The following is a 67,340-nucleotide window of genomic DNA, read 5'->3' as shown; positions in this document are numbered from 1 at the left end:
TAACCCAGTAAACTCATCCTTACACATTCTTTTAATTAAAAAAATTAAAACAACAAAAGCTACAAATCTGGATAAAACTGCTAATGGAACTGAAATGGTGGGATCAGATGATTTTCCTTTAGAAATTGTTACCATCTCAAAATACGAAAGGTCATGGGTAGTAACTCACTAAAAAGTATGTTGTGATATGCTCCACTGCTTGCTTTAGAGCATCCAAATGTTCATAGAGTATAAATGTGTGACTGTGAACCTGGACATCACCGAGCAGAGGTCATGGGCAGTACAAGTTTCCTTTCCCATCTGGTTCTGTAGGACATTCTAAGATGTGTGAATTGTGAGATTACTGGGCTGACACCGAGTTTTGTGAACTATGCGCTTCCTGCAGTGGGGGTGAGCTGCATCTGGAGCTGACGATTAAAGTATCCAAGACTGAAGATCCTGGTCCTTGAACACAGACTCAAATTCATGTGGCTTTATTCACACTTCTGACCAACCCTTCCTAGTGGGTTTTTTTTCCTGCTTTCTCCTTCTTTTCCAGCAGGCTGTTTGCAGTCTACTGCAGAGATGGCAGAGGTACTCAAACCAAGTTGTTTCAGGCACCAGAAGCGGCAGGGATTTTACACTGTGCTGCAGGCATTCATTGCTGCATTCTTCTGTAGCTCGCACTGCACAGTTCCATTACTTCCAGTGCCACAGTTCCTTTAGCTATGTTATGGGGATAAACTGGTAAATAGTCCAAGATAAACTGAATAGGAGATAATTCTGGAGCCAATATGCCCTTGTCACTCACCAGTGCATGATCCTAAAGGATCCATCCATGATCCTAAACTCCATCTGTGATCATGGCAATACAGTGTGTGACTGCTGTACAGTTCTTGGACATACTAATGACAGTAAATTATGCAGAATTTAGGCCACCTAGTACTGAACATCTGCTTTCCTTTCCTACAAGATCTTAGCATGCAAAGAAGGTGGCTCAGGTATGCAGCAATTACTTTTGAGTCCAGAGATTGTTTCCTTATACAACCTGTTTTGTGTGTAGGCCTAAAAATTCTCTGCAGATGCTTGATGATTACAGTGGAAGTTTGGGAATGCAGCAATATAGCACAAAATAACATGTCTTCATTAGAGCACTTAGTACTATGCATTTTCCCCTGGTTGTAGCACATTTACTGTATTACTTTCTCAGTTACTTTTCTCTCTGCAATTCCATAATGATTTTCACATGTCAATGAATTTAACTCTTCGTAAAAGCAACTCCTCATGACTTAAAAGTATTCTAATAGCAATCATGAGTAGTTGCTGATCCTATTCATATCTTACTATTTCTTTTCTTTCTAGTACACCTGAAAGTTTTTGGTCTTTGAAGGCAGAAAACATTTGTTTCATTTTATTTGACTTTGTATTTATTATTCAATTTTATTTCTCTGCTTGCACAGTCTTCTCTCTTTTTTTTATGAACCTTAGTATTATCTAGTTTCTAGCAAGCATATGTTTATCCTTATTCAATACCTGTCATTCTAGTTTCCCATCTTATTTTCTCACTTTTAATATATTTACAGAAGCACACATATACTGTGTCAGTTTTCTCTTTTTCCTGTGACATTTTTCAGTTACTGATGGCTGTTAATAATCCCTCTATATACTCAGACTTCAGTGAAAGTAATGATACGAGCTTGTAACAGAAGATGGACATGAGACAAACACAGGATTCACCTCATAAAATAAAACCCAAACTCATCACATATACACACTCACATCCTGAAAACATCACTTAGGCTCTTCAATCTCTCCAGATGTATTCTGTAAGAGCAGTTATTATTGTCACAAAATAGTACCACATGCCCTATAAATTAATGTTACTGAAATTCTGAAGTAGGCAGTTGGCACAAAACTGTCTTATCTTTCCAGTAGAATACATTTTGGTATCACACTCTGCCTGATTTCCCATTCCTGGGACAAACTGCTCAAGGCCTTCATGCACCATAAGCATTTTAAACTGATAGTCCTTCCAAATCATCTATTATCTGACTGTTGTTAAGTACCTGTTACCTACCTTGTGTGCTCAGAAATAATAAGGTACAGGGAAACGTGTATGTATAAAAGTGATCTCAAACATTTCTGGCAGTTTAAGACACGGAGTGCACAGGGCATGACCCTGTGTTGTGATGATATGGCAGCAGTGTCAGCAGGAGATGCACATCAAGATCTTTTGGTATTTGCAACCTTGAATGTGAGCCTGGCACCAAGTGTTTTGTGCTTGGCTCACTGGTGAATGGAGGAGGCTGAAGCAGTGACAGAAGGAAACCTGCACTGCCCAGCTGCCACACCTGGCACAGAGCTCTGCTCAAACAGAACTGCAGCCTTTCGCCCCTCTCTCATTCCCTATCCCTCAGATTTAGATGTCTCAAAATAAATGGTTTTCATTTAAAAAGAAGTGAGAATTTGCACTGAAGACTTGTGTGAGAGAGATGAGCATCAGAATAAAAACAAAAAATGAGATGGAGGTTTTTTCAAGTTTCTTGTGCTTCACAGGCTAGAGACCTCCCACTCATATCTGAGAATATTTTCACCATAAGAAATTGATAGTGCTTCTATTTTTTTCCATAAAATGCCATTTACTGTTATCTGGCTTTTCCTAAAGCCTCTGGTGCCACATAACTACAGAAAAAACTACCTGCCATACCCCTACTACAATACTAAAGTGCAACACAATGTTTTTTCAAACTGATGGATGATTTCAAAATCACAACTTCAGGAATTAGACTTGGTCACTGCACATCACAAAGGGCAAAAAATGCAAGATATGCTTTAGAAATTATCACTATTATTTCTATTCTTACTTTGCCAAACTATAGAATTCAAAGAGAAAATCCCTTCCCTATTTCTGTCTTCCTCAAAGAGTATTTGAAGATGAAGCACATCTTATTTAGGGGTTCCAGTATCTAGGCTGCCCTCTCTGAAAGCTACCAATTCTCAGAACTGGAGAGACATAGGAGGGCATTAAGGGTTCAAATATCAAGAGCTGAAACACAAAGGACTCACCTGGAGGTCTAAAATATTTTTTGGACTTGACCATTCTCTTTCTCTCTTACTAAAGAGGTGAGATAGTTTCTGCAGAACACTTTGAAGCAATGGCAACAGGATTCAGAGGCCTAGGAAAAACAAACCTTTTCTTGCAATGGTACAATTTCACAGTGATTGGGCAAAAAGACAGGTCTTTTTTCCAGTTTTGGTCAAAATTCATGTCAGAGTTAAATTATTAAAAACATACTGGAAAAGTCTGGAAAAAAATACAGGCATAACAGGTATTTTTTCCTTTTTGTTTTGTACTGAGTAAATATTCTATTTAATAAGCTGCTTTCAAAAGGTGCTGTAAAAAAAGAGGTTTATACACCAATATCTTGAGAAATATAACGAACATTTACAACAGCAACAAGTCCCCAGAATTCTTGTTCCAGAGAGGAAATATCCACCAAGTTTTAACCTTATGTTCAAACAAGAAGTTCATTTTAGACAGAGTCTTAGCCTTAAATGCATACTCTTATTTATAATTTAATGAAAACTATTAAAATGTGCTCCATGGTTTACTATGCAATGTGGCCTGTGGTACTTTTAAAAGTTAGTCAAGGGTTGGGGTGATGAATTTTTGGGCGAGAGCAGTTTGTTTTGTTTGTTGATTTTCTTAAATATTATTGCCTAAACTCATGTTTTTCTGACTAATTTACCAACCAGGAAATAAAGCTCTATCATTCACATTCCTGATGTTTCCCTAAAACAAAATTATTTCAAGATAACTACAGAAACAAGAAGGAACCCTTCTAGATGACAGTGGAAGAAAAATAACTAACAGGGGTTATGCAGCTGGAGCTGTTTCTACAGACCTTGCACTGGTCCTCAACAGCCTACACAGATGATATTAAAAGGAGAAACAGAAACCTCTCTGTCAGGGGAAGTCAGTCTGTCATTTTATGACACAGGCCTTTTTTATCAATATTCATAGATATAGAATACATTGCATAAAATGAATTACATACTTATAAAAATCTAGCCCATTGTCAGTTACCAGATCCTCCTCAAGTAGAATGCTCTGTTTATGAGAGCTCAGCCATCCTGGAAACTTTCAATGTTACTGGTTTTAGGTTTTAGTTAAGAGGTGCTTGTAAGCAAGGCAATGGAAGCTACTTCTGATTTCAGAAAAACTGTTTCCCCCTGCTCAAAGCACAAATAGTCATTCACCCAGAGCAACACACATTCCTCTGCGTAAATCAAGGCCAAATTATACTCCTGGGATATTGATGTCTCAAATGTACCATGTGTTTACCTGTCATGTTGTCACACACCTCCTTTATGGCATTAGCTTTAAGGTGAACACTGCACAACAGGCCCTTCAGGGCACCAAAACCAGTCTGTCTCAACAGCCAGTTCTAGTCCTACAAAAATGCCCACAGCCACTCTTCCTGCAGAGAAAGTCAGACTAAATAAATGAATACAAACCAGTCACATAAGAAAAGAAGGAGCCTTGCTCTAGTAGGTAGCAGATATAGATTAAAGAATACAAAAGTTAAAGATTATGTTTTCATCATACAAAAATGCCTTTAAAATCTCAGTTCATTCCATGACCTTTAGTCTACCCTATATAGCTTACATTTTGGAGGATTTTCTACACCAATATTCTAAACAAGGGCAGGGAATCACAGCAATTTCCTTAAGTTTTTTAAATACCAGTTGCTTCTAAATAGAAAGTCCCAAGATCAGCTTCTGTCTTGAGGGAATAACAGCTTTTGTGTATTCATGAAAGAAGCATGCTCTGCTGTCTTCTGTTGACAAGTCACTTACATACAAGCATTATGATTTTTCTCTGTCTCTTCCTTTGTCAAGTTCCAATTTCCTGTTACAATCTGGGATGATTACATTTTGCCCCATGTGAGTTTATAAACACATTGTAAACAGGTGAAACAAATCAATTAGGATGATTAAAGGCTTCCAGCTGGGTCTCCAAATGGGCATTTGCAGGATCCAATTTTAAACATCATTTTCTTTTAATAACATCTTGTGTATTTTTGCCACAATTTTCTAAATGATGTGTTAAAGATGAAAGGTCTTCCTGGCTGTATTAGCCAGTCTATGCTATTTTACAAAAAGACAAATTAGGTTTATTTTTTATCTTTTCTATTGTTGGGACCATAATACACAAACTTCTCAAGCTTTTATAGTATTTAGCAGCTATTTGGCTCATGTTACTTGAAAACTGTAAGAGAGATATATGATTATGCTGCCATTCAAACTACTGGCTTAAAGAGTTTATCAATGGTATTCAAAAGAAGACTCCATCTCTCTATTTCTGTTTCAGAGAAAACAGATTTTCTTGATTTGGTGAACCCAAGACACAAGAAACGAAGAGTCCAAATTGTAGACTCTAGACAAACAGAGCAGTTCAGAAGGGAACTGGATCTGTTCTGACCCCAGCAGCTACGAAAAGAGTGCAGCAGCAAGTACACCATGATGCACCAGCCATTGTAGCATGCAGCCTGAATGATTTCTCATTAGACTCAGTGGAAAGACACTTGCTGACTTTAGTAGTAATCAATTAGGGACAAAGATTAACATAAGATAAAGGTGTAAGAGAAATGATGACAGAGGGATGTCATACGGCCACAAAAAAAAATCATGTGCTAATGATGTGCATATGAAACTAAAGTGCTATCTAAAATGCTTTGGAGTCATACACGGAAGAACATGGTGCAGTTGTTGAGCAATCCACATTCTTGGAAGTGCTAGCTTGAACTCTACCTGTACATATTTCCATCCCTGCATTTCTAAATATGCATATTCAATCTCATAATTATTTTCCAAGTATAAATTTTTTGTTGGGTGGAGTAAAAATAATTTTTGCTTGTTGTGATGAGTATAATGAGTTCATTCCTTTCAGTGATGTATATTTTATATCCCTGCTTTGTTGTGTACAATAAGCTATCTGTGGCACTATCAGCAGCTCCCACTGGAGTGAGAAATCATTACAAGTCCCATCTTTAAATCAAACCACCTCAGTGGGAGTTCAGAACCCTTTATTCAGCAGGGAACCACACTGCTCAAGCCTGGTGACAGACTGAACAGTAACTGTCCAAAGACTGCAAAGCAAATTGTCACAGCACCCCACTGAAAAAATGTCTGTGTGGCTCCAGAATGCTTTTCAGTGGTGTAACAAGGCTTCATCAGTTGCTTGTAGCCATTAGAAATCCTTCTTCAGCTCAAATGCCTACCATCTTTTACTGTCCCTTGAGAGGAGGTGTGTAGAGGTACAAGGTCTGTGTATAAATATCACAGAACATGGTGAACCTATGAGGGCTTCTGCATTTATCACTGGCTTGAGAACAACTGCATAAATTTTGGGCACTATAACATAAAGGCATTACTCTATCTAGAGAGCATCTAGAGGAGGACCACAAGGCTGGAGAAGGGTCTGGAGGGGAAGCCTTATGAGGAGTGGCTGAGGGCACTTGGATTGCTCAGCCTAGAGGAGGAAACTGAGGGAAGACCTCACTGCGGTCTTTAGCATCCTCACAAGGGAAAGCAGAAGGACAGGCAGTGATTTGTTCACCCTCCTGACCAGTGGCAGGACCTGGAGGAACAGCATGAAGCTGAGTCAGGAGAGGTTTGGCTCAGGTATCAGGAAAAGGTTCTTCACTGTGAGGGCACCTGGGCACTGGAACAGGATCCCCAGGGAAGTAGGCACAACACAGCCTGTGTCAGCTGGATAATGCTCTCAGGCACACAGTGTGATTCTTGCGGATGGTCCTGTGCAGGGTCAGGAGTTGGACTCTGACTCTCATGAGTTGCTTTCAACTCAGCTTATTGTACGATTCTATGACGAAGCTCAGACTACTTGAAAGAACCGTGGAGTAGCAGAACAGTCTGTAAGACAGATGACACTGGAGCACCCAAGAAGTCCTACTGTTCCCCTTGCATGTTGTTTATGGTTGGCTGACTACAGAGAGAAAAACTCTCTGGGAGTCCTCTCCCATACAGCTGCAGAGGCAGAAGGGCTTGCCACCAAGCCACACTGCCAAAATGTTCTGGTTTTATACCACATCTACTTACCTTGGAATCTCTGCTATGCTAGGGCTGATTTCTGTCATGTCTTTTGCTCTCACATGACCCCCCCACTTTCCTTTCTTACTGTCTCCTCTCTCAACACAACTTCTATATGCTGTTATTCTACAATTCTCCTTTCTTTGCTTCTTCTCCTACTAGCTTCTCATTTTTCTCTTTTCACTCCTAGTTTTTTCATTCAACAAACTGCTCCCTAGTCTCAGTTCTTTTGCTAGATCCTATATATCTCATAATTTTCCCTTTCACTCCTGGCCTATTCAAACATTTCTTCTATTTCTACACCATATTCAGCACCATTCACTGCAAAATTCAGATAGCATGTCTATTCTTCCCCCTTGTAACTGGCATTTTTCCATCTTTAATATATGTAAGGGTATCATATAGAGCAATCGTAATATTCAGGGGCAATATGTTCATTACACATACCCACTATCCTATCCTTAGCCTCCTTACTGATTTTCTGAGCAACACCTAAGCATGGAACCTCTAGCCTGTGCTAGCAGGAGCTTTCATTCCTGCTGGAAGCACTCTTGCTGAATGGAGAGAGATCAAAAGCAAGAGCAAACCAAAAATTTAGTGACTGCTACTTCAGATTGAGCCTAAAGAGATAGACAAACTAGCCATAGATACTTGTAATGGCAAGATAACATTTACAGCAAACAAAATCATAAGCAGGAGCATGTGTGCCTCCTTTGCAAATGGCAGCTAACAGTGCAGGAACAACTCACTTCTTTTCAAGGCTTCTTTTGGCTAAAGAGATAACATCCAGATTCTGTTCAAACATGGAGGTAGTTCTTGACCTTCAATAAAGGCTCAATCCACATTTTCTACTTTACTTCTGGCAATGATGGCTTCCCTAAGAAAATGCTACCAAACATGTATGACAAATCTGAGTGAATGTAATAATTGCAGTTATAAAGCAATATCTCATTATGTTAATGAAGCAATTTTGTTTCTAAGAAAAGCCACTTAGAGAACTTACACTTACAGAACACACTGTAATTGTTAGTGTACCGGCAAAGTAGAATAACTTAGATTTGTTATCAAAGGCTCTGTAACAGAGCTGTCAATACTCTCCACTAAATCTATCCAGAACAAAGCTATTATTGAGGGAATAGTCAAAGCTCCCCTACTTCCTTTCCATTTTGCTTGTTAGAACGACTGCCTGTGACATATTTGTAATCAATCTTGTGCAATAGCTAGGCTGTTGGCTTATCATTCAAATTTGAATTCTAAAAATAAATAGCGCGCTTTTTATCTGATCCTTGGCCTTTGACTTATTTTCCTCAGACAGCCAGTTGTTAAAATTTCCATCAGTACAGCTGTATGAGTCACTTCACCCAAACAATCCATGTCTTTAAAGGGCAGACAGGGAGATAAAACAACCAAATTTTATCTTAGGCAACAAGAACTACTGTTGGTATCTATAGGGAGTAAGATTAATATACTGGGAATAAGAATAATGTGAATGTAATAGAAATCTGACAATAGCACATAAAATAATAGCAATGTGCAATCTGAATAAAAGTAGCAATTTGAAGGAATGATTCCAGGCTAGAAGGAGATGTCTCAAGAATCTCACAATCATGTGAGATTATTATTTGCTTACAGCTTATCACTTACTACAAGTAAAGATCTTCAAATATTTGGACAGTGCTTGGCAGTCCACACAAAAGCCAGCTCAATTTGAAAGACAGGGCACACGACTACAAACTTGACTTCTTTACCAAGTGGTACTTACTCTTCAGAGGAGAAAGGAACTAGGTAGAAGAGGGCAGCAATCCAACTGCTGTTCTCAAGAAACAGAAGACACCCAGCGCTCAAAACTATTTCATACTATGTAATACCTAACACAATAAAAAGCCAAAGGCACGTGAAAGAGAGGGGAACTAAATGTTACCCTACAGAGAAAAAATATCAAAGTGTAGTGAAAACAAAAAATTACCAAACTTGAAATTCCAGATATGGAAACTGATGATTCAGAACTGAACTGAAGCTGTTTTAGATCGCTCCCTGTTTCTGACAACACTTAGATGTTTTAAGATACTAGGGCAGTTATGTCTACTAGAAAAGGCATAGCACTATTATGACCAATGTTGGATTTATCACATATTTTATCATTAACTATAAACAGAGTTAGCTTTGCTAAAACAAATATCTGTTCTGTAATTACTCATCTGTCAAAGATAAAATTTCCAAAAAAATAAGACTATCTTGAGTAAAATTTGTGTACCACAGCATGTAAATTTGGATGTAAAAGATTCTTGCACAAATTCTTACCAGAAACATTGTTTTATAAATATTATTGTTATTGTCTCATGGCTAATGTCGATATGTAAAAACCTTGGACAAGTCTGCCACGAACCTAGATGTGTACCGTAACAATTAAAATATATGACTCCATTTATTTGAAATGAGTATGAGTCTTTCAATTGCAGTAAACACAAGATATTAATCAAAAAATGGTTGATACAAATTTTGTGTCTTCCTTATTCCTTGCATCTGTAACAGAAATAATAAAAAAAAAACACAAAACAAGACTTGTTTTTCTATTACTGTTGATTTAGATGCTTTTTCTCATTGCTTTTTTTTCTAAACTTTTAATTGTAATTACTTAAACATTTTGATTCTTTTTTTTGCATGTTCTTCTAAGGTTACCGCATACCTGAATTGCCAATACAATTATGGGCCAGGACAAAGAAGGCTATCCTTCCTGGGAGCACGGGAACTGAGACGGCAAATGAGATGTTTTCTTGCTTTATGCATCTACTTCCCTTAATGCTTTTACCAGTTCTAAAGTGGCTCTTCTCTCAGTTCTCTGTATGAATCAGTTGCTCTGGTGTTCTTTGGCAGACAATCTGAAGTCAGTCTCTCTCTACTGAAATAAATGCATGTGGACTTATCAGGTTCCTGTAGCTTTGGGACAGATGACTATTAATCCTGACAGCTTGGCTGCAAAATTTTGTATAAGAAATAAATGTTGTATGACCTAGCAGAGTAACAGAGGATTCAGCTGCATTGTGCTTTCCCATCAGGCTGTACAGTAACAGAATTGTCTAACTTTTTGCAAAATAGTTTCTCTACTGATAGCTCATGTGATTAACTGGGTGTCCCATGACTGCAAAATAATATCCAATGAACCTGCTTCTCCTTTCAGCGCTGCCTTCACTGGAGCAGAACTACACAAAGAGCACAGCAACATCAGAACTGCAGGAAGACAAATATCTCCACTTTTGCCCTAAGCTTTGGCTGATTCTAGATATATTTGAATTTCTGAAGAGTTCTTACACAGAGGTTTTTGCTTTCTTTTACAGATATATGGCCATTATTGATCCCTTGAAACCTAGGCTCTCTGCAACTGCTACCAAAGTGGTCATTGGGAGCATATGGATTTTGGCATTCCTGTTGGCCTTTCCCCAGTGCCTATACTCCATAACCAAGGTGATGCCTGGGAGAACTCTTTGCTATGTAGCATGGCCAGGTGGTCCAAAACAGCATTTTACGTAAGCTTTTGTTCTTTTAAACTTGTGCATGGTGGTGTTGAGACTTGCAATGGACTTGGCAAAATCTCTGGCATTGTGCAGATACTCTACACGCAGAATAACTAACAGCTTTGATCACTGAGAAATGCAGAGCCAGTTTTCTACGGATGATAAAGCGTTATGTGTGATAAACAGAACAAATTTATTCTCTTGCACATCTGAGTGTGCTCCTTCCTGTGCTGCATTTTTACCGTCATTGCTGCATGTAAGATCACTACTTCTATACAGATAGATGGTCAGAACTGGGAACATAACATGCAGTTCAAAGCAAACTTCCTCTTTATCCTAACCAGGAAAAAAAAAGGCTTTCTAGTCTCTCCTCAGAATCATTTAGGTTAGAAAAGACTTCTAAGGTCATCAAGTCCAACCATGGACCCTACACTACCAAGTCCGCCACTAGACTATGTCCCTGAGTGCCACATTCACAGGTTTTCAATAAATCCAGGGATGGTGAATCAATTGATTCTCTGGGCAGCCTGTACCAATGCTTGACAACCCTTCTCGTGAATAAAATTTTCCTAACATTCAGTCTAAACCTTCCCTGGCACAGCCTGAAGCTATTTCTTCTCTTGTAACTAGGGAGAAGAGGCAAACATCCGTCTCACTACAATCTACTTTCAGGTAATTGTAGAGAATGAGAAGGCCCTAACCAGCTGGTTTTTTCTCTAGAATTCTCCATGGGAGTGCTGGATTTTGCCGCTTCATTCTGTTACTTATGTCAGATATTAGTCCAATAGAGAAAACTAGATAACCTGTAACTGATTCCACTTTCTGAATGTGAGAATATCAGTCAATTAAATTAAATATATCCTATTTGTCCCTCTGGTAGAGTTAGGAATAAGTGGCTACTTAGGCATCTGTCCTTTCATGTCATCACTGACATTTAAGAAAAATATTGTGTTCAAGGCTGAAAGTCTGTGTAACTATCTAGAATCAAATTTGACCTTTTGCTCTTTATGAGGAAGGTGAAAGACATCCTAGTCACATATAATTTTTATCACTTTAGGAGCCACTCACAGACATTTCTCTTTAGGGCAGGAAGGTCACTCTCAGTGACTGTTGGGGATCCTTCACTTATCATTCACTAGGATTTCATCTGAAGTTGACATTTAACCAGGAACTAGCAGGAGGCAAAAGAAATGATCTTTGTTTTCCCAGTGCTGACATCAGCAGCGGTGACTATACTGCACACAGATTTGTGTTGTCTGTGTGCACAGATCTGCCATATGAAGAACGTTGGGTGATAGGACTCTTACCAGAGTTTTTGCATCAATATATCACTAAAATACTTATTTTCCTCTTTATTTTATGGTCCAGACTAGAGCTCCAAATGCCTAGGTTTCCCTCATGATACTTGGTTGTGCAATTAAACCAACTCATCTAGTTATGGACAAACCCACCCTATTCTGCAGTCAGTAATCAGAATAACCATAGAGTCACTCATAATACACTAGTCCAGGCTCAGCATTAGACACCCCACAAAGCACATGCATTAAAATGTACATAAATTTGCAGTGCAATTCCAGACTTTCAAAAAGACAGTGAAAACACCAAGGACTGGCCAGTTAATATAAAACATGCTTTGTGCTAAAATAGAAGTCTTGACTTCTAGCAGTCCATTCCATTGGTATAGCTCCTCTGAAGGCACTTACCACCTTACTATCTTTTCATTGCAGGTATCATGTTATTGTGATTGTGCTGGTCTACTGCTTCCCACTGCTCATCATGGGCATCACTTATTCCATGGTGGGAATTACCCTCTGGGGAGGAGAAATACCAGGCGACACATCCAACAAATATCATGAGCAGCTCAAAGCGAAGAGAAAGGTACTGTTCCAGTAAATCCCACTAAGTGAATACTTATAAAATCATCTGCAATTGTGTTGCAACATATCACAGTAAATTCTTTCAGAAACACCAAATCACCTGAAATAGCAGTAATGAGAGATCAGCTTCAATACAAAATTTGATTAAGTTTGACAAGTTGTCTTCTCTGTTCACTGGCTGTTCTTTTCATAACATTAATGTTTGTCATTAAATAAAGGAAACATTTGGGTTTTAACTTCTTACTCCACATGTAGCAGCACAGACTGTGCCTGCTATGTGGAAGCTAAGGCAAAAAAGTTTAGCCTTCAGAGAGTTAAGATACTGACTTTTGAACAATGGGCTAGCAGACCATTAGCTCTTGTTAGATAAGATTATTATCCTACTGAAACAAAAGTGAATCTTGCTGTAACTGTGAAGTGATTAAGGTCCATGCATATTTGAGATAAGAACTGATCAGCCTCTTTGTAATATATAAATTAGATTTTTAAACAATGACTTTATTGTGAGAAATGCAAACAAGTTTTCCCAGATATTTTCTTTCAATCCCTTTCACTGTAGGTATTGCTTAAACTCACTAGATTTGGGATTGCTTATGAACTACTTGACCATCTCCAGTTCAGTTTTCCTAACGTTGCAGTGCAATGAAGGTTTCTTTCCTACAACATTCTTTTTCTTAACCTAACTTTTCTTATTTAGTAAGACAGCCTTCTGCATTTTTATTTCTGACACAATTTTTTATACTAAAATCTATTTAACCTTTCAGACTTGAAAAAATCATACCCTAATACAAACTTCTAATTCACAATGATGAGCACATTTTCAGTTGCCCAGTTTGCTTCCTGTTGCTGTATGTTTGAACAGTGGAATATGCTACTGGGCTGCAGCAACAGCAGAGTGGGGCATATTGGGTCCTGACAGAACATGAGATCTCCTGCAAATTCTGGAGAACACTAACATTTTCATTTCTTTCAGGACACTGTAGAAATAACTTTCTGTAACAGATACATCTTGCAAAAGCAAATGTGGAACGGAAGTTATTAAATTATTGCAGAACCAGGACATGCCAGAACTGCAGGACCTGTTATCAAAATGACTAAGTAAAATAATCACCTTGTGACATAGAAACTAGAGGTCTCTGAAGACCAAATCTGTTTTTTACTCTATGAAACAGAGAGCCCAATTAAATCCCTTGAATACTTTAAAAGCAGCACCTGTTTAGAATTCTAAATATATACAAGAGACAAGGAAAAGCATCCCTAATTGAAGGATTTTAAATGTGAGAGTACAGAGATGCATACCTTCAAGACATGCAACAAGGGAATTAAATTATGTGCAGATATATTATAACTGCATCAGTGACTTTATGGGTAGAGCTCCATGACAGCACTCTAGCTACACTGCTGTGCTCTCCAACAGGATTTATGAAATAACTGGTATTTGGAAAGATGAATCATAATTGGTTATTCATGGAGAGGAACTAACAGACTGGAATCCAAATAAAGCCATAACTCAGCCCGCCTCTTATAACAGAGCTAGTGCTTTGCCCTTATCAGACAGAGAAATAATCTGTTTCTCTTGCTATTTAGTATATAGGTATCAAGACATATGGAAAACCTGTGCACTTATAATGAAGGAGAAATATATTTTATATTGATTGTTTAATATCAGGCAATGTTACAGCACAAAGGTGTCTGATTAGGGTTGTTTGAAATTGTATTTAATATTAAGAAGTTAGTGAACAGTTCATGCAAGACCTTTAAAAGAAACAATGTTTGCCAGCAAAAGATTTGAAGCTTGACGAAGTTGTTACTAGTTCAACAGATAGTCTCATCACTTCCTATATATGATTGGGCAATACAGTCTGAATCCTCCTGAAAGCATCATTCCTTCATTGGGGATGAAGGATTCAAAGAATTTCACACTGCACACTGTAGGCTGGACAACACAAAGTCATGCTTAGTATTGGTAAGGTCAAAGACCAAATATTTAGAAATTCAGGACTGGATGAAACTACAAAAACCTTTTTTTTTTTTTCCTTGACACACAGCTCAAATATGTCAGGCATTGTCCCATTTAAATCTGCCTGGTATCAGTTTTTTGAACTTCTGAATATTTGCTACATGCGGGGACTTTGCAGCCATTATTCCTTCTTCTTAAAGCCCCTGGCATGAGACTGACTAATGTCCAGCTGAACATCATCTATTCTCCTGCAATTTCTATTTTCATTATATGGAATTATAGTCTCAGTGGTGTCACACATAACAAGTTTGCACAAGTGTCTCATAATATTATTATAAGATTTGCTAGGCCAAAATGTTCTTTATATCCACTGCAAATCCCTGTGCTCAGATGTTGTCTCCACATCCTGCTTTTGCTATCTAAAAAGTCCCAATCATTCTTTCAGCTTTACTTAAACCATAAGAGGGAATAATAATGTACTGCAAGTAAAATCAGTTAGTATTGTTTTTATCAAGAGGTACAATTCTGATAAACCAGTTTGCTGAAAAAAGAACATTTATTTCATGCTATAGCCTGGCCACAATGGAAAGAATACAGAGCAGCAGAAAATGCTCTCCTTAACTTCCGTATTTCCTTTACTGTTCCTTTTACTTATGACTGTTACTTTGTGATAGTATGTCACCAGGCATCTTTTTCAGTAAATTTCATTCCTCCACACTTATACTTCTGCATTTTCTTCTTCTCCTAACATACCCTGAGGTGTCATCTCAATTTATTTTAGCAATGAAGATTGATTAAAAGACACATTGTTTCAATGTATTTCTTTCTCTCAACTTTGAATATGAAATGAGAAAACAAGTCCCATATGCTTGCTTCTCACAGCCTCTGTGAGAACTCCGGTATGAACACTTCACACATATTTCTCTGGTTTGTTCTTTTTTCCTTTCCCCTTCTTTTCATAGATTTAGAGAAAGTCCAAGGAAGGGCAGCTAAAAATGATCAAAGGACTTAAGAAGTGATTAAAATGGCCTGCACTTTTTAGTTTGGAGATGAGGAGGCCAAGGGACAAGATGTCAGCATTTAGAGAAACACAAAGGTAGTGGATAAAGTGACTGAAGAATTGTTGGTCACCAAATCCTGAAATGCAAAAGCCAATAGGAAAGGAGCACAAGGCTGGTAGAAGAGAGAGCACTTTAAGAAAGTGTAATTTAAAAGTCAGTAAAGGGCATCTGAAAGGTTCTCCTGCCAGTTGCTTATTATCTCACCGATTTCAGAAAGGTTTTAGAAAAATTAACAAGCAATAAATTCATAAATCATAGAGTTGGAAAAGACTTCCACGATCAACAAGTCCAACCTCTGACTAGTCTCCACTGTCAACCAGACCACAACACTAAGTGCCATGTCCATTCATTTCTTGAACACTTTCAGATATAGTGACTCCACCACGTCCCTGGGCAGCCTTTTCCAATGACTGACAACCCTTTCAATGAACAAATCCTTCCTGATGTCCAAAATTTCTCCCTAATATCCAAGTAGATACTGAAAGGATGAATCAGAGATGCCCTCCTCTTTAATACAACCCTGGGACAGTATCAGGAAAATAGAAGATGGAAAATTGCCAGGTTCATAGGGTAAACAGCACCTTCTACTGCCTCTGAGACAGAACAGTAGGATAGATGGGGAGCTGTCTGATTTAGAAGGAACTGTCCTATGTCTTTATGCTCCTGTTTTTACATAGCAGTGTAGCCATAAAAACACTCTGATTTCTCACTGGCTTTCAGTACCACTAAAAATGCAGGTTTTCCTTTTTTATTTCTTTATTACATATGAATAAATTACATGAAAACACATTAATATGTATTTTATACCACACTTTACAAAGAGAAGCACTAGTTAGAAATAATGATACTTTTGCTGGCATTAAAGAGTAGCCAAACATGTCAGACCAGAAAAAAAGGAGATTAATTGCTTCTCTATGGAGTAATTTATTGTGGAGAAGAGGCAGGAAAAAAGAGAAAAGGGAAAAAAAAAACCCAAGAAGTCAAAGCCTAAAACATTGCAGTATGGCATCAAAACTCTTGAAATACTGAATTATGGGCTGACAGATTTGAAAAAACAAGACTCTACTCATCACATAAAGCTTATTCAAAATAAATAGGTGATGAAATATTACACTATGAACTCACAGATCAGATGATAGCCAATAATTAACTCTAAAATCAGAGATCCTTCTAGTTAACAAGCAACACTAAGCCTAGACAGACTAGGGTTAGATATTGCTCCATTCATAAAAACTTTTGTGAAAGTTTGCATCCAGCCATGTGAAACAAAATGTTTTGATACTCTGGGTCCAAGGGTTTGTCTTGCATGTGACTTCCTACACCATCTTGAAACTTCACTTTTATCCTACATATTTGCTCAGACTTCTTCAAGGTTGGAAAGCAATTGCTTCCTCATGGGAGTGCATAAAGACATAGTAAGTTGAAAATCTTCAGTCAGTTATTTAAAACCAGTTATTTAAGCAACCCATCTTCTGGCTTATCCCAGCATGGGAATCAGCACTGTAGTCTCCACTACCTTATATTTATATGTCATTTTCAAAATGACATAGGGAATAGAAGTTTAATGCAGCAGAAAGCAAATATAACTTGATTATCCTAAATTCAATTAAATCCCCCTCTGCAGTCAACTACTCTACACAAATTTGTACTACAGATTTCAAGGGAAAGCCCAATCTTGACAGCTGACATCCTTATATATACTGAAACATCACCTGTGACTAGTTTTTAAAAGTCAGACAGTAAGAAACACAATTTTATGGTCTTTTTTTCAGGTAATGGTTTACCAAGGCTGCACACATGTCAAAATATTCACTACACATATTTAGGTGTGCAAAGAGAAGCAAATCCTAGAACACCCTGTATGTACAGTGAAGGCATCTTCACCCTACATACAATCTAAGACTACAGATCACCCAGATCTGCCATGCAACAGATGTCTGCTGAGGAGAACTTACATTGCCATGGTGCCTTCCTCATCATTTATTTATTCATGGGTCATGAGTGTTTCCACCTTGAAGATTCGTTTGTGCTTTTGCACCCAGACAGGAATGACTGCCATGGTGGTCAGACACAACTCTTCCCTTTAGCTGATCTTACATTTCTGGGAGTGATATGTGAAACAACCTGCCCATCCTGCTGTGGGGTAACAAGGTGCAGAAGCTCAGTTTGCTAGGAATACTGTGCATCTCCTGCCAAAAATAGGGGCCTGTATAATTCTTTGGTCCATTGATATACATCTTCTGTAAATGTGTCTTCTCTTTGACTTTGCAGAGAGTGGCAATGAAAACAAAGTACAAAACAGACTAAATAAATACTAGAAGAGAGCTAACATAGAAGATTAAGCTGGAGAAATAAACAATATTTTAAGAAGAGGTGATCTCAGTGATCTAACAGTCACAGCACTATGGCTTATATTGTAATGTGTGAGTGGCTGCGTGGCTTGACTAGCTGAAATTTCATGCAGCTACAGTTAAATTACCATTTATCCAAAATGCTGATGCACAGTGAGCATCTTGCTGGCCAAAGCTCTATCATGATTGAAAGCCACAGGTGTACTTAAGTGCAGCCACATTGACAAATTTAGCAATCATTGTTCAGCACATTCAAAAAGAAAAAAGGCTTAGTAATATGAGGTTGAAGAACAACTCGCCCCAACTACATCACTTCTGGGCAGTCCACTGCTCTGTTATCAGCCAACAATCAATAGAAACAGAGATGCTTTTTAAAGACTGCAGTCCTTACATAGAAATGTCCCTAATTAATTCCTCAGGCAACTGAGGGTGTAACAAAAATATCAAAGTGGCAGCTTATGCTCATACATTGTGTTTCCCCTAAGCAAAATACAAAGTGACCAAAAAGTTTCTGAAGTGGTTAGTCTGACTTTATTATTTAATACTTTTAAGTCCGTCTCCTCTGAGGTTATAATCACATAGTCATGTATGTCAGATTTTGTGAAGCTACTCTCAAAATTAAACATTTTTCAAAATTTTCATATCAATGAGTCATGAAAAGTTATGTGTTTGACAATGTCACATTTCTTACTTAATGTAAGGAAAAAGAAAACGGGAAGAAGGAATTCTCCGATGGTTTTAAAGGGTCTTTAGAAAACAAACTCATCCTTTGTTTTCCAGACACTGGAAGATGTCGAACTGTGCTGCCCAGTGCTTTCTCCACTTATTCATTGAGTGTCAATTTGTGTTCTTTCAATGGTAAAACATTAAATGAAAACAGAACAAGAACCAGCCCTCAGGCCTGTCACCACAAACAACTCCTAGAGAATTCCATTGATATCATCTTAAATCTCCATCTTGTAAAAATCTCACTAACCATAGAGTTCAGTTTTCCAGCTAAAATTCTTTATAGACAGCTCCATGCCATTATTTTCAGTTAGCTTAATTAATTACTTAACATCCCTCACTGGTGTCATGTTTACAGATGCTTTTTTATGTCCATTTCTTCTCAGTCTTTGTTTACATTTGTTACATAAATAAAACTAGTGCTTCTAATCATCTTTTATGTAACATCTTCATGCAACAAGTGACCAAAACCAGACAAGGAAAGCCAGCAATGTAGTGTCACCATGGTCGTGCACAGGGGTAACTCCTTGTTCTCTACTGAGAATGCCTCATCTAGAACATCCTAATATTTCATTTTTTTTCCTTTCATGAAATGGATGACCTGGTCTTGCTATAATGAGTCAATAACATTTGTCTCCTCCTCTTTTGTTCACAACAGGCAAACAAATTCACAGCAGATAATTTTATTAGTCCTTAATTGAGCAAATCCCAGAATTTTGCTGAGTATGATCCTACCTGTGGACATACACTGTAAAACAACGCATCAAAACTAGCACAGTACCAGCGCAGCAGTTCCTATCTGCTCTGTGATATCTGTGACTGCCAGCACCCCACCAGGGACACAATCACTACTGGTACCATACAAAGTATATGAACAGCACTGTGAAACTTCATTTCTGCTCCCACAGTTCTTCCACATCACAGTTCCTTCTCACTTCTGCAGCAGCACAGTTGCTCAGAAGTGTCTTGTCATCAAATTTATCTGGCATGCCTTTATTTTGCTGTACAAAACTCCTAACACATGAAATTAGGTAGATCTCAAGATTGATGCTTAGAGAACATACCCCAGATTAGAGAGAGATTAGTATGAAATACTTTCAATAATATTTTTTTCTCTCAACTACCTTTCCAGTGGAAAGTGTTTCCCAAATCAATAGTGAAATGTAACAGGCAAAATTACTTACAAACATTAATAACTAAAGATAGGTTTCCTCTCATTCTGCTTCAGGGCACCTCCCACTATGATATCCTTAACTCTGACTATTCACAGGAATTATGAAATAGCCTTCTTAATATGGCAGATGCAAACCAATCCTAATTAAGCTAAGCCTGACTTCACAAAGTGCAACACATGCCTAAAATAGGGTTTGTAACCATGTAGATGGACTAAGTTACACAAGGAGATGTGACATGCTTCCTACAGAGCACAGATGCTTACCCTGCCTGCTGCCCTTCTCCATGGCTCTGCAGGTGTGAGCCAGGACTGGCCATTAACAAGGTCATTGGACCCAACTGCAAATGTTAGTGTCCACTAACATTTTGAGCAGTTGTTCCATAATGATAAAGATAAATACCCTGCCAGACGCACCAGGTTGCTATTAACACTAAAGTCAACGTCTCTATTTGCAAGTAATTGCTATTGCAGTCAAAGTTTGCAGAACAGGACTTTTTTTTAAGCTATTTTTTTTAAGTTTTTCTTGAACTTCCAAAGGGTAATGAGGGTCATAAAATCACATGAGTATCTTTCCTGGTGAAAATACTTGCAGAATAAGATAGTTGTTACTATTTTGACCAGTAATATATTCCCATAGCTATCAAAAATCTCCACAAGAATACAGAATACTAACATGAAACTAGCCTGATTTAGGCTTTTCATTTACAATTAAGTTCTTGCACAGTCATCACATTAATGACAATGTATGACCCCCTCCTTAAACACATACACACAAAGAGGCACCTTTTTTTCCATTAGGATGAGGCAGAATAACCAATAATCTTTGGTTTTACATTTTAAAAAGTTCTGTAAACTCTTTCTATTACCAAGTATATAGACTCAAAACCCACCGAAAATGTAGAGAATGAGCAAAGTAACTATTAATATTGTGAATCATGATTTCTATTTCACAGTCTCACTCTTCAAATGCTTAGAAATTGCCGAGGGAAAAATTGAGGCATGAGTACAGGAGAATTACTGTCATTGCATGTTAAACACAAAATATTTTTTACAGAGCTGTTTTATGGTCTTAGAACTTCAGGAAAAAAAGGATTCACCTATTCTCTTTTTCAAGATTTTTTTCCTAGCAATTTGTTCTCTTTTTAATGATCTGCCCATAACTTTGAACAAGATTTCGTACTGAGGTAGAAATAAAGTCAGACATCCTCCTGATCGCTCTCTGAACATGACTGACACAGTGAAATATAACAAAATTATTGGAATTATTGCTCTTCTCTGCTCTCTATCTCCAAATAGCTACAGAACACTCAGCAGCAGTACCAGTTTCCATTCATTGCCTCAAGGTCCTAAAACTCAGCTATGCCCTGTGAACAAACACATCTTTCCACACCCATCATCCATGCTTCAAGCAGCAATCACAGAGAAGTAAAAGCAGAGTAAATACTAAAAAGGGCTTTATACTGTGCATACGCCTTGCCAGTTTACCTATTTACTGACAAAGTTTTCTGGTCAATACATTTTTATAGAACAGCTGGCAACATCTCCAGGTCAGGAGCAGATTTAAGAGATTGGTTCTGCATGGTCAGTGATTAGGCTCAGAATTGTGCACTTACAGTTGCTGTGATGTTTCTCATTATTTTTATATTTTCCATCACTATTGGCAGAAAATTTATGTGAATTATGAAGTCCAGGCACAGTCCTAGGGCAAAAATTTCTGCTTACTAGTGCCTCATATATTTAAGAATGGAAGTAACACTAGGTTAAGAGACAAAAAATTTCAACAATGCTTCACTCTAATGTAAGCGAGCTCAGTGTGTTTTCAAATGCATTGCTGAATTCAACTATACATGTTTGTTAATAATAAAACCAAGATACCTACAAGAAAGAGAAATGAAAGCCAAGTATCTCTTTTTCAACATTCAGATTTTCAACATGGAGATTAAGATCTTCATGTTTCAAATGATGGAACTGGGTTTAAGATAGACTTCACTTCTTCTTTGCAGTTCTCCCCAAGTTCAAGTTTGGGACCTGTCCCTCCAGAACAATAACCTTAAAATGCCACATTCAGGACAAAATGTGTTCTTCAAGTTATATGCAAATTTTTTCACCAGCATATAAACCAACCTTGGAAACTTCAAAAGGTCTTTTGTTGTATCATCTAATCTGCAGTCAAAGTCATCCCATTACATATGCTAAATTATGATCACATGAATATTCTTGTGTGTACATGGGTGCATAAAAACACATTTGTGTATATATACATACACACACACATATATATACACACACACATATATATACAGAGAGAGAGTGCATAAGAAGCCACTTCCTCATCAAATCCCTGTAGGGAAGTCATGAACAAATTAATTTTAGCATGAGTTTTCAGTGTGCTGAGCTTTCCAGAACACTGCCAAGCATCTGTGTGGTGGAAAGCCCAGGAAATCTGATACAGATCACTCATTTTGGAGGACTGCAGAGCCAAGACCTGTATATTCAGCAGAACAGAACTGCAGTTCCAGTACTACACCCACACACTTTGGCATTTGTTACAGGATGCTCTTCATGTCAAAACAAAATGTAACTCCAGCACAGGTTTTTTCTGAGTTAAAGCAGAAATCTACACGCCTCCACACAGAGGGGTGTCTATGTTATGTCTATTAATGCCTTGTCCTAACAAATCTAATCCTTTCACTCAAGAATATAATTCTTTAGAATTAATAATTCTGTACTGCAACCTATTCAAAGCACCTTTATTTAATTACTCATTTTCTGGGGTGGATAGAAGTAGTTTATTTCCCCGGGTTTTAAAGCATGTTTCCTAGGAAACAGTTTCAGCCACCCTGGCATGGGTCAGCTCATACTTTATTCCGCAAATTGGGATTCCACAGGAGTATCAAACCAGTGCAACAATGACCAATGTGTTGACCACTATGGCCAAGCCCTGTGGATACTTCAATTCTTGAAGAAATGCTTGTCTCTACAAAAATAAATGCTTGTCAAGGTAATGACAAGCATTGTCATCACACGTATCAGCATGACTCCTGATACTTTTCATCAGTAATTGACCAGAGCAATTACTCTCTCAATACTTTTTATTGACCAAGTATTTCCAAAATATTATGTATGGGAGTTACAAGTCTACTTCTCCTACTAAATTCACAACCTTGTGCAGTCATTTGAAGAATGACAAAAATAAACTAGGTGCATGAAAATGAAAATATAAACCTCAACCTCACTGACATTAGCAGTTTCATTTGAAGTCAATTTATATGAAAATGGACTGGGGAACAAGATTAAAATTTTTTGCCCTTTTTTTTTTTTCTTAGGTGGTAATAGAAGTTTTTTCTTCAGACTTTGAAAGAGAAGATGCTCTTACCACTGCAAATGCATAATTAGGATGGCAACTAAAAAATAGCTTTTATTGTGTTTTTCTCTAACAGAATTTAGTCATGCAATTTAAATAAGTACAGTTCAGGAATAATTCATAGTTATTTTCTTATCAACAGAAAAGAGAAGAGGTTTTTCAAACTATGTAGGAAACAATCTGCATTACTTCTCATTATTTTCTTGTGCCAAAATTCTAGAGAAATATGGTAAACATTCAAATGGCTTCTAATTATATAAATCTCTTATTTAATTCCCCTAGGTGATTAAGGTGGAAATAAAACAATTCAAACAGTAGTCTTTCCATATGAAATAAGAGTCTGTGCACCTATTCTGAAGATAACAAAAGGTACCCATTTCATTTTAGGTTCAGGAGGGCAGATTTCATTATAAGGAGCCCACATAAAGTAAAACACAAGTAGGATGGTATGCAACTTTTGCATAATTCATCATAGCATTAGTTGGTTATTGCAGTGTCCAATACATAAGAATAATTTTCAATAGAGAACATTCACTAGAGCCATTCCTTCAGAAGTCTTACATGGAAAATTAATTTAAACACTGAGCCTACAATGAGGACTAAAGGTTCCAGAACACTTTCAGAATTATGTCAAAGTGGACTTCAGAATTAATTACCCCTAATAGCAAAAAAAAAAAAAAAAAAACCCAAAATATATTATTATTTTATTTCCCCCCACACCAAATCACATATTTGGTTGGAGGCCTGGAAATGAATTCTGCCCCATCATTCACTCCTGGTAAAAAAGGAAAGTATTGTAAAATAAGTGGTGGTATGAATCTTAAGCACAAAAGCACTTAATCAGTTTTTCTACTTTTTTCCAAGAACTAGATCTCAGGTTGATAATCATGCCAAATAACACCAATCCCACAACAAGCACTCAGAGTCATTTTCTAAAGAACATAAACTTCTTATGCCACTCAATGCTTAAGACCAAGACAATGATAAAGGCCACCTACCTTTACTTGCTGTCTAGCTTACAGAAAACTCTCTTAGGCTGAGTAGCAGACATGAGCCTATTGCCTAACACTCAACAATCTCCTGTGAGAAAGTGAGACATCTCTTCTTGGATAAAGTAACGAAACTTGTGGAAACTTTTCCTCCTTGCCCCCGGTCAGATGCTTGTAAAATCACACATTCTCAAGGAAAATAAAACTCTGAGCAAAATATTTACCTCTTCTTTGCAATGGAACAGATATTTCTTGACATGCTGAGAGAAACTCAAAATCGCTGTCAAATTTGTGTTCTATGAAGCTTTGGGGGAAAATAATTTAAAACAGCAGTAGCTGAGACCATTCATAAAAAATGTCAGAATTGCTTTGGTTTGAGGGGAGTCCCACATTGGTGAATTTGGAAGAAAGCAAACTAATTAAAAACTACTTCACTCTAGACAAGAATATATTTTTGAACTTTTGAGCTTAACTAAAAAGTAAATGGTTATTAATTCTGTTTGCAACAAGGGATTATGCCAATTGAAATTAAAAACAGTTTCTTTATTTCAAATAACTGAGAAAAACAGATGGAAAACATAAGTCAGAAGACTAAAAGTATCTGGAGGACTGGAACTGGCAAATACCTTGTCTGGTTGAAAGACTTCCAAGCGTTCTCATACTTTCTCCTCCTAAATGTGCATCTCCTTCAACTATTGATAATCCATCCTTTCCTATGGGCTGAAAGAACACAGAAAATCCCTGAGTGAGTCAAAGCACTTGGTACCTCAGAAGTCAGCTCCATCTCTGTACTACTGCCAGCAGAATTACCTTTGAATCCTAAATTTCTTGCAGAAGAGAGATAGTTTACTCCAAATAAGCATCATGGAGAACAAAAGCTATATTAGTGTTCCTTTCTCTCTGGTGCCTCATGCATAAGTGCCATGTATGTCCCCAGGACTGGGAAGTGGATTTACTGGCTGCATCCTAACATGCTGGGAGAAATACTTTGTGAAATGTTAGTGTGGTATTTTACTTCTCCCAAGAGTACAGGGCCAAAGTTATGATTCCAGGGATTATCTGTGAACTGTGTTTAAGCTATGTTCATGAATAAAAAACATCCAGGAGAGGGTAAACAAGACATTCTTACACTCCGTGGATTCTTAAATCATTTGCTTCTCGTTCATATCTGCATAAACCCAGGAGTAAAAGTTCTGAAAGTAATTGTTCTGTGTGACATAAGTGGAAATTAAATCAAAAGCGAAATTCCTGTACTTGTACAAGCAGCAGTATCAAAGATGACTTAGAAAGGCAATAAGGAGGTGCAGAGAAGATTGAAAAGGAAATGATTGCAGGGTCCAAGTCTTAGGTATTGCTGGCAATTCATTGCCTTGCAATGTGAATGGCAATATTCCTCCAGCAGCAACTGAGTCTCTCAGAACAGTATATATTATTCCCAATCTTTCAAGAGCTGCTCTCAATGCTACATCTTAAACCAGACTACTCTTCTAGCTATTCTTCATGCAAAATAAAAACAGTATGGAAAAATAAATGTACTTGCTGGTTTTTCTAAGTGCAGCAGAATCTATTAGCTCCTTTTCACTTTTACTGTTCCAAATATTTCACAGCAAAGGCAAACGTGGAAACTCCAATTCCAAAGAACTTACATCGTTTTTGCTCTTTCATATACATTTTTTTCTCATTACATTCATTAATGAAAGAATATTTCTTACTCAGAAAGGATTTAAGGAATGGATAAAGACCAGAAAGCACATAAATTAGCTTTTTCTAGACAGAGTTTTTCTTAGACATAGGCAGCAGTGCATTAGTATCAGCAGAACTGGTTGATGAAAACCAATGTATAAAAATAAATACCTTGATTTTACATTTACAAATCAAGCCTCAAGACTTGCATGAAGGTTGCATAACTGAGAGACTCAGTGCAACTCATTTAACAAAAGTATTGCCTAGAACAGAAAAAATCCTCTTTCTTCCAGTCATGCTGCCCACAATATACACAGAGGGAGATTGAACAGAACACCAGGAGAAAATGGTGCCACTGGGATAAAAGATTTTGACTGAAATTCACATTTTGGAAAGCTCTGTGGAGAAATGGTGGCAGGAACAGAACAAGATTTTAAGCTAAGTAACTGAATTCAGTCATTTTCTTGCTTTAGAAATGTTTCCTAATGCACAAGAGAAAACCTTTCTAATCAATTCTTTGTAACTCAGAACAGAAGAAAAAGCAACTGGAAAATAGTAATATCTCAAAAACTGAAACAGAACAGACCTATTAAAAAGAGTTGGGTTTTTTTCAGTTACAGGTTTAAGTAGTAAAAAAACAACTGAAGGTCTTTTATATTCTGCAGTTGGACCTGTAAAGTGTCACTGGGGTTTCTTAATGAAACACCACAGTGTACTGGGAAAAGACAATCAAGTTTTTGTGGTAAATTCATACTGGGCCTGTTTGTTTTACTTTCTCTGTTGGTTTACAGGCACTTGTTCATCAGAATTTATTCCAAGCAAACTCAAGGTGCCCTGGGTTTAAAGACTTTGAAGTCACTTTCAGTTCATAGTTATTGATATAATCAAGAAATGAAACTTTATACTGGAAAGACCAACATTACAGACAAGAACTGCAGCTATAAAATGGAAGGTATGGCCTTGCAGTGGGTGCCTCTCCCTGAAAGGGAAAAGGACATTGGGAATAATCTCCCTCCTTCTCCTGATTCTTTTTTTCCCCTCCATTTTTGCCAACACATAGTCATTCTTAGATAATGACATGAGAACAGACTAGGTCTTTTTGATTCCTCTCACAATTTTTGCATTTGACTTCAAATTTAACCTTAATTGCCTTCTGTTTCCAACAATTTCACACCACACAGACTTATAACATCTCACTTATCTTCTTGTAGGAAATATGTCAATAAGTGCACTGTACTATATAAATACTTAAAATGACATGCAAACCTGAATTATTAAGAATGTAATGTGCTTCACTGTCTGTCATTCAAGTGACTCACTACTTCACAAATTAAATCAAACACTAATGTCCATCTAAAATCATCTGTAGCTTGTTATCTAGTTTGACTATTTGGTTCAGAAATTTCTGCTTTCAGAAGGATGATGACTTAATATTTAATCATGGATTTCCAAAGAGAAACAGCAATAAGAAAGCCTTATATGAACCTCACTCTTTTAAACTATAAGTATTTTGTTTTAAACAAAAGAGTAACCTTGCAGGGAAAGATGCAATTCTCTGGGGGTGATTTGGCATTTTTCATTTCAAAACTTAAAACATTCAAAATTAGAACTGAATTGCCTGAAATTGTGACAAGAAAAATTTTGGATTTTCTTTGCAGGGTAAAAGTTAGTTTGGGATTTCTGGTCCCTTGAAGAAAACCTGAAATGTTGTATTTAATAGTAATTTAAACTGAAACTTCATTCCTTCAAAGTTAATTTGTGCAGCAGCTGAAATCTAAAAGCTGGTTTCCGTACAGCTTGTGAAGGTTTATTAGCTTTAGGAGACCTTTCAGTAGACTCTAGAAGCACTTCTTGCCTTCACTTCAATATCCCACAGAAAACTAGACAATGAGCATTTGGATATCAGAAAAAAGACAAACAACTTTCTTTTGGAAAAAAATTGACACAATTGAGTAGGCCAAACAGGCAACATGGACTCTTTCTGTGATTTCCAGCATCTCTGGGGCATGAGTGACACAGATTAAGCTACAACAGATTAAGCTCAACCAGATTGAGCTACATTTGTTGCTGGGATGCTTTACTGTTTTGGTTCTCAAGCACTGCACAGATGAACTGTAAGTTGTAAATACAGATTGACCTGTTTACACTCTGAAAATTTTGACACAAAATCCTTTCATTCAGTACCTATGATATTCCAGTGATGACTAATTCTAGGAACAGTTTCACATGCACAGCTGGAACTGCAAGGCCTGCTAATTAAATATCAAAATAAATAATGAAGACTCTCAAGTGTTCTGAAATTACAGAAATCCTGAAAGGTGCTGAAGTAACACTTATCATTTCTGACAGATCTATAAAAACACAACAACAAGCAAAGGGCACCTGTAAATCAATGACAGGGAGTTGAAGTAACAGGTAAAACTACAGAATTAAGACTTCTATCTATACAATGTGTGCAAGGCAGAGGTGTAAGTCCCCAGCAGAACAGTGGAAGTTACGTCAAAAGCAATGAAATAGCAATGCCATTTAATGATAGACTGATTTGACAACATATCTTATGCATCACTTCACATACATAGTTTAGTCTAGAAGTTTCTGTCCACATAAAATCATAACCTTTTCCTCCCTACCCCATAAATCACATATATAGTCCCATAAACTTCTATATATGCCTAGACGCAGATACACAGATATACCTGTGAAAGGCAGAAGTGATACCATGCTTTGGTGTGTTGCTTTCCTTTATAAAACTGATCTTCCTACTCACAGGATGATTTATAGTTAACTGATGAAAAGTGCTTCAGAAGAACCAACTATTATAAATGTTTTATATTTGGCCAGATGTCTCTTTTTTGCCTTTAAATGATGATCAGTGCACATATATAACAATAAGCATTCTTATAAGCAAAATCTTGCACATTACAGTCCCATCCAGCAAGAAAGATTGTTAATTGGTGCCAGCTATTAAATGAAAAATTGCTTTATGCTTCCCATAGGAAGATGTAATGAGAGTTAAGGAGGATACCATAACATTTATATGTAAAATTATTTAATTATGTTAGTTGGAATTTTATAAAAACATTAACCAAACACGTGTAAGTATGGCAAATTTCAGCTCTCTGGATTTTTCCCTTGGTAAAACTAGAAACAGTATGAAATGGCACTTTGTACAGAGAAAATACAGGAACTGTTCATAGAGATCCCTGTTATTCCTCAGTATTCACTAGTACAAATGAACAAGAGACTTCCCAGCATGGATCTATCATGTCTAGTTCCGTTTCAGCTACAAAAAGAAAACCTGTGGTGTAAACATGTGACATATTGTGCTGAAAATGGTATCTGGACTAGTATTTGACATAGCTGAAAAAAGAAATGTGGGAGCAAAAATTTTACATGAGTTGCAAGTTTTCCTCACGTGTTTGGAGCACAAAGCAGAGCCCCTCTTCATTTGTGCTCACTGGAAACTATGGTAGCTAACAGATGCCATGCCTGCGGAAAACAACAAATAAGGATTACCAGCCAAGGGAATTGTTAGGCTCTGAAATTACACAGGATGCTGCAGTTGCTCATTTCCTACAACCTAGAGATATCCATTCAAATCACATCTAAAAACTGGGGACAAGAAATAGACTTGCAGACCACAATAAAAATAGACAGCAAGGTCAATAAAGGCCAAAATGAGGAGTCCAAATAAAACACACTGTAAGCTTATGCCATGGTTAGATGTACAAAAAAGAAATGATATTTTAGAGAGCCAAATACATTACTTGCAAAAATCAACACAAATAACTTCAGGAAAGGTTTTCTTGCTCTTTTTTTTCAGAAAAAGAGGATCTCCAGTCAAGAAAAAAATAATAGAGTCAGATTAAAAGGAAAAAGTATAAGAAAGCATTTTCAGCTTTCCTTTGACTAACCTTAAAAATTAATTACAAGAAGATTATTAATGGATGTTGAAATGCTAGCCCAAACTAAAAAGGCTTAATAACATTATTACTTCTTTCAGGTGGTAAAAATGATGATTGTGGTTGTGCTGACATTTGCGGTCTGCTGGCTGCCCTACCACATTTACTTCATAGTCACTGGCATCTATCAACAATTAAACCGGTGGAAATACATTCAGCAAATCTATTTAGCCAGCTTTTGGCTTGCCATGAGCTCTACAATGTACAATCCCATTATCTACTGCTGTCTTAATAAGAGGTAAGAGCTGGTTATGAAATGAGGTGCATAACTTCACCAAGAGCATAAACTGCTTAAATGGAAAAAAGACACAGAATTTTCACTTAAATAGATTCCAGTTAGCGGGGAAAAAACAAAATAAATAAAAAAAAAACCCTTTCTTAAGGTTTGTACTTGAAAAGAAGCCCCAAAAACCCAGAGGCAGACTTCCAGTAAACATTCTGGTCTACTTAAAATTTGACAGCAAAATGCAGTTTTCAAAAACCAGTCCTTTCCATGTGCACCCCCAAAATTTTTCTTTAAAAACCTATAGCATTTTAATGGTTTTGGTTTGCAAAATATAAAAATAAAGAAGATGGTAATCAGTGATATAGACTGCAAGCTGTGTGTTCACCAACTGTGTACCAAATTCTGTTTTGCTGGAAGAATGCAATACAAAATGTGATTAACTGTGCTCTGTAGATCTCAGCATTAGATTTCTACTGCGCTCCAAGATCTGCAATAGGTTGATAAATATTATACAAATATTTATAATTTCATTACTTAATACTAAATTACAGTAGTGTTTGATAGCAACACATTATGCTCTGAATTTCAAAGACACTGCACCTATTGAGTTTGGCAACATTGTACAGATACTTGCTAGCCTGAGACTACTGCATTCCAGAATAGACTCAGATCTTTCATTTCAATTTATAGGACCAGGATCTACACAAACCTCATCCTGGCCATCCTATTCACCAGTATTTCTTCTAGCATTACTGGATAAAGAACACCAGGAACAATTAATTACTTCACAAACTCAGTCAGTACGAATCAGTATTGATTAAGTAATCTTAAATATTGTTTTAAATCTCTTTTGACTTAGCAGCCAGTGCAAAGTTTAATTACGGTCAAACTTTATAGCAATATTGCACAGTATTCCTAAACCCCAACTAAAGATCATGTAGTACTTGTCAAAAGGAATCTAATAAAAAATGAAGTGAGCAAATCCTAACGAGTTTTTATTGGTGCAAAAACACTAGTGTCATCCTTCTTGATGAGGATAACTTACGACAATTCCATTGATGATCTTTTAAAAAGACAAGGCAAATGACAAAATTCATAGAGCCTTCTGCCTTCTGATGAGCTTTTCATCATTTACAACTGTTTAAAGACAAGGTAAGGTTTTAGCGTGCCAGAACAAAACTAACTCAAATGGCATATTTTCCATTAATTTCAACAGAAACCAAATTTCACTAAGTGTCCAGTGTCTGCAAAATCAAGGACAAGGAAAAATGAGGCCTCATTTTTTGCAGTTACCACCATAAAACTTCTAAACCAATCCCATTTTCTTCAAAAACTTTTTATGGCACAACTACAAAAGTATTTATAAAAAAATAGTATCTCTGATGTGGCTTACGTTGACACTTGCAAACTGCATAATTAAATGTCTGGATTAAATAATACAGTCAAAGAAAAATTAATATTTTGAGACATACTAAAGGTCACCTTTTCCAGAATTTGATGCAAGAATGAAGTCCTGGTGACAGTGCTCTTATAATTAAGTTCCATATTGAAATGAAGATACCAGAATATCTGCTTCCTTTTCATTAGATAGGAAAATAGAGCTTGTTGCTGGGAGTCAGATCAATTCATGCCTCTGCTGGATCTAGTTATCAGACAAAGTTAGAACATCTATCCCCAGCATCATCTTCCAGGCTAATTAGGATATTACGTATCTAGATAAAGAGAGCATTATTTCAATATGAAGAAAAAACATGCCCTGAATTAGAAAGAGGATGGAAAGTGCCAAGAAAAGTAATACAGTTAAAAGATGGTTTGGTTTTACAATTCCTGTCCCTAAATCCATTTCCATTAGAGGTTCTTTCAGTATTTTTCCAAAATTTGGACTGCATGTAAACAGAGAAGCTGAATAGCAACCTACCTGCTCAGTTGTCATCATGTGAGAACTGCATGGCAAACTTTAAAATTTGAGGAAGAAAAAGTCACGTCTGTGAGATCTGTTAACTTTACCTAAACACTTGATCTGAATTTTTACCTACAGTCATCACTGTGGTAATTTAATCACTGCTCCAAAAAAACTTACAGACAGGATAAACAACAGAGCTGATTGTTTAAAAAGAACAAGAGCAGCAAGAAAAGGGAGGAAGATAAGCTTTAGGTCAAGGTGAAAAGGTGTTCTTTTTCCATTTATACACAGAGAATTGCTTTTCTAATTAATATATTAAGCTTTTATTCTGGAAATGCATACATACAAAATGTAACAATGGTCTTTACAGTGAATCCCTGCCTCTGTACGAGTATTGCAAACACTGATGCTCTAAAGCCTCAAAATGCCTGTTTATAGATTGCTCACATTCAGATTTCAACTTTCTAGGATCCTCTTAATTATTAAAAATTATTTTCCAAATATTTCACATGAACAATTATTAGTCATTAACTCATTCCCATATAAGCATCCCTGTTAGAGAGAAACACAGAAGTGATATTGAAATTTGGAAATTGGGATGGCACTTTACAGAAAAGTTACAAAGTTCCTTGCTGAAAGAAGATGAAAATATAGGTGCAGATCTCATTAGAGGTCAAATCAAAACAATTTCTGTGAAGACAGTTCTGTGAAAGTTAGTGTTTGTTTACTTTGCAGAGGCAAAAGATAGGAAATTCATTATAAGGAAAACACCACTATTAAAATGCAAGGACAGCATACAGAAAATCAAACTGAAATGAGTTACCACTATCTTTTTTGTCCTACTCTGACTTCAGTCAAGAAAACTCCCACTGACTTCAGCCCACCCAGACGTAGGGGCAGGATAAGTGGCCAAGTCAGTATCCTGGCAGCACTCTGTGCTTTCAGATGAAGGCCTGGGGCCTTGCAAGCCCAGGCTTTCACCAGGCTTCTTTCCTCCTAGGTTCCGAGCTGGCTTCAAGCGAGCTCTGCGCTGGTGCCCCTTCATTGAGGTGTCCAGCTATGAGGAGCTGGAGCTGAAGGCAGCCAGGTTCCACCCCACGCGGCAGAGCAGCCTCTACGCTGTGTCCAGGATGGAGTCCAGCATGACCGTGGTGTTGGACACCAACGATGGAGACAGCGTGCACGCCAGCCATAAGAAAAGAGTAGCTCCAAGGGACCTGAACTTCAATGGCTGCTCACAGAGGAATTCTAAGACTGTCTCCACAGCCTCAAGCCTCATCAGTTCACTGCATACATCAGCAGATGTTTATTCCTAAACATTTCACTTTGCTAGAAGGGCAAACACTGGACAATGTTCTCCTAGTTTGGAACTCGGTATCCATACCACAGGAAAGCAAACCAGATTCCACTAATAAACCCTAGCTATAAATATTGTGAGATTTTTGGGAAATCTTTTTCTTTGTTTTGGAGAGGAAGAGGAATTTGAAGACCTGTGTATGTCTCAGTCCAAAAGCATAGTTGCACCTCAGCCACAACAATGTTTGTAGGGATTATCCAGAATAAACCAATGGCATTAAAAACTTTGTTTCAGTTGTCTCTGACCAGTGGCATTCATGTTTGACTTACCAAAACGTAACAGGCTCCTTTACTTATTGAAGCAGAAATGTACTGTGTTTTCCATTACGTGTATTAATTCTACAGTAACAAAATTACGTGATATTTGATTATAAAGATGTATTTATAATGAACACCTAATGAGCCCCAAGTCTATTAAGCTGTTTCACAATTTAGCTCCATTCCCAGACAAACAGATAAAATTAAGTTCACATGAATGCAGTTCAGCTCTCTCTGCAACAGTAATTTTACAAATGTATATAAGAACATGACTAAGAGACTAAGTTAATTCTACCAAAGTTTGCATATTAGTAAACATTAGATTCTAATGGCATTGTATTCCAGGGGAATATGTTGCTTTGATGAATCTCTCATAGCTTTGTTTCTTAGTTCTATGGGTAAGGTCTGTCACAGTGACCTTAACAGAACCTTTCTGATTGACTTTAGAAAGACCAAAAGATTTTAAACTGGAGATTCACATATGAAAAAATAAGACTGTGGCAACAGACTCTTTTCAGCAGAAGATAAAGTAACAAGACTCAAGATGACAAACTTCCACTGGGAAAAAAACCCTATTTGGGCTCTTTCCACAAATTTTCCATAGTTTGATCCATGCAAAAACAGTCCTGTGCCTGCCTCTGAAAATATTCTAGGCATCCTTACACAGACATGTTCCCAATAAATTCAGACAAAATCCACTTACCATCACTGTTGCAGAGGAAGCTGAATGTAACAAAAAAAGGGACCAGAGAGCAGCCTTAGTCTTAGTTAAATGACTGTGTCAGTTGCATGGATAGACTGGTTTCATGAATGTTTGTTGTCAGTTGATGAAAATACAAACAAGAGTGTGAATGTCTTCCCGAGTTAGCCAAACAAGCATAGGACAGGGTCTATCTGGCTGAATCCAACACAGTACCAAAGGTGAGCAAATAATAAAGAGACATTTGAAGAGAGAAAGGCTTGAGCTGGCTTTAGTCCACATTACTTCCCAGCAACTGGGGATGATCAGCTTTGTGACCATGAGCGTATCAAACAAGATCAGTAAAACAAGAATCATATTTGTATTGTGATTCATGTGCATAGTCAATTGTTACGTTCTGCTAAGTGTGAACTTGTACTTGTATAGTGATTGCAGTGCACTGTGGTATCAGTACATCAAAATCCTAAGGTAAAATACCCTCAAATACATAAACCTGAAACATTAAATTCTCCATGTACGGAATAACTGAAGAACCTGATCACAGAATATTGTACTCTTACAAATATGAATCACAATTCCATACTCACACTTTTTCTATCTATGGCCTGATATTAAATCCACTGAAAAAATCCATTCATTAATGACTTCCCTTTTAAATGTTGGTCCATGCTTTTCAACAGTCTATTTCTCTAAAAAACAGGTATTTTCCAACATTGTAAGTGTCATGCTCTCATTTCTCCTTGTCTTTTTTTAGTGTGTAGTAATCCAGCAAGTGTCATGCAATGCCTATAAAATACTTGTGAATTTTTTCCCTTCAAATACTCTGTTTTAAGAACTTTAAATCTTCCCAGGTTTTTAGCAACTCTTTTAAGAAGATCCAGGATAGTCACACACAAACAAAAAATTATGCTAAGTATATTAACCTGATGGTGATGTACTACAAACACATGCTGTGAAGTCCTCTGTCTGCTTATGTACAACTTCTGAGAAACATAAATAGAAAAAATGTATACTTGTTAAATAAACAGTCTTTTCTAACATGGCTATTACAAAATCAGTGTCGATAAATTTACTGTTTTTAAATGTAGAGTATAAATTTTAAAAAGCTGTATATAAAAGTACAGCAGCATAAATGTATAAAATATCATCTTCATGTAACATTTAGGATTTTTCATTGTCAAATATCAAGAAAGCAATGATGGCCTCCAAACACTTGTACCTCTAGTGAAACAATTTCACTTTAGGTGTTTATGATATGACGTCCTGGACAACTAATCCATTGATAATATCTCTATATTTTCGTGGGCTAGAGGTATCAAAACACCCTCACCATTTCTATAGTTCTTCTGAAGTTACAGGATATTCCTGTATAATAAATTGAGAAATCTCTCCCTATAATCACAGCATTGCTTTAACAAAACATTACAGTGATAATGTGGTGCAAATCAATCTGTGTCTCAGCCCCCAAGAACATGCAGGGCTACACACTTAAACAAGTAGCACAGCAAAAGCTGTGACTGACAGCAGCTTCCATACGAATTACTATTTCTGAACAAGCATTTTCAGCAAGTGGCCTGGTCACTATAAAATTCATTATAGGCCTCCTGACACCCCTCACTAAGTGTAGAAGAAATCAGATCATCCTCAGTTTGTGTCAATAAAACTGCTCAAAGTAGTAGTGGGCATACAGAGCACATGCTCTTGCATGATTGCTGGTGCAGCACTGTGGCTGTCTCATGTCTGCAACCTTCAATCCACACTCTTCAGTTTTGCTAGGTGTGAGTTACGGAAAACACATCAATATAGACCTAGCTTCTTACCAAGAAGGGCACAATAACACTCCAAAACAGCTGCAAATAAACAGCATCAGGAAAGGTCTTCTGATCCTGAAATCTTCTGAAACATGTTCATCCTTCTCAGTATAACAGTTCGTAGTACTTCAGCCCAGGCTCCTACTGGAGTCTGCCTCAAACATTTATGTGATGAAGAGATCATTGCTCCCTGAACAGCCATTTTGCAAAGACATTCCCTTGGTAGAGAACAAGTTTAACTTTCACATCACCAAAGACAAAATAATCACCATCAGTTTATTCTGTCATTCCCTTGACATTGGCTAAACTTTGGAAAAAAAAAAAAAACAAAAGAACCCCCCCCAGAAAAACCCCATGCAACCAAACCAACTTAAAAAGCCAAACACGACTACTTAAACAATAAAAAGTCCCCTCATTTCTTGTCTCAAGTCTTCACAGTGGTGCATTCTCCTCCCCACACTCTTTCTTGAGCCGCTCTACAACCTCAGGAATCCCCACTGGGCACTGGCCTTTGTGTGATGAGTTGGGTGGTCAAGCTTCCCTTGACCATATGGCAACTCTTGAGTGGTTGAGCTGGGAACATCCCTGAGATGAAGGACAAGAGCACAGTCAGCCCCCCACTTACAGCCTTGGGACTTTCCCTGAACTATAACCCAAGGGGAATAATACCATTGTGGCTGGAGTTTTGGAAAACACTTGAAATTGTATTGGAAACAATTTGGAATTGTTTTGGAAACTCTAGTCATTACTGATCTGAGGATGGAAATCTTACAGATTACATCTCACTACCCTATAAATAGAGGTCCTAAATGAGGCCCTTTGAGCTTCCCTGGACTCCAGTGGAATGCACCAGAATCTCCCTTTGAGTGGGAGATGGCTCTCAGAGCTTGCAAGCTCTCATGTTTGTGAGAAAGCTGAAGACAGGGCATAGGAAGATAAAGTCTCACTCCTTGAGCCCTAACCGCTGAAAAAAGCCAAAGCACTCGACAGGGTATTTGACTGAAATCAGGGGGAATTTTTCACAGGTACTTCTGTACACACTTCATTGTGTCTGTGTGCATGCATATGTGTGAATTGATTTAAATATCCTGCAGCAAGTATAGCATAAACACTGACATCTCAGAAGGATAATTAAGTCACTACTGCAATTTTAGTCAATTTTATTGAATTACTGCATAAATGCTGAATTAGTTAATTGATTAAGTACTACTTAAATCCTTTCAGCATGAAACATTGATCACGTGTAAGGTTAAGTTTTTCAATGGCATCCACTCTGAACCTTGTGACTCTGTGGGAAGGTCTTCCTTCCCTTTGCACCCTAATCACTTGCATCCCTGGTCTCCATGCAAATCATTCTAGTGATTTTAAGCCAATATTCCTTTGTATGCTTCATTTACGTAGTAAATAACAGAGTGAACATTGCCATTGAACTTGGTTGCACTTTCATGAATTTATATTAAAACTTACTTTTCTCAATACCTGTGACAGTGATTCTTCAAGCCACCTAAACCACTCAATTGTGACAAATTGGCATAGTCAGCAGAATACTAAAACAGGATTTGCAACAGTCTTCCACATAAAAGCACAATCTTGAGAGAAAAAATGAACTCCAAGCAAGCTCAGGGTACTTGGACAGTATGCTTTCAGCAAATTGCAGCCTGGATCTCTTTGGCAGGAATCCCTTGACAGCCTTCCTTCTAGGTTACTTACAGCACATTGTCAAGGTTGAGAGGCACTGGCAGACCTGCACAGAGTGAGCTATTTGCAGCATGTTTACATCTGGTAACTAAAGGTGTCACTGAGGAAGGTCTCTGATCAATACCAACATGTATTTTCAAAAATAACATACAGAAGGAACTGAAGAAAAAAAAAGGAAAACAAAACAGGTTTTAGAAGTTGGTGCTTTCTTATCTAAATAAAACCATTCAGGTATTCTGGAAGTGGATGTTCCTCCTTTAATACTGGGGAATTTTTTTCCACACCAGTGATGAAGAACCTATTTCACTGATATAAATTTCAAAACCTTTCAGGCTGTGCCCACCAGGATACAGGATTCAGAGGAACTCTTGTTCTTTTTGCATTTATTTCAAGGCATTTGAAATGCCTATTCCAAGTGGAAATTTACGGCTGAACTTCTTCCTCTAATTCAAGATGAGTTTAAATTTAGTGTCCTAAATACTATGGGCTGTTTGTTAAAGAGTATCTCCAAAGATTGCTACAAAAGTTGCAGGAGATACTACTAAGGGCATACCACTGTTTACAGATATCTTGCAAATTCCCTGTATTAAATAATGCATTCAGCTCAGTTTGTGTCTTCCTGTTCATGAGCAGATTCAAGTGGTTCTACATTCATAAATCAAAATGATCTGTTGAGACCAGTCAAAGATAATTCTTTATCAGTCCATGAGCAGTTGCTGTGGGTACTTAAATACAAATTGTATTTAGATGAGTTCATATATCACATGGATATACTTACTGGCTAATTGAATTGCTTCTCTCCCATCTATAAAACTGAAACATGCATATTGCATTGCAACTGGCATCAGATTTCCCAAAGCAAAGGGTTAAGCTTTAAAACACCAAAGCTGTTTGCTATGAGTACTCTACAACAGCCTCTGTAATCACTATTCCCAAGTTTCACAAGGAGTTTTTCACTGCAATATTTGTGATGCAAACAGAAAAAAGGACACCAGGAATACTCACATGAACTGTACTTCCCAAGCACACTTAGTATGAAAATTCATGTTGCTCAGCTTGCTTGTATTTACACACTTTAGATTTTAAAAAATCCAAAACCAACCAACTAATAATTTAATCAGTAGGCATTGACCAACTAAATCCTACAAATGTGACAACACCTGAAATGTTCATCAGCTCTTCTACAACACTGCCCACAAATTCACATGCAAGTGAAGGTAACAGATCAAGCCTGTAGATACTACACACATCAAAACTTCAGGCAAGCTCCTTCTTGAATGCAAGAGAAAACTTCCTGGACAGCATCTCCAGATTTGCAGAGGTTCTGCCAGAGAAGGTCTGACCAAGGACAGGGATATGTTCCAGCATCAAAGGACTTCACAGCAGTCCTTTGAGCAGTCCAGCCAGCAGCTCTTTCCTGTTTGCAATACTGAAATCTGTATCTTGCATGAGAACTGAAAAACTTAAGGCAGCCTGCAACATCTTCAAGATCAAAGGTAGAGCTTTGCATCCATCTGAAGCTCTACTCAGTAAGACCTTACACTAGGCAAAGTAAGCTTTTATTCATAAGTATGTTCTAATTTATTCACATCCTTATATATTCATTAGGTTCAGTTTGGAACCTTGAAAACATTTAGACAAATGCATCACCAAGAAGGCATGGGCCAGGTGAGGGGGCCCACCTGGAGCAGCTCTCCTGAGGATTGGCACCTTCAATAAGGCAGACAAGAAGTGCTCATAGAAGCATCATTATCTTCACTTCTCATCCTATGTACACCCTGCACTGCAGCACCCTCATGGCTACTGAGTCATGCGATTGCTGTCACCTGGCCAGGTTAATGTGTATGGGGTAGCAGGACCACTGCTAACAGAGGAAGGAGAAAGCAGCCAAACAACTTGCCCCTGGTTCCCAAACTCCTTTTCACAGCTTGTTAGACATAGAATCACCCTAAAACTAATAGGATGTAGATATACTTCAGAGCTAGCAGCAGATAAGCTTAGGTACAAAAAATAGCACAGATATATGAACAGAGAGCTCTGTGGGGGCTAAAATTTACCTTGAAATTACCAAACTATCACAGGTAAACTTGCCTATGCTGACATTTGGCTGGACCATTCTATTATCCCTAATCATCCATGTCCCACTCATAGTATATGTAGCTACCTCCACATTCCAAAGCAACTACCCTAATGTGTACTGGGGGGGGAAGGAGGGAAATCAGCCTAACCATCTGCCAAGCTCTCAAAAAATGAAATGGTTGAACTCCTCACACACTCTACACACCTTCCATCTTACTGCCATAACACCACCTTTGGCAGCCTCTCCTTGCTTCAACCCAAAGAAGCCTGACCCTAAGGCCATGAGGGAGCTGTGGTTCGACCTGACAGATTTCTCAGCATGGCTGCAAGTTCTGAGACAGAGAGCTCCACACCTTATCTCAACATAGACCTAAATACCTGAAAGAGCCAGGAGTGCTAATCCTAATTGTTTTCTACCAAATCATTCAATGTGCCTTGCTTGCCTAGTGAAATACCAGGGTGAGTGTTTCACAGAAATTCTTGGAACAAATAATGCACACATACACACACAAGCTCCAGGGAAGGAAAACAACCCTGAATGAAATTCACAAATTTCATCTATAGAAAAGAATTAAGCAAGTCCCCAGTGCATCTTGAATTCTTGAATTCTTAGCATGGGTTCTGGGGCCCATTCACAGAGCTCAGAGCCATGCAGTAATTTTTAAGTAATATAACAAAAATCCAATAATAAACAGGAATTCAGAAATGAGACATGGGGACAACCAAATAGTTAAATGCTAATAATCTTCCACCTTCTTCCACTGGCAGGTGAGTATTTCAACAGAAATCCATGCGGATGTGTCAGAGGGTGATATGATAAAGTGCGCTAGTCATATCACTTTGATATACAGCTTTGAGGGGATTCGGATGACCATTTGCCCAATCAATTTAATACGATAGTCAGACTGCAATGCATGTTTCTGTCCTACTGAAAAATTTTGCCTGACAACTAATAATTACATAAGGGCTTTGACTCTTTTGAGGCTTCTGAGGAGGTGACAAAGGAACTTGGAGTTCAGGTACCAAAATACTTAAGAGCCGTTGCCCTTAGGGGTAACTGAAAACAGAAAAGAAATTCCTGTGACACAGGGAACCATATGTTTCTGGATATACTAAAACAGGTCTCCATGTTTTAATTGAAAAAGCCCTGCTAATATTATTCTGTATTTCAAATCCCTGCAAAAGCTCTAAATAATGATGGTCAAACACCAAATTAACTTTGCTTAAGAGGTAGATACTTACCAGGGCTGGAAGCTCTGCAAGGTCCACAGCTCCTGCCTGAACCTAAGGATAAAGAAAAACAGAACAAAATAAATTAGAATAAGAAGCTATCTTTTGTCTGATAAATGTGAATTTGGAATTTTGAAAAGCGTTCTCTCTGGAGAGATGTTCACTGGTGTTGGGGAACACCAGAGGTAGCAATTCCAACATATAGCTTAGGCCACAGAAGGAGCCTGTGCACATGTTCTGCAGAACACCAAATCATGAGGCAAGGAGCCAGGAACCTCACCTGGAGCAACTTGTGTCTACCTGGCAGGGACAGCATTACTCTTAATGCACTTATGACACCAATTCTCAAACCATTCTCCCAGTTTGTACAATGCCTTTTCTCCTTTCTCTTTTTTGGATTTTTTTTTATGCGATATAGTTTCTCCTCAAACTAAGAAGAAACTTCACCTTCTTTCTCTTCATGGGGCATATTTAATCAGACTGAAGATGAAGGCACAGAATTCTGTTGTCTATGCTGGGATTATATGCCAGTCAACCTCGAAAAAAGCAGCATAAATATCCTGAGAGTTAACAACTGAGTATCAGCTGGACGCTTTTAAAAACTCACAACTGTGAACACAGATTAAATTAGCATTTGTAAGTAACTTCTTATCACAAGTTATTGATGCACAGGGTCAGACTTGACTATGATATGATTATTCAAAATGGATTTTGCTCTCTCCTACCACAGCTTTGCTGAATGCTTCACCAAATCACACTATTGCAGTGTAAGACAGTGATGAAATCCAATCCCTTGAAAATATTTGGAATTTGCCATATTTCTCCAGTAGATTAAATAGTGTCAGACGTGTCAGTTTCATCATCAGCTTCTACCCATATTTGTAAATTCCACTTCTTTCCTCTTGCTCCTCCAGCATGACTATTATGACTGTTGCAGTGTGTTTTAACCTCCCAGGTCCCTTCCCAGGTGTGCCTATACGCCTCTCCCTTCCCTCTTGCCCCCATGCTGAGTGAGTCCTGTCAATCAGGCTTAACATTCCAGGAAAGGCATCGTGTGGTTGGTCGAGTTCAAAGGATGCCCCTCAGGCCCAGAGGTCATTGGCCTGTCTAGGTGTCCCTTGTCCCTTGAGACCCCGCCCCTCCCACCTGGTTGGTGGCTCACCTGTCCCCTCCCTTCCCCTCCCCCTGAGCTTAAACGGTGAGTCCAGCCACGTGCTCGGAATTCTGTTGGAGTTCTTCCCAAGATTCAGACATCTGTAACCATGGAATAAACCTCTGGATATTAAACCCTCCAGCAGAATCCCTCCTTTGTCCTCACCTTCGCCTGAAGCCTTCTTTCTAAATTAAACGGAGTCCCTATCAAGCCTGGACTTGTTTAGTGCCCAGCTGAAACCATCAGCAAGCTAAAGGTGTCTCTGGGGTGATACAGCACAGACGCAGCCTTCGGCTCAGCAGCGAGGGTCAGACTAGCCCAGGCACAATCTAACTGGTAATATTGGGATTCATATTCCAATAATGACTATTATGTATAACCTATACTTGTAAGGCAGCCTGGAAATGGTCCCATGGAATTACTGTGACCTCCATTAGTAAGTGTGCCAGAGTTAGGCCACTAAAGCTGAGAAACACTAGTCTCCAGCTCTTCCTCCTCTTTTGTTAGGAGGCTTGTCCCAAATTCTATAGATGGAAAGGGGATAACTAGGTTTGTTCATAACCCCAAAGATAAGAATTGCAGAAAATGCTTTGGCACTTGAGGAAAAAAACATTACTCTTTAACACAGATTCAAAGCAGCAAATGTCAGCTCAAAATTATAGTTACGTATTGTTCCCTTTAATAATTAATATAAATGTTTTTAAATAACACCCTTAGAAACAGCTGATAGTTCATTTATTTCAAAGAATTTCAGGGGGAAAAAAAAGAGGAAGAGATAATGGGAAAAGAGAGAGAAAAGAAGAAGGAAAAAGTAGATTAATCTTGTCTACTCTGAGGGAAAGCAGTCAGTCTCTAAGCTATAGAAATCATTAGATGCACATTTGTAAAGCTCAGCATTTTCCTCAATGAACACACCAGAAAAGCTTATACTGGAAATAGGAAGGGGCGGAAGGCAAAGGTAATTCCTTTCAACTTGCTTTCCCACAAATGTTAGGCGAGCTTTTTTTAAGCTTTTTTATTTCCCACCCCCAGATAATCTATGGCCTTTTACTATCAAAGTACAAACATGTCTGTACCATTCTAATATGAAAAAGCAATAGTTCTGTGTATATATATATATCTCTCAAACTGCGTACCTGAGGAAGGCACTGCATAAACATGGCACTGCAAACCGTGACAGGGCATGGATATGTCTCATGATATCAGTACAATCAAATTAATTCTTATTTTATAATCCTAATATATTAAGTACTGTACTTACTTCTCTTACATTAGTAATGTAATACTAAGTTCTTATGGAATAAAACCCACTGTGCTGTGTATCTCAGCAGAAAACAAAACCACTGCTTCAATGTGCTTAGAATTAAAATGTAACACAAAGAACATGTAACACAATGACTGGCAGATGAAAAAAGGTTTGCTAATAATAATAGTCAACTTGATTAGGAAAGGCCCTCAAAATGTCTCCTGGTAGTCTCTATAGAAAAGTACAATGCCTCGCTTCCCTGGCAAGGTTAACATTGAATTCACAAGATGGTCTGAGAGAGAGTATTTGGGACCAAATACAGTCTTCTTTTCAACTGCATGCAACAAAGTTAATTAAATCACACAAGGTACACTCTGATCTAACTGAGAAAAACTGACTCAGATATTTTCATTATAAAGTTTCATTTGTATTCATTCAGGTAGAAAGAAAAAAAACAAACCATTATTTTTAGCTTTGCACCTAACACATCCATTCAAACAGAAATTGAGAACTTGTGTAAAATTATAGAGCTATAAATGACAAGATTGGTTGAAATCACAGAATAGGCTGAGTTGCAAGAGACCTGCCAGGTTTACCAAAGTCCAGCTCCTCATCCTGCACAGGACAGCCCCAAGAATCACACCAGGTGCTTGACAGCATTATCCAAACACTTCTTGAACTGTGTCAAGCTTGATGCTGGAACCACTTCCCTGGGGAGCCCAGTGCCCAACCACTATCTGGTGAAAAACCTTTTCCTAATATCTAATAGTTTGCCTTTCTGGGCTGCAAGTTCACAATGCTGGTCCATCCTGTCTCCCACCACCACCCTCAAGTCCTTCTCAGCATGGCTGCTCTGACTGCTCATCTCCAGCCTGGGCTGGTACCAGGGCTGTACAAACCCAGCTGCAACACCTCACACTTGGTGTTGCTAAATCACATGAGATTCCCATTGACCCACTTAAGCTTGCCCAGGTCCCTCTGGAAGGCATCCCATCCTTCAGGTGCAGCAACAGCACCACTCAGCCTGGTGCCATCTGCAAATTTGCTAGAGCTGCACTCAACCCCTTCATCTATTTCAGTACTGAAGATGTGAAATAACTCTGGTCACAATACAGATCCCTGAGGGACATCACTTGTCACTGATGTTCATTGGAACTCAGAGCCATTGACCGCTACCCTCTGGATGTCATCATTCTACCACTTTCAGATTCATCTGACAGTCAACTCATAAAATCCACCTCTCCTTCTCTCAATTTAGAGAGAAGGATGTTGTGGGGAACCATGTCACGCTTATGAAAGTCTAGATAAATGAAATCTGCAGCCTCTCCTTGTCCACTGACATAGTCACTCGGTCACAGAGGGCCACTGTGCTCATCAGGCAGGACTCACCCTCATGGAAGCAAAAGGAAAAAAGCACTGATAGTATCCAAACATTAAGGAGACCTTAGGTATTTCCACTAATCTATTCAAGTTATTTAATTTCCTGAATGTAAGATGAAAAGTCTTTCCTGCTGTACAACAGTGGGTATTTGTAAAGAAGTCTTAGAATTATAAGAAATGTAACAGCCAGGGTCTGTTCCCAGAACCTCATGACTTTTAAAAGCAAGGTGCACCATGATGGTGAAATAAAATCCTTACCTGTGGATGGATCACATCCAACAGAGGCAGTAGGTTGCACAGCAGTCTTTGGCTTCTGCTAGAAGAATTCTGTCTTTTTTTCATCCTAAGTCCCTTGAAACTACTAGCTTTTAATGATCTTGTTTACCTTATTGACACAGGGTTTATGACCTGTCTCAAGTGACTTTTCCTCCAAACTACCTAATATTTACCTTTCTTTTCTTAACTAATCCATCATGCATGGAAATCTTGACTGCACAGCAACACAACCATAGTCCTAACCTTCCAAAACCACAAATCCTTCTTCCTAACTGCACAAAAGCAAGAACTTCTAATAGGCCAAATCACTTAAAAAGACAAAATTTTAAAAATTGAATGTATTAAAAAGCAAGAACTGCTTTTCTACGTATTCTAAAAGCTATTAATAGGGGTTATTCTACAATTTGTCTACAATATTCTGCATTATTAAGAAAATACAGAGCTTCTCAAAGTACCTGTGGTACCACACCTGACATGGGAGGGCACTTGAGTGAGTTGAGTGATGTGGACTTAATACAACTGAACAGAATTTCCCACCACTGGATGGAGCTCATTAGCTCCTCCTCAACTAAGAAACCAAAGGCTGAAACAAAGGGTCTAAACCACCAAGCAGTTTCTCTTCTGCATTTGAGTCAATTAGTTCAATACCAAGCAAGATCTTTTCATACTACAGAAAGGCATCTTCCCTTGAAGTACTGAGAAATTCCGATTCCTGACAAAATCAAGGGAGATGCTCTCAAAGTAGTTCAGCATCTTGCCAAAGACACACTGCACATACTAAATCTTATAGTGCTGTAAGTTGTGACACTATGGAGATGAAAAAGAGCACATTTCAGATCAATGTCTTTTTTGCAAATATGAGGCAAATGCACAGAAAACAAGCTTTTACCTCAATGACACCTAGAGACTCAAAAGTCACAACTTAGTTGCTTTAGCCTCTGTGAAACAGGTTTCAGGTGCAAGTGTCAGAAAATGGAATTCAGAGAACTGGTTGTCCTTTATTCTTATCCACACAATTGTAACTCTGCAGAAGTATCTAAACAGAAATGGGCCTGAGTGAGAGGTTTTTATAAATATGTATTAAAGTCTAAGGAATAGCTTGCCTGAATGACTGTCATAAGTGAAACATCTTGTTCCAGGGGAACAAAAAGACTTCCACAATTAACCTCCACAACATGTGATAAAAGCCCCAACAACACAGTAAGAAGCAAAGTGAAACAACTAATTTAATGCTACAAACGGATGTATATATATGTGTGTATTAAATTATGTGGAACATAAGCTTGGTGCAAACCATAGGGAATAAAGGGTGGAGATTGTATTGGGCATAAATATGATAGAGCTACTCTTCCCCACAGCTGCCCTCACAGTGCTATGATTTGAATTCATGGCTATGAAGGTGTTGATAACATACTGGTGTGTAAGTACAAATTATGGAAACCACTAAATCACTCAAGGCAAGGCAGAAAGTTCTCTTAATACAAACATGAAACTTGTAAGCTGAACAGTGTGATGCACATTCAGCGACTGAAATGGATGAATCACGGGTACAAAGGAAAAAATCTAACAAGTATCACTGAAAATTATTCTTGGGCAGGTATAATGCATACACCCCATCATTACAAGAACAAGAAGTGGTACAGGAATCACTCACTTCCCTTGTGTACCAAGAGTTATTAGTTGACACCTTATATCTCTGGGACATACTACTCTTTCTAACAAGCATCACAGAAAGCACATATTCAGACTCGGCTATTCCCTTTCTATGCCTTGTGTTCACCATTGAGGCTGGGGCATCACTTCACAACTAAACAAAAGCCAAAGAAGTTATCATTAGAAAATCTTATGTAGCAGAAAACCTTACAATTGCAATGCAACTGAAAGAATGGGAAAAAAACACAGGGGTCAAATCACAAACCAGCTTAGAGAAGAAGAAAAGGAATCAGACTTAGATTTTGTCCTGTTTTTAAGAGAGCTTCAATTCAACTACTAGCTAAATGGTTGTGGCTGTGTAGGTATTTGGGCACATACCTGGGTTCCCTGAGACAATCATGTAGCTTGATACCTCACTAGAGTATCATTATCCTTCTTCCCTTGCAACCAAAATGTTTTCATCTTGGTAAATTTGGGACAGAATTTAAGAAAAAATGCTAAAAGCCAATCCCTTTTCCCTTAGGAACTGGTAAAACTTAAATGAACCTTTAACTAAAATGACCCACCTCAGGCATATGCAGAAGTTGCATAGGCTTCCAACCAGAAACTTCAGTAGCACCCATTAAAAGTTTTGATAAAACTTTCATTTTAGCAAGTAAAGTACTTTCTCATAATATTTGAATAAAGTAGCACAGGGAACATCAGGCCTTATAGGTCTGCATTACTTTCACAGACATCTGTAAGTTTAAGCATGCAAGATGATTGACCATTTGTTTTTTAAGATTCATATAAAGATTTTATGACCTTCTCCTTGCCTGGATGAATAGACAGTCCAGTTTGCAAAAGGAGATTTTTTCCCCCCAAAACAGATTGTTAACAACCTATCTACTCTTCCATATGCTTTTCTTATCTATCTATTGGAACAAATGAAGAGTATTTGTCAAATCATTAATTTAAAAATGGCAACTTCTTATACTATTTAAATCAGAGGAAAGAAAGCATTTACAAGTTCACAAAAATCTGAACACTAGAAAGTCCTAAATACAGGCAAAATGCGAAAATGTTTTGCATTTTTGCTCGCCCTGCATTCACTTTTTTTTTTTGCTTAAATTTAAAGTGGATCTTGAGCCAGCAAAAATGAAGATGAATCCTTCTCCACTAACTTTCTGTCAAAGCCAAAACATATTGGGAAGTTTAATTTCGTAAAGTTTATTTTGCTATTCCAATTACATCAAGAAGACCTATATGGCATTACCTGAAAAAAAAAAAAAAACAGGGCAGCTGACTGGCATAATTTATATGACACATCCAATAACAATAATGATTCTTTTACAAAACATTTCAAGTACTATCTCTCGTGTTTTTGGAATTTTATTGCATTTTTCCCCCATCTGTCAGAGATTCTACATCACTGTTCTAAAAGATCAAATTTTCACTCAGTTTCAACTTCTTGTTGATTCAAACATTCTGTTAGTGGTAAACAAACTGGTAGAATAACGATAAGTTCAAAGTATTGCTGTGATAGTAGGAAAAGGTGTAAGGCTGATGTGAGAGCAATATCTTGGCAGCTTTGACTCTGAAAGTAGAGCAGATGCATGAAACAGGACCCAGAATAAATAATAACTGCAGTCACATCAGAGCAGAAATTCTGTAAAATCATAAGTAGGTTGAAGAGGGAGAAAATACCCTGACTTACAAAAAAGCACAAGCTGAGAACTACTGAATGCATGGCATCCAAGACAAGAGAGGCTGTGAAGACACAAAGGAATTTCTACTCAATTCTCAGCTTGAGGAACAATTTCAGCAAACAATTCACCATATTTCTGTGAAAAAGTATTACCCTGTCACCCCAGAGAGTGTGTGGGCATGTGTCTAACCAAGTCTCCACATCTTCACACAGTAGACAGTAATGATTCCTGGTTCCCATTTCCAGATTTGAGACACAGAATAATCAGCATACAGGAGTGAAGGTGGTCTAAATTAATAAGACTCAGTGCAACATACCCTAGAAGATATAGATAACATTTTTTTCCAAAGAAACAGAGAAGTTCTCGAATACTGCCACAGGAGTGACTGACAAACTGTTCTATAAAGTAATTTTGCTACCGAATAAAACAACTTGAGAAGAGTTACAAGCAACCTCCACAAAAGTAGCAGCTACAGGACAAAAAATGAAATTGGTAACTCCCAACCAAGAAATAACGTGCCATTCACACCATATGCTTAGCTTGCACCTAAGCACCCATATTGCCAAAAAAAAAAAAAAAAAAAAAAAAAAAAAGAGGAAGTGGGGGGTTCTGTCTCTAGATATTATTGTTGCTGGCAGGAAGATTTGTGAAGGTATCTTCCAAAACAGCAGTACTAGAGAGCTGATTGGAATGGAAAAGAACAAAAAATAAACCAACCCCCAACCCATAATCAACTGAGCAGGATTTACTCTCCAAAGAGATGACTGAACCACTGCCGAAAGATTAGTTCCATTAATGAGGAGGTGAGGGAACACAGGTAAGAATAAAAGCCATGGAGCAGCAAACACAGGGTTAAGACAGTTCAAAATAGTTCTGTTGTCCAAGGTAAAAATCATAGCTTCCAAGTCACTGTTCCTGTCAAACTGGGATAGCCACTGTCTGAATCTTCTCATAGTTACATCCAAAGTCCAATTAAATCCCAATGATTTTTTTTCCTCCACATTTTTCTCCAGGTAAAAAGCACATCTTTCAGACAGGAGAGACAGAACAAGTAATCTTTCATACCTAAATCTGGCGTTTGCTGTAGTCATTCAATTGAGTGCACTTTTTTCCTCACACAGTTATTAAAAATATCCCCTCTATATATTTTTTGTATCATCTTTAAACATGGATTTCTACTTCAGAGGTTACTTGCCTCTTGTTCACTTTGGTAGGCTTTTAACCACTGAAAAAGAAGACTATGAAGTAGAAAAGACTTCTGGTAAGTCAGTTCACTGTGTGAGTAGTAACCAGAGCGGTGAGCATTATTCTCAAACTCACTGGCTACATATTTATTCTTCACAACCTGCTTGCTTTTGAAAACCAAAAGCAGGACTATTTTTAAAAACCAATCAATTGTCTGCTAGAAAACTCTGTTGGTGTGCCAGCCGTATACATAAAGCCCTGTCTGGTTTGTTCCCAGATCTCTCTATTCAGCATGTAGACTCCCATAGGGCTTATACCCCTCAAGAACATAGTATGAAGAAAAGATACCAGGTTTGGAGCACAGGCAAGTCTACAGTGAGATCAAGAACTACCAACCAAGAGCTGGAAGGACAGAAAGGGGTAAAAGAGAAGAGGAAATGGGACTGGAATGGAGATCGCTGGCGAATGGCACCATATGAGTGCACAGGTGCATCATAAATAACATAGGGAAACTGCAGGAGGAGTTGACCAGCTGGAGTAGTTGAGCACTGCCAGGACATGCAGAGCAGAAGTTCCTTAAGCTCTTGCTCATCAGTGCAAGATGCCATTTGTGCTGCCAAGCACTGAGGCTTTGCAGTGCCTTGAGTCACTGTGTTAATCTGCCTGTGTCACCAGGAGCCACGCATGGAACTCAGGTGGGGTTGCTCCCTTTGGGCACCGCAGCTCCTGTCAGCACTGTGATGATATTGCAGCAGCAGACAGAACATCCCAACATCCCTTCACCACACACACATCCTCACACACCACTTGCTTCACAAATACCACCCTATTTACATTTCCTTGCAAAACAGTCTGTAACCTGGTGACACTCCTTTGAAGAAAACTATTTTGATGAGTTTGAACACTGAATTTGGCCTGTGCCCTTGTCTCAAGCTACGTTTTTCTTTACAAAATTTCAGCAGCTACTTCACTAGGTCTGTTCCATGTCATACCACAATCTGTCTACACTTTTCTTGTCTGCTTCACAGCTTAGTTTCCTAGAGAGCTAATCAAAAGTTGTCTTCCTTTCCCTATCCCTGATAGAACCATTTACATTGCAGAATTACACATGCTCAAGGAATCAATGCTGGTATATTCCTATTCTGAATTAATACAGACACTTCTAGCAGAGACAGATATTCAGCAATTTGTCTGCAAAAAGATTCTAAGAAAGAAAAACAGTAAAGAAATTACTTTATATGTCTCCTGAATAATGCGCAGGGGAAAAAAAGCTATAAAGCATCTCCATGAAAATAATTTCCATAATTTTAAAGTCACTTTTCAGGAAAAACACATTTTCATTGACGAAAAGAGTATCAAGTTCTATCTTGTCCTTGTTCTAGAATTCCCTTGCACCAAAAAATGGAACAAATGCATTACCTTGACAAAAATATATCCAGGATACACCCTCTTCCCACAGTAAAAAGGCAGAATTTAGTTGCAATGCTTTTATAATTTAAATGGTGAAGAAATCGGAACCTCCACTAGGCTGATAAAAGAGATAAAGCTCGAAATATTTAAGTCAACGTGAAGTCAAAAAAAAAGCCTGCCTTTAGGCTCATCATAGCACAGCACAAGGGCTAAAGGGTTGTCCAAACATCTGCTTAGACAGAAACTGCATGGACAAAATTATTTTGTGCTTTCACCAGCTGCTACATCAAGTCTTTCAGACAACGGACCAGAGGATAATTGCAAAAGTGAAAATAGCAGAAGCCTCCTCCTCTCAATGGACTACAGAAAAGATCCAAATATGATAAAATTTCACATTGGGTAATTGAATATAGCAAAAATAATGAGCTGTAAATAAAAACGTACCTTATGTGAAGTGCCCCATAGTAGCATACTCCAAAGAATGAGATTAGTTCTTGTCTGCATTCTGCAATATTAAAAAGTCCTTCTGCAAGTGATGCTCATCAAAATAGAAGCCATCTTCAATTAACACAAAGACTCCTCCTTATTATAAAAATATCATTGCTTCACCCTCAGAAATAACAAAGAAGCAGCTCTGTAGACACAGCTGTTTCAGGATTCTTTGAATCCTGGCCACCAAGAAATGCATATATCTAAAGTTTACAAGATGCTTGGTACAATAACAAACATACTGCAACTCCTTATTTTTACACTGGAGAATAATGCACTATTCTCCAGCAAATTTCCACTTATAACCAAATCATTACAATGAAAATTTTCATCTCACACACAGCAATGGATGTACTTAATCTTAGGGAACTTCTCCAACTTAAATTTTTCTATGATTCTATATAAATTTTTAATGAAAACCTCTTGATAGTTCTGTTCCATTGATTCTAAAGAGATGAAAAGGGTTCTATTTTACTATTCCAAACACAATTATGTAATATAGTCTAAAATCAATAAATGCTTTGAAAAGAGATGCTATCATCTCATTCTCTTACCCTGGAAGCCTCCTCTGTGTAGACACAGTTTTATGTTTGCATTAAAGTGGGCAAGGAAAACTTGACTTAAATACACCATTGCTAAAAAAAAGAATAAAACTACTCTGTCTCCTGGAATATGAGCACATTTCCTTCTTAAGAGAGTTTTTAAGATTTCCACTAAATTAGCTCAGTTGGTAACTGAGATACTTGAATTAAGATATTACCATTCTGTCTTCTTCCCAATTAATTCTGTTAAGATTTGAATTACTTTGTTTGAACAGCCATAATTTTCTTTTCATACACTGCCTTTGAAAATCATTCAGCACAGTTGCCTATGAACAATTTAAACCTAACCTCCAGTCTATTATTTTAAAGTTTACCATTTTAAAAAATCTTACCTTTAATCTTTATGATTCATTTACTGTCAAGTTGAGTTATATTACTCAAAAATATAATTTCTAGCTTTGATTAATTAGTGTCAAAAGGTTGAATTGGTGCATTTATATTCAAAACGGTTCAGAAAAAATTTTCTTATCCAACAACAAGAAACCTGTTGCTATTAAACTCTCCAAAATGTATAGCATGCCTCTTTCTGAAGTTTTTCTCTATTCCCACTTTCTTACTTGCTCAATCTTTCTTAGTTCTTACAGATGCAAATAGAACAAAAAGCTGAAAATGAAACATGAACTCACTACAATTTCTTATGAAGGACTCCTTGCTGATGTTCATAAGTGGCTGCTGGGAAGTTACTGCATTACCAGCGTAGGCTTCAACCAGTACACCATGTTCTATGCTGGTGAAGTAACCTGGAGACTAAAATTAAAATGGGAGCGAGGATTAGAGCCACACACAACGGCAAGAAAAATCAAAGAAAGAAGAAAAGGTTTTTTGTATTAATGTCATAGCATATGTCACAGTTGAGATAGCCACAATACACGGAGTACCCTCATACCATTTCAGAAAGCTAAAACCCAGACAGAGTAACACCAGACCACGCCAGAAGGCTTCAAGTGTCAGCCCTTCTTGCTCTTCAGCCCAGCCTTTTATACCCTCATTGTCCATGCATTGCACCGGTGTGCCCTCTGTTCCCTTTGGTGATGGGTCAGTGCCCTGGGCCCTCCATGGCTCATTGCTGTCAGTGCTGCTCACCTGCTGCTCACAGCTGTGCCCATTGGGGATGAGGCTCAGCCACAGCCCCACCCCAATTACCACAAACCATGTGTACCTACATATTAAGCTAGTTATTTATAACTATTATTAATTATTAATATATAGTAATACAATTCTACTCACTGGATCTGAAATGTGAGCAGGCTCTGTATTCATTTTAAAAGTCTATAGGTCACATGCCCTCTGTTTGGATCCACATCCAGGCACTAATTCAAACCTCTATTTATAAAGACACTTCATCTCCCAGACTTTCCTTGTATTTACATTCAGTTAAAAGAATCATTTTCACAGATTAAATCCATTGCTATTGCATTGGCAATCAATGCTGCCTGCACTACTAGCAACTCTCCTGTTGCCCAGTTAGGCAGCAACAAGAAATCACATAACACAACTCTACTCATAATTACTAAGCTTTAGCAGGGAAAGTTCATAGACAAGGTAAAATCTGGTGCTTCTGTGAGTAAAGCTAAGTTTACTTTCTATCAGTCCAAGATTTGTCCTTACTCAGAGAAAAAGCTAGAAGAACAAACAATAGCTCAGGGTAAAATTTGCCATAAACCAGCAAGTAGTCCTTATGACACAAAGCTTTATTTTAAACAGGCCTTCAAATTTTAGTACTAATGACCAGATTCTTGGCTTCTAAGGATTTGACTAACAAGGCTGCAAACAATGGAACAATCATCAGCTTTTGTGTTCCAGCACCTGCTCCTTGTAGACCAGGTGACAAGGGGTCTACTCCATCACAAGTATGTTGGACAAGGGTCAATTAGAAGATGATGACCCTGGATATCATCACCTGCACTGCCAAACTAAGAATTAATTACAATTGTACATCTGTTTTGAACTCAAGAAACGTAGACTGTTCAAAGATCTCTCATTTAATGACTTCAACTCGAGCCCCTTTTCATCATAAAGGGTGAAAATAAGAAATGGGATTCCCTTTGGCTTCATCTGGAGTGCTGTAGGCAAACCCTCCTTAGGCATTTTGTAAATCTGCAGTATGACCAGTCCTGTACTGTCCTGTAAATTAGCAGTAATTAAGCAGTTACACTGATACTAGAGGTTGACATGGCACTGAGGCTGGAACTCAGCACCTGCTATCACTAAGCCATTATTCAATAGTTACAGATTCAGGCAGAGAATATTACACCAGTGACTCACATCCTGCAGATTTATGCCAAATGACAAGGATCATACAGTTTTTTAAATAAAGACTACACTCATCACAAAATATCTACTTATTTGCTCTAAGATGTAGAAATTCATTTAGCAATAATAATTTTGTCCTTTCTTCCTCCCCCCAGAAAACTTTGCATTCAAACACTCCATTGCATCTTGAATTGGAATGGACAGTTGTTCTTCATGCACAATAAAAGAACTATGGTATTTTAAATGTATGGCTGAGCTGCCAGCCCTCTCTCCAGCCTTCCTGACAGAAAAGCACCTCTATAGACAAGCACAAAACTTTTCCTGAACACAATGTCACTCAAACTACCTAAAAGGAAAACATGTACATATAGAATATCAATAACCATGAGAAGGAAAGGAAATTTAACCTTTCTTGAGACAGCAGAAACAAAAAAAAAAATGTTTCTTAAGCATCGGCCCTCATTGCACTCTCCAAACCCAAGTTGAGGGGACTTCTAACCCTAATGACAAAAAAAAAAAAAAAAAAGCACAGTCCCCTTGCTTTCTTCAAAATAGTTCAAGTGCATTCTTTCAAGTTTTCATGCTGGGAGAATGTACAGGATAAAGCTTTTTCTTCAGGAGTAAAGAAGAAATAATGGACAAACCGATTCAGGAAGAGGCCAACAGAGAACCAGCTGGCTATAATCTGTGTCCTTGCACATGATGGCATGCTGGTACATTTAGTTAAGGATTTAGATCAAAGCATTGTAAGGAATTGTAGCATTTATTTCATTTTAATTTTATGTTCTTCTAAATCACCTGCCTTTTATAAATGTTCTGCCTCAAATTGTCAGCATTATATTACAGCAATAATAAAGTGACTTATTGCTGACCTGTTATCTTTGAAGTTCCAGAAAGTCAAGAAGGGCTGAAAAATGGATTTTATGACATCCATTTCCCTTATGTGAGAACAGATCAGACTTCTCTGATTTATTGATTCTTTTTTCCAGCAAACTAATCATCATCTAACTTATCCATTCATATATCAGTTCATGGCTGTTTCACATTACTACTCACATATGAGGAAAAAGTCTATTAAGAAATAATAAGAAAAATAATTTAAAATGTGTATTGCACAAACCACAAAACTGTTTAGCTGAAGAAAAGTGGAAACCAAGTAAGAACAGAATAAATTAAAGGGGAAAAAAATGGAATTAATTTATATATGCAAAACCCAGAAAAACAGATTTCAGCTCTAAATCAAAATGACAAATCTGAATTATTTCTATGTTGATATAAGCTTTAACTACAGAATCTTACATATTTAAATGGCAACTCAATACAACACAACTTCAAACATAGCTTATTGCTGTTGAGATTGAGCAGTTCATTTTACACAGCACCATAAGAACACCACACAGCCTAAGTTTACAAGGGTTTTCCCAAGTAAGTAGTGACAATTTGTCAATCTTTTTGATAAGTAACTCTTCATAGGTTACATGTAGTGCATTTGAAAAAAGTTTACCTTACTAAAGTTCATATGGATTAAAAATCTAGTTATAGGAGCAACAGGTCTAGACTAAAACAATTTTTTTTTCAATTTTCATTCATGTATTCATCTGATAAATTTTCCAAATGCTCATTACTTAGCTCAAAGAAATTCCTCCTTACTCTCATAAACTCTGTTTCACGGCTTCACTTGCGACAACCATTACTTTGCTAGCTTTGCATATAACAGCAAAGTTCCATGATCGTATTTTCCAGGATTTTAGTTGCCTTGTTACCCAGATGGACCTTTTCAACAGCAGAATGTTACAGTTTGCCCAAAGTTTTAATTACTCTGGTACTGTTAATTGAATCATTGAATCCCCAGGCATTCCACAAAGCCAGGCTCCATTTTCACTGCCCTACTCTATCAATCCTGTTAATAATCTCTTCTATCTGGATTACTTTTTTCCATTTCACCATTTCCTCTGTCATCTTACTTTACCCTCACATCACTGTAATTTTTCACCCTATCATCAGTACTGGTAATATCACTGTCATTTATAAACATTACAGGAATAAAAATTACTCCTCACTCCCCCACTGAGACTGCTGCTTATTTTCCATTGTTAATTAGCTTATGATATTTAAAAAAAAATATCTAATGAGGATGACAGTCATGATCAGGTCTTACCATATAAAGGAGTTGTCTAGAACTTGATCACAACTTAATTTTACACTTTATACCCAGCTGAAATGGATAATTAGCTCATCATGCAGGGAAACGGTCAGCAGTGTTCAAGGGAAGTAAACAGCAGGAAAGCAAGCTTCAGCTGTTATCACAAACCATGAAACCTGACATTATACATCATGCTTTTCACTCTTCTAGTACAGATTCCTTTTGCATACTATTACCCTTTTCCTACATTAATGAATTTCTGCATTAATTGACAGATAGCAATATCAGGCTGTTTGTGTCTTAAAACTAAAGTTCACATAGAGACACACACATCTCAAAGGAATATTAAGTTTGCTGATGACACTAAATTGGGAGGGACTGTTCACTGTCTCCAGAGGGAGAGGCCCTGCAGAGAGACCTTGAAAAATTAGAGATGGACAATCAGCAAGTGTAAGAAGCTTAAAAAGGGCAAATGTCAGATTCTGCACATGGGACAGGGCAACCCTGGTGGTGTGTACAGTCTGAGGAATGAGAGGCTGGGGAGCAGTGCCACAGAAAGGGACCTGGCAGTCCTGGCTGATGGCAAGCTGAACGTGAGTCATTGAGCCGTACCAGCCAGGAGGGCCAAGCACGTCTGGGGGGGGATCAGGCACAGCACTAACAGTGAGGCAAGAGAGCTGCACTGGAGCAGCCTCGCCTTAAGCATTGTGTGCAGTTTTAAGTTCCACAATATTAAAAAAAATATACTAAACTATTAGAGAGCCTACAAGGAAGGGCCACAAGGAGGGTGAAGGGTCTGGAGGGCAAGCCATATGAGCTCACTTGGCTTGTTCAGCCTGGAGGAGACCGAGGGGAAACAGAGCAGCAGACACTGATCTCTTCAGTCTTGTGACCAGTGACAGGACCTGAGGGAACAGCCTGAAGCTGTGTCCAGGGAGTTTTAGATCACACATCAGGAAAAGGTCCTTCGCCCAGAGAGTGGTTGGGCACTGGAACAGGCTCCCCAGGGAAGCAGGCACAGCACAGCCTGTCCAAGTTCAAGATGCATTTGGACAACGTTCTCTAGCACATGATGTGACTCTTGAGCCAAGGGTTGGACTCAATGATCCTCATGGGTCCCTTCCAACACTGCATATTCTATGCCTCTGTGGTGAATTGCACTGGAGTCATTGTCCACTTTCTTTTCCAAAGCAATGTCCACACTAATTCTACATGCAAAACTATGCTTTGACTTTTCTGTGAAAAAAAAAATCTATTGAAGAGAATAGCCTCTCCAGTAAGTAATATGCAATTAGCCCAAACATAGCCAATGTCTCTGCTAAAAGGTTGTAATAATATAAGTCAGATATTGCTTCATTGCATTTCATTAGAACATTGCATTTCATTAAACATTACTTCCACTGCAGTATTTACTTATCTCAATGTGTAGAAATAAACATAGGCCAAGCTGCTAGAATGTATCATTGACAGAATGATTGCTTCAATCATTAGTTTAGTTCACAGACCCCACAGTTTCAGGCTAGAAGTTCTTTCTCATTACACCTCTGTGCTCATAACAATTGAGAAAACATCCCTACACTTCCACAGGAAATATTAGTTCACACTACATGAACAAAATTTGTAGCAAGTAAGTTTATTACCATAGATTCAGACAGGAATTAGAAAATTATCTTGCAACATTTACCACAAAATAATATTCTGCAATGCAGAAGAGAAGTGCTCTTTGCCTTTAGTTACTAGTCCATGGGGTTAAGTTGCTACCTGCTTTTTCTACTGACCTGTCCACACAGCATAATCTACAGACAGAAAAGAAAATATTCCTCTTCCCTCAAAGTCACACAAAGCAACTGTCAGCATTCAGCTACACATTTAGTGTGCAGCAGCAGCCAACCAGGCTTCAGAAGCTTTTCTGGTAACCATTTGGACAGTCTTTGAGGTACTGTGAAAGACACATTGGCAATCCAGAAATTGATGCATTTGTGCTGTCTCTTTACATACAGCTTTACATGTATTGACATCAACTACCCATTCCAGGACATGCAGGCTAAGACCACTGCAATGAATCTATCATCTGTCAGGTATTTTTTCACTCTGCCAAGCAACTGACAACACTTCATATAAATCCATGTTTATTGAATAAAGTGCACTGGCCACTAAAGAAAAACCTGAACTGCAATTTAAATTTTCCTATACTTTGGAGCTGGACTCTTGACTACTCATCTTTAGCTGCTGCTTCATATCATGGTTGGTTTTCAACACTTTTTCACCTAGTATTTTGTGAGGAACAGAGGGAGTTGGCAACACTAAGTGCTGAAGAAGCAGCAAGCCTAAGGCCAGGCCCTGTGGTTTGTCTGTAGGATGATATGAAAGATCTTCAGCAACAGGATTTGAAAAGTGACCATCAGCCTACTGCACAAAGGCAGAGATGGACAGGGCTTCATGCCAAGAAATAGGGCTTGTGGAAAATAATCTATTCTTTTATCTTGCCAACAAATAATCAGAGATTAAAGGGAAGTGGCGAAAAAAGGATTCATTCTTTTTTTGCTTACCTAATCTCCTTCAGTCTACTCACCAGCTTCTGTATATTCTTTATGAAGAACTTTGATCTGCTCCAGGTTAAAAGAGACTAAAGGCATATGAAGTGAATACAAATCAGATCATTTCATTCAGAGATAACCAAAGGAAGAGACAAAAAGCCCTAAAAGTTCTGACCATTACAAAAAAACAGCTTCAGTTTTCAATGATTTAGTGGATTTGATATCAAGGCAGACTGTGATGGACCCAGAAGCTAATGGGACTTTGAGAAAGAAAGTGCCATTGTCTAGGTGGGACACAAGTCCAAGTTTTAAACTTCTTATTACTTTTTTGCCTTTGAACAAGTAATTTCAGATTTTACTCAGGATTCACTGCAATATTTAAAAGCAAGAATTCAAGAAGCATTAAGAAACTTAAAATGCTTTAGAGGACTAAAGAAGGCTGAGACTTCCAGCCAGAGTCCAAAATGACAGGGTTCTGTCTGCTATCTGTGAACAGAGGAGGACTGAATTTGTCTACTGTGTAATTCAAACTTCAACTTAAGTTTTTTCTAGTACCACATGGCTTGGTGCAATCTGTTTAGAGTATTGTTACTCTTAGCTTTTGGTTAGGTATGAGAAATTAATGACTGAGAAGTAAAAGACTGCGAATCTTATTCCGTGTTCCCCAACTGTACTAAGACCCTCATCCATAATTATTATATGGATGGTAATATATATGTCTATATCCCTGTATGTTTTTATACAAGAATTTATTTCTTAAGGCAACAAAGTAAGCATTTGAGGGAAGAAGAGAAGGGACAGGTGCTACATACAATAACATGAAGTTTTCCCTTCAAAGAGCTAACATTCTACACTCATATATATGCAATTTGGGAAATGACAGCATTAAACAGAACACATCAATTTAGGCAATGACCTCTTAAAATAATGTTACAGATGTAAGATTGCTGCAGCTATTTGGAAGAAAGGCCATCCAAAAACCAAAGTATGCCTTTAGGACTTAGGAGATCTTGTTATAAATCCCTCTTTAGTCAGAGGCACTCTGTAAACAGATTCGCAAAATTATTTAGCAAATCCAAATCAATGGAATAAAGACATTTAAAAGCATCTCAGCTTCAGTGCCTCTTTTTTCAGTGTTCTGTCATCTAAGCATTCTCCCATTTCACCAGTGCTGGGAGGGAATAAATATATAAGAGAGTGAAAAGTGTTCATATCCTTGTGAACACATTATTTTTATGTATAATAATAGGAACAGGCATTACATGTAATTTGGAATCTTACACATGTCCCAATGCAGAGGAAATAGCAATTAGAGCCTTACTGTGAAATGCTGTAAACAGAAAAATCACAATGTGGTTCTCTATTAAAGAATTCCCAGTGCCAGATGATGCTCCTGCCATTATTTATGCACAGCCATAACTCTAAAAACACAAGTAGTCCATTGACTGATTTATGACTCCAACAAGTGTTTGCACAATCAAACCCAAACTATTTGATGACAGGCAACAAGTGGATTACCACCCAGACAGGGAAAAATAATTTCTGAATAATTTCTGAGCTGAAGCACATTAAAACATTTAATTTTGATTAAAACATTTTCATTTTGATTTCCCAAGAGACTGCAAAGTTAGGCACCAAGGTTTTGATTTAACAGGATTCTACTAACTAGCCGTCTCCCAAATGCAAACATGGAATTCTCTAGCATAGAAGCTAATTATCCAAAATACTGCTAATTGTGACTTTTATGCTATGCTAGTCAAAACGAGTTCTAATTAATTCGTATTGCCCTGGAACCTGTCTGCACAGAAGCAACGAAGGAAGGAAGATGCCATATAGCACCAATGAGCATGAAAGGAGAATTACAGCACCCCCAGCTGTTCATCCACAGACAAGCTCTGCTCCTCAGGACACAATGCCGCATGGGGACTCGTCCTCTGACACTTGGTTGACACCAATAACACCTTTATCCTCCATAACTGATCTTCAAAGCCTAACAAATCTCATGAGGAAAGAGTCTAGGAGTTCTGTTAATAAGACTCTTTACTGCTCTATTTATACTCATGAAGAATGATGCAATCCCTAATTTTCACACCAAGCTTTTTCAGTAAGATCATTGTAAAACTAACATACATTCACAGCACATAAACTATGGTAAGTCAATTTATATAACTTTTAAATGCATAGATGTTTTATTACTTGTCACAGGGAGCTGTAGTAGTGTATTGGTTCTGTAATGCTTCAGATACAACTCAAGAAATTCTGTAAGTTATCTAACAGCATCCATGAACAGATGCTTCAGGTTAGTTTATGTCATCAGGAACAAGGTTTTGAATTTAAGCCAATTCAACTGCTCTTCCCACAGCTTTTCATCACCAATCCCATACGCTTCACTTTCTCCACCTTTTCAAAATGTAGCTCACATAAAGCTGTAACTCAGCCTATCACATTCAGGCATTTCCTTGCTTTCCTTCCTGTCTTTCAAGTCAGGATTTTATCCTAAATAATTCAAAATACATAATCTTTTTTTATTGTGTCCAGTGAACACAACAGATGACAGGTCTCTAAAACTAAGACCTCTACACGTCCATCTCCAAGTGTGATACTTTTAAAAAACAAGCTCACTCAACTCCTGATGCAAGATGGAACCAGTTTGTATATGACTACCCATTGAAAATTTTTTCATTTATATTTTTTCATACTGTTGCTGCTTTTCATGTTGACTATTAGTCTGTTGTTTTTCTAGCATTTACTTCTCAAATTAACTCTTTTCAATTAAAAAAAGTTACTGAAACATAAGGAACCAGGGATGGAGAACCATCATACATCTCAATATAGTACTTCAAGGGTGCATTTTTGTAAAAAAAAAAAAGAATAATTATAAGTAAATAGCTTACTTCAGAGCTATCAATGTGCAGCATGCTCACTGCAGTGGCTGCACAGGTCAGCAGCAGAGGACCCCAAATGTGACTTCAGGACTCTCAGATGATTCAGGACAAACGTCCCTGGAGTTCATTCTCGTCGCTTCTGGTGCACCATGAGCTACATCTCTGTGAATCCAGTCTCTGCTTCGGGACACCAATTAAGCACAATTCTGTGCTTACCAAACCTTGCTGGGACTGATGTTTGTTCTGTTACCCACCTCAAACGCAGGGCTGAGATCTTGGAGTGCCTGTGGCTAAGAGCCCCTCAGATTCCTTCGCAGCATGCTTAAATCAATCAAAACATTGCGATACGCAGAGCACAGAATTTTAGGGCACTCAGCAGAGGGAGTATAGTTAGGAATTGGGCTCTACATCTCTGAAAGATGTTTAAAGTGTGGAAAACTGCAGCTGACTTAGGATCTGTTGATAAAAGACTAGAAAGTCATGGAGAGACCATTCTCTTTACAACCTCAAGATTTTTGTGCATTTAAGTGGCAACAACTTAAATGTTATGTTTTAATATGTTAAAATAATTACACCCAAAAGTATCAAATATATATTATCTTGATAAGACAGCAAGTTTACCACATGAAAAATATTCACTGTAATTTTTCCAAAGAACATTCTTGAAAACATTATAAATTAAATATGTTTACAGCTGAAAAGTGTCAGAAAGCAAAACAGAGCAGAAAATTTTGCTAGTCTTTTAAAACCTAAGTCCTACCAAGTACAGCCAGTGGAATCTCATTATTTCACAATTTTTACCAGATTTTTGAGCTTTCTAGTGGGGAAACAGAAACCACTATTGGATCTGGACATTTCAGAGAGCTCCTTCTTTAGTCCAGAACTGATTTCTACTATTTGTAATTATTCCATCCAAAGATCTCAGTAATATTTTCTGGAAATAGTGAGTTCTCAATATGCCTCTTCCTCTCCTAGGCAGGCAGAAAACCATGAGCTTCAGTAATCAGTTACATGTTATGACTTTGCTGCATCTAAAATTCACTCCTTGCAACTAACACTAATAAACCTTACCTTCCAGTAAGATCAAACCATGGTCAGCTCCAATTTCTGTCTGTTATCCAACCTCCCCTGGTGTGAACATCCAGAAACATTTAAAATTCCACCCTAGCTCACTAACCAAGTGAGGAATACAAGGCCACAAAAAATGTAACTGAAAAGTAATTCAGTACTGACATTGACAAATAATCACAAAGACCAACATAAAACTTCCACCTTCTTTTATCCACGGACAAATACAAATAAACACACCAAATATACACTATTTTGGCTGCCTGCTGGCACACCACAGTCAATAATATACCACAACGCACAACATTCAACACATACGGTGGAGCAACCAATGGCAAACTCCATCCAAGTGTTTGGCATAATACTCTCACTGCTGTTGATCAAGCTGAACTGAGACTTAAAGTGAGAGAAAAGCCTGTTTGTTTTTAAACACTTCATTTTCTTTGCATATTTATTAAAGTCAGGATGTGTTAGGTAGTCATTCAATCATGGAAATGAAATATGCAAGAAAACCTGAGCAGCAGAGTAGGTGCAATCTGCTTTGACATGCTCCTGTCTTAGGGGGCATCTTTCTGAGGAATACAGGTTGCTTTCATTTAGTTCAAAACTTGATAAATCTGGTAAATAGGTGATGAAATTCCCATTTCTTACACAAAGTAAAAAAATCAGAGGTCAAATTTATGTATTAGCTTTATGTTTATGCTTCAAAGCATAATACAATCTGAAGCTGACAGTGCTTATCTGACATACTTTTAACATGTCCAGGGGAGCAGAGAAAAACACATTAGTATACTGATTTTTCAAAATATTTTAAATACCTGCTCACTCTAAATAACTTAACTTCATGTGGCATTTTAGCTGCTGGAAAACAGTGTTGTGTGTTCTGCTCTCCTCTCCCTCCATACTGCAAGGGACTTCACAAAGACAACATGATGGAAAAGACTACTAACTTTCCATGAGTCTGGATCAAAGCTCACTAAACTTTCACAGTCTTTTGCTACAAGCTCCACAGCAATATCTTTAGAAAGCCAAGAAACAGCAATAAAGCCATTTTCCCAAGTCACTGATAGTCAAACGCAACAGCACTGGAGAAACAAAGAAAACAGTAAATCAGACTCTGTGGCTGAGAAGAAACACCTGAGTTTAGCACCACTTTAACACAACTACTGACATCTCTTATTCTTTCCTTTCAGCAGCATGCAGCAGTTTATAGAATCAGAACCTGAGCCAAGGATAATGACAAAATGCTGTTGCACCAATCACATTTTGGCAGACGTTCTTCACACCTTTTCTTATCAGCTTAGCCCAAATTCTTGGCACCCTTTCTCACAGGCTCTTTTATATTACATTTCTCAGCTTGTCCACTACTACTAAAAAGAATCATCCCAGCTGCAAGCTCCAGCTGAAGGTCTCATTGAGATCTATTTGCTTTACACCACCACTAGACATGAATTCATTAATAGCAGGGATGAGAAAGCAACCTGTATGTGATCACCAGTACTAACTGTGTCTTGCGACACTTCCACATTCCAAGGCAAGATGACACCACTAATATGACTTAGTAACACTTTTACTTTGTGTGGAGTCTAAAAGCACCCAGCTATGAGAAAGCAGCAAAGCAACACTTTTTTTCTAAGCTACATGTATAGAGAAGAAATTACAGACAAAAAAAGGGAAAAAAACCACCACCAAAACTACCGTATTTGTATGTGTTCTTTTGAAAAAATGCATCTCTAAATTTGAAGATTTGATCTAATATCCCACCAGCTTTACACAAGATTTGGCAATTACAGAGCCTGAAAGCTGCAGCAGATAAAAAAATATCAGCATTATTTTGTATTTTACACCTCTTCTGAGAAAACTCAGTTTGTATCTTCCTTGTCTGAAAACTACCAAAACCTGTGAAGTCTCTTCAGGAGACTCTTCCTGGGAATCAAAACACTCTTTCTCAGAGTAGTAGAATACTTTGGTGGTGGGGCAGGGAAGAAACTGGATGATAGGTGGTTATTTTCAAGTTTTTTATTCCTACCTAAGATCTAGTCAAAACTAGGTTCCAATTTTCTAGCAATTAGGACATGTTTTCTTCCCCTTTCCTCCTCCCCAAGACACTATGTGGTAGTTTTCTTCAAGCTTCCAAGTCCTCAGCTGAGTGGCCATGCTATGCCAAGCAAACAGCACATAATCATTTTATGCAACTCAAAAGCAGTGAGGCGATCCATCCTCCCTATTCTGCAGGAAAAAATTAAATACAACGTGTAGTGTATAGTGGTTAAGAAGTAAAATTTCCCAACAGCATTTCTATCTCAACACAAGAAACAACAATCGAAGATTGGCCATGGCTCCTGATAACATAGGAAACATATTATCATAGGCTTTATTTGCATAGGTAGACTAGCAACCAAGTACTGATTACATTTTTACCTCATCTGTCCTTTGGAAGAATAAGCAGTTTCAGCAAAAAGACTGGTTTATTTCCAAAAGGGAAAGAAGGAGTAAAAGCTACACAAACAAAATGAGGCAGTCACTGGACAATGACCTTATTGGGTCTAGTATTCTTTATGACCACACTAGAGAAATACCCAAAACCTACAGTCATGGTGCCACAATACCTGTTCATTGCAGCACACTGCTTCAGTGGAATTATTTCCATGCTTCAATTTCAGTGAGGGGATGCCTGACTGATCTCTCCCAAGCTGACATTCTACTCTGTCTGTGCTCTCTGGACAGTTCTGCTCACATTAAGCCAATTGTGCTATGCGTAGCTGTGTGGGTGCAGCTTCCAACCACAGCCTGTGTACCCCTGAATGAGGGTTGTTAGCTCAGTCTCTGAGCCACTACCATGGAAGGAGATTGTTTTGGACAGCTTGAAGGGCACGTGGGGTGAGACTATCTCCAGGCAAATAACACCATGGACAGAGTATTATGTTAGATTAAGACCACTGATCTGGCAGATCTAAATTCTAGTTTTCATATATCTTGCCCCACAGGCAAAACTGTACATACATCTAGAGTTTATAGATGTAAAGCCTTCCTTAACAATCTTGGAAAATTACCTGTCAGTCCTAGGATAAAACTCATGATGGCCTTAACTTTCTTGCTGGAAATACTAATCAATCCTATGGCTATAACTTATATATTTTTAAATTGCTATCTATCAGTTACTGCTCAGTGCTGCTCTGTGCTATCAGAATTGCAGCCCTACCCTATGAAGAAGTTTGTTGGAACCCAGGAAATTCCTCTGGCTGCCTGGGAGGACTCAGATCCCTGCCCAGGGGGCTCAGAGACCTTGGCACAGAGCCCAAGACCCCTGTACCTTTGATTTAGCCCTTGGAAAAGACAATTACCAACCTTATATGAAGAATTACAAACCATGAAATTTTAAGTAGAATGATAGTGAACTTATCACAGGTGAAAAATAGATTTTTTGGGGTTTTTAGAATGGGGGTTCTGGGGAGGGGGCAAGATGGAGGAATCTGGGCATGTGCAGCCTTTCTCCTTCTTCTTGCCTCCATCTTCTGCTGTGATGTTGGCACTTACAGATTGGTTTAGAATAGAAGCTCACTGTCTAGCATAGGTGATGGGTATTGGAAAGCAATTGTAAACATTGTACACGTCATTTTTAATATAAAGACATAACACCGCCCTGGGGGCAGGCCGAGTGCCTTAGGCTGGCTTGCTGAGCTGAGCTCGCAGGCCAGGAGAAAATATTTTATAGATAAGGAACGATAAACAACCTTGAGACCGAGAACTGAAGGGCTCTGACTCCTTCTTTGAGCACCTGGGCTGGGTAAAGAGACTTTTGAACTTTTCTCAGGGTCACTGTGACCAGCGAGAGGCCCCGAGAGAGATACACAACCACATGTATCTCAAATTCAAGGAGAGCACCCAGATATGCTTATGAGTCCCTGTTTGATTAAACAATCACCATGATCCACACACCACTAAAAAACTGCTAATTTTGTTTAGGGAAAGTTTGAACTTGGAAGGATATATTACATCAATTTCTCTAAATTAAGGAGACAACATAATGCACACCAGCAAAAACTTTGGCATTGGAAACAAAAAAAATCAAGACGTTTAATTCAGCAAAAATTTTTAAATCATACAACAATCAATCAAGATAATTAGGGACCTAAAAGACTGCATTAGTGAAGCTCAGGAAAATTTAAGAATTGTTTTCTTTCAGCTGGTATTCTAAGAAATTCAGTGTGTTCGTAAACAAAGTCAGGATCCATACTATTATCCAAAAAAAAAAAAAAGCTTGGAACTAGAGTATGCACAGAAAGCTTAAGCTATAGGTGAAAAAAAAAAAAAAACCACAGCAGTCACCTGATGCTGCTAGTGCCATTTCACAGTGTGA

At 37.9% G+C, this 67,340-nt stretch overlaps 1 protein-coding gene across 1 annotated transcript; it reads left to right on the top strand.

Moving 5' to 3' along the window:
- The first annotated feature begins 10,429 nt into the window (after nt 1-10,429).
- TACR3 (tachykinin receptor 3) lies at nt 10,430-34,105 on the top strand. The gene is made up of 5 exons (XM_064710910.1): nt 10,430-10,616; nt 11,235-11,276; nt 12,332-12,482; nt 29,793-29,989; nt 32,881-34,105. Exons 1-5 carry the CDS (start codon nt 10,432-10,434, stop codon nt 33,194-33,196), a joined length of 891 nt encoding a protein of 296 aa, XP_064566980.1. The 5' UTR covers nt 10,430-10,431; the 3' UTR covers nt 33,197-34,105.
- The last annotated feature ends 33,235 nt before the right edge of the window (nt 34,106-67,340 follow it).

The sequence above is a fragment of the Zonotrichia leucophrys genome, chromosome 4 (assembly GCF_028769735.1).
Source record: "Zonotrichia leucophrys gambelii isolate GWCS_2022_RI chromosome 4, RI_Zleu_2.0, whole genome shotgun sequence".
Lineage (NCBI taxonomy): Eukaryota > Metazoa > Chordata > Aves > Passeriformes > Passerellidae > Zonotrichia > Zonotrichia leucophrys.
The sequence above is the reverse complement of the archived record's forward strand: the minus strand, read 5'-3'. Positions and strand labels throughout refer to the sequence as shown.

Coding starts and splice junctions, on each gene's coding strand:
- TACR3 (XM_064710910.1), top strand. CDS start 10,432: ATGGCCATTATTGATCCCTTGAAACCTAGGCTCTCTGCAACTGCTACC. Junction 10,617..11,234: donor GGTCCAAAACAGCATTTTAC/GTAAGCTTTTGT, acceptor TCTTGTAACTAG/GGAGAAGAGGCAAACATCCG. Junction 29,990..32,880: donor TACTGCTGTCTTAATAAGAG/GTAAGAGCTGGT, acceptor CTTTCCTCCTAG/GTTCCGAGCTGGCTTCAAGC.